General features: G+C 42.5%; 1 protein-coding gene across 1 annotated transcript; it reads left to right on the plus strand.

The window, feature by feature from the left end:
* Nucleotides 1-7,337: 7,337 nt before the first annotated feature.
* LOC145389630 (pre-rRNA-processing protein TSR1 homolog) lies at nt 7,338-54,651 on the plus strand. The gene is made up of 11 exons (XM_080264868.1): nt 7,338-7,415; nt 12,373-12,495; nt 16,628-16,776; nt 17,876-17,951; nt 24,556-24,753; nt 28,806-29,039; nt 36,503-36,665; nt 39,215-39,442; nt 52,893-53,110; nt 53,348-53,463; nt 54,576-54,651. Exons 1-11 carry the CDS (start codon nt 7,338-7,340, stop codon nt 54,649-54,651), a joined length of 1,659 nt encoding a protein of 552 aa, XP_080120994.1.
* Nucleotides 54,652-72,089: the final 17,438 nt, after the last annotated feature.

The following is a 72,089-nucleotide window of genomic DNA, read 5'->3' on the forward strand; positions in this document are numbered from 1 at the left end:
CATGCTCCTCTCAGATAACATTTTTTCACTCTTTGCCACTCTTCCACTGCTCTCACCCTTGACCTGTGTCCTTTCACCAGGGATGAGACCAGCATGTTAACCCTGTGGAGGAGTCTGTTACTACCCAAGCTTGAATAAAAGTTCCGTAGCAAGAGGGGAAGATCCTGCCACGTCAAAGGATATTTCACAAACGTGTTAACCTGGACCGCACAAGCCTTCAAGCCGAAATCAGACGCCTTCCTGCGAAAGATGGGAGACACACCACCTCTTGCCGCATACTGTGACAGGCTAGGGTATTTGCAAGAATATATTGATGCCATGGCACTGCGTAACTGAGGCTTAGTGGCTGAGATCTCCATAGGGTGTCATAAGGTAAGGCTAAGCTTCACTTCCATATGATAAGAGTAGGGATCATTGTACTGTAATAAAGTTTCTCCCTCTTTCTCTCTATCTCTATCTGTTTATTTATCTACAGTAAAAGTTCCATTATTCGGCATCTATGGGACCAGGATGATGCCGAGATGTTGGATTTACCGAATAATCAAAAACCTACCCACTCAGTACCTTAAATATATTGGTGAACACTGTCATCACCACTTATGGTATTACAACTGTTTGGAGAGAGTATACTGTACAATACTGCAATCAATACAGTACTGTACCTGAATCTGAAATATATATATATATATATAAATTAGTGAACATATACAAGTGGGGTGCTAAGAATCTCACGGTTGCCTCAATTACAATCTAATTCCTTTGTTAATGCAAAAAATACAATTAAAATTGGTAACTGGAATGTGAGAACGCTAAATCATGACGGTAAAATCGATGAGTTAGTGAAGGTTTTTCAAAATTACGGACTTGATAGTTGTGCTCTGACAGAAACTAGATTAATTGGAGTCGATAAGTTGGATTTGGAGGATGGTATACGTTTATTGATATCTGGCCGACAGGATGGAATGCATTATCAGGGAGTAGGATTGTTGCTGGGTTGTAAGGCAAATAAGGCTTTATGTGAGTGGGATCCTATAGATGAGCGATTGTTATACGCACAGTTTAAATCAAATCATGGCAACATCAGTCTGTTTGTGTGTTATGCACCTACTAATGATGCACTCGATGAAAGGAAAGACACATTTTATGAAAAGTTGCAAGAAGGAGTAGGAAGGGTACCTAGACATGATGTTTTGATCTGCGTTGGAATCTTTAATGCAGTAATGGGCTGTTCAAATGAGGGATTTGAGGCATGCATGGGTAAGATGGGAGTTGGTAGTAGGATGAGTGAAAACGGAGTGAGGTTTGGAAGCTTCTGTCTAGCAAATGACTTAGTCATCGGGGGCACACTCTTTCAGCATTGCAATGTACGCAAGATAACTTGGGTGTCGCCGTGTGGAAAATATAAAAATCAGATTGATCACATCGCTATCAGTAGGAGGCATAGAAGTTCTCTGCTAGATGTTCATGTTAAACGGGGAGCGGATATTGGTAGTGACCATCAACTCAGCATTGCAAAAATAAGGTTTAAACTTAAAAATCAGAAGAAGGAAAAATCTGGTGTTGGTAGATACGATATTGTTAAGCTTAGAAGGGAAGGAGAAGAAAAGGAGGAATTCAGATTAGAATGCAGAAATAGGTTTTTGGTGTTGGAAACGTTGGAAGAGGGGGAAAAAAGTGTAGATGAGATGTGGGAGGATGTGAACAAAGTTTTGCATGAGACTGCTGAATGTACGATTGGAAGGAGACATAGATTCAGGAGAAAGAAATGGATATCAGAGGAAACGTGGGATATGATAAAAAAGAGAGGTGAGGCTAAATTGAGGAGTGAGATGCAATGCGTTGATGAATGAGAGATTGAATTAGCAAGAGCTGTGTACTGGAGTTTGAATTCAGAAGTAAGAAGGTTAGCTAGGAGAAAGAAGATGTGTGGATGAAAAGGTTGCAGAGACTGAAATCTTAATAAACAAAAATGATGGACAGAGTCAAAGAATAGCATATGAATCGATTAGAGAACTGAGTGGTAATGCAGGTAAACGCAAGGAAATACCAGTTAGAGACAGGGAAGGAAATTTATTGACCAAAGATGGAGATATTAAAAATAGATGGAAAGAGCATTTTGAGACAGTTCTTAATAGACCAATACCACCAGAAGAGGATATACTGTCTGCTCAGGAAGATTTAAATATAGAAACAGGAGAGTTGAGGCTTGCAGAAGTGGAGAAAGCAGTAAAACAGTTAAAGAATAATAAGGCACCAGGGGAGGATGGTTTATTTCCGGAAATGTTTAAAGTGGAGGGGGATAGATTAATAATGATCTTGACCAAGCTATTCAATAAGATATGGGTGACGGGGTTACTACCATCAGTTTGGAAGAATGGTGTAATTGTTAAAGTTCCGAAGAAGGGAGACCTGAGTGAGTGTGGTAATTGGAGGGGAATCTCTTTGTCACCGATAGCTTTGAAAGTTTTCAGTAGAGTGTTGTTAAATAGGTTGGAGCCGGTGGTTGAGGGTATTCTGAGGGATGAACAGGCTGGTTTTAGAAAGGGACGTGGTTGCAATGATCAGATCTTTATAGTTAGGCATTTGATGCAGCAAGTTAATGAAATGAGAGTACCGTTAAGTCTTTGTTTTGTTGATTTTGAAAAGGCTTTTGATAGTGTTTCGAGAGAGACTATGGGGAAGATCATGAGACATTGTGGAATACCAGAGGAGTTTGTGAGGGTCATTATGAACATGCATGAGGACACATTTTGTAAAGTGATGGTTGATGGTTGTCTGAGTGATTCGTTTGAAGTCAAGTCCGGAGTAATTCAAGGTGGTGTTCTATCGCCTTTACTATTTATATTGGTCATTGATTACATTATGAAACGCGTTGGAACAGAAACCGGTGCAGGTATACTTTGGGGAGAGAACAGGAAACTTCTGGATTTAGATTATGCAGATGATATAGTTTTGATTTGTGATGGGCCAGAAGAGATGCAGAGAGTGTTGGACTGTTTGGTGAGTGAAGGTCGCAAGGTGGGTTTGGTTATTAATTGTGTAAAAACTGAAATAATGAATATGAATATGGAAAATGCGCAGGAATGTGTAATTGGAGGTATGGTTGTAAAGCAAGTTGATAGGTTTAAATATTTAGGTACTTATTTAGCCAAGGATGGTTCTTTGAACTTTGAATTCGAGGAAAGGTTAAAGAAGGCTAATCAGGCAATGGGAATGCTTAAAAATATTTGGAATAATAACAATTTTTCTGTGCATACAAAAATCAAACTTTATAAGGTAATGGTTAGGAGTATCTTAATTTATGGACACGAGTCTTGGTACAGCACAGTGACTATGGAAAATAAATTCTTGGTGTTTGAAAATAAAGCACTTAGAAGAATATTAGGAGTTAAGTGGTGGGAAAGGATACCAAATAGTAGAATTAGAGAAATAACGGGAGTGCAGCCGGTCGATGAGTATGTTAGATTCTCACGATGGAAGTGGCTAGGACATGTGTATAGGAGACAGGGAATAGTACGAGGTACACCAGGGTGGGTGGCACTTGGTAGGAGAGGTAGAGGAAGGCCAAAAGAGACGTGGGTGAGGACAATGAGACAGGAAGCTGGAGATGAGTGTTGGGGAGATCTTGAGGAGTTAGCACAAGATAGGATGTGGTGGTGGTGAGTTCATCGAGGCCCTATGCATCCCCGAGGGTGCCACAGGAAATGATTGATTGATTGATTGATATCATTTTCATTATAGGATATGTAAACTAACCATCTGAATTACAAGAATTTCACAGAATATATTATAACATAAGTTACCCTTAGTATTAGAACTAGGCTGGAAGTTTTTCTTAGAAGTTGAGTCAACTGATAAATTTTCCGTAATTTCCGTGAAATTACTATAATTCAGAATCTGCTAAATGCTAACAGCTAAAAATAATAATCACGATTTAATCTATTGTCTTGAATCTTTTCCTAAACTTATAACACTTCGTTTTGTCAACTTTTGTGTATTATTTGTAAATAGTAAAACAAAATTGAAAGTTCAAATAAGGGACGTCCTGCCTAAATTCGCCTTTGGAATCTGGCAATATTGGGGGGGCTGATGGGGGGGCTTGGCTCATTATTGCAAGCCCCCCCTTGGCGCCGCCACTGAGCACAAGGTTATGAAGGAGTGCAAGAGGGATGTGCATATGGTATAAGGAATGCAGAAGGGGAAAGGATGCTCGAGTTTGGGGAGGCAAGGGACATGATTGTGTGCGACACGTATTTTAGGAAAAGAGACAGTAGGTTAATTACGTATGAGTCTGGGGGAAATAGCAGTCAGATAGATTATTTTCTGGTTAGGAGGGCCGATAGGAGGTTAGTGAGGGATGTTAAAGTTATAGGAAGTGAGGAGTGTGTGCAGCAGCACAAACTACTGATTTGTGATATGGTGCTTAAGGAACGATTGATGAAAAAGGGGACTTATGTACCTAGGAGGAAAATATGGAAGCTGAAAAACCAAGTAGTAAGGGATGCCTTCTATAGCAAGTTGAGGAGAGTGGTGGCTGAACAGGGAGCTGTAGACAGAGGCATTAATGAACAGTACAGAGCCCTCAAGAACAATCTCTTGAGAGTTACTGATGTAACATGCGGTTGGGCAAGAGGACCACCAAGACATAAAGTAAGTTGGTGGTGGGACGAGGGTGTAGAAGCTTCAGTTAAGGAGAAAAGAAGGCTTTTCTGGGAATGGAAGAAGGTTGGTAGCAAAGAGGAATTTTTGGCTGCCAAGCATAGGGCTAGAAGAGAGGTATACCAGGTACAGGGCAAAGTCTGAGTCACAGAGACTTTTAATTGATAACCTAAATCATGGGGAAAGGAAAAATATGATATTTAGGGTGGCAGGTCAGGTGAAGAGGGATAATCGGGATATTATAGGTGAGCAGTGTGTGAAGAATGATGAAGTAAGGGTACTGCTGAACAGTGAGGATATTAAAGATGCATGGAGAGAGCATTATAACCGGTTGTTGAATGAATTAGTTTGACTGGGACAGAGAGGGTTTGGAGCCAGCAGATCCAGTGTCTGGCCCTTGCCCTTTGATTGATGGTGCTACTGTGAGTGAGGCAATAGGCAGGATGAGGGTGGGGAAGGCAGCAGGTGTGTCAGGGTTGACTGCCGAAATGTTGAAGGCCTCAGGCGATACAGGGGTGAGTTTAGTCACTGACCTGATAAATAGGATTATTTATGAGTGTGTTGTCCCAGATGATTGGCTGAAGAGTGTAATTGTAAATGTGTATAAAGGGAAGGGTGATGCCCTGGAATGAGGAAATTACAGAGGTATAAAGCCTTTAGATCAGATAATGAAGGTAATGGTGAGAGTTTTAGAAGGTATGATTAGAGAAAGAGTAGATATTGATGAGATGCAGTTTGGGTTTATGCCAGGTAGGGGGACCACTGATGCCATATTCATTGTTTGACAGCTTGAGGAAAAATGTATTGGTAGGAGAAGGGATCTTTATTTTGTTTTTGTTGATTTGGAAAAGGCCTTTGACAGAGTCCCTACAGAGGTGGTGAAGTGGGCAATGAGAAGCTTGGCTTGGAGGAGTGGCTGGTTAGGGTGGTTATGGCCATGTATGTGGGTGCTCACACCCAGGTGAGAGTGAATGGAGATTTGAGTGATGAGTTTTCTGTGAATGTTGGTGTGCATCAGGGGTCAGTCTTGAGTCCCATGTTGTTTATCATGGTACTTGAAGCCATTTCACGTGACTTTAGAAACGGACTCCCGTGGGAGTTGTTGTATGCTGATGATTTGGTTTTGATTGCAGAGAATGAAAGGGAGGCGGAGGAAAGGTTTAGGAAGTGGAGAGATGGTATGGGGCAAAAGGGTTTAAGGGTAAATGCAGATAAAACAAAAGTGATGATATCTGGGGTTGGTGGCGGTACTGTCAAAGACGAGGGAGAGTGGCCATGTGCAGTTTGCCACAAGGGCGTGGGAAGCAATTCCATCTTGTGCAGTGTGTGTGATAAATGGGTGCATAAGAGATGTAGTGGTATCAGAGGTAGACTACGAGATAATGCTGATTTTATGTGTACGGCGTGCCGGGGTGAGCAGGTGGAGATTGTCAGACGTGAAAGGATTGAACTTGCTGGTGAATCTCTTGAATGTGTGGAAGAGTTTTGTTATTTGGGAGACATGTTGTGTGCTGGAGGTAGCTCTGTGGCTAGGGTGAGAAGTGGTTGGAAGAAGTTCAGGGAGCTCTTGCCTCTCCTGACATTGAGAGGGCTCTCCCTACGTGCTAAGGGGTCTTTGTATGCAGCATGTGTTAGGAGTGTAATGCTGTATGGCAGTGAAGGAGGAAGATATTCGCAGGCTCAGACGTACAGAAATGACAATGATTAGGTGGATGTGCAATGCGTCCCTGCCTCCAAGGCCTGGAGGGGCTTGGTTTACAATGGAAGAGTTGAGAGGTAGGATGGGACTGGAGTGTATTGGTGTTGTGATGAGGAGAGGTAGACTGAGATGGTTTGGACATGTGAAGAGGATGGGGGATGATAATTGGGTGAGGAAGGTGAGAAGTGTTAATATTGGGGGTGGGGTTATGAGGGGTAGACCGAGAAAGACATGGGACGAGGTCATTAAGTGTGACCTTAGGGTTAAGGGACTGAACAGGGAGGCTGCAATGGATTGTACAGCGTGGAGAGCCGCCATTAGGTGACCAAGGCCGACACATGCAAGCATGTTGGACCCTTTAAAAACGAAAACGTGTGTATGTGTGTGAACCTGGTGGACTGAAGATTGAAATTGCTTGTGTATTTTACCATCACTTTGGTGGATAGGGAGGGGATTAGGGGTGTTTGTAGACCCAGGAGGGGAGCTGTCCAACTATACATGTTCCACACCATATGAAGGCATCCCTCTGCAGCATTATTCCTTGTAAAAAGAGCAGTTATATTCAGCTTACAGGAATTTTTTTTCCCCCCTATCAGCATGATAGACTTAATTTATGCACGATAGTGCCAGGTGATCGGACTGATTACCCAAAGGTGATTTTAATCGTGTTACCATCACATGTTTCTGTTCACTTTATCTCGCTCAGTTTATTCCTGCCAGTGTCTTTTTAATTTTATTCTTAACATCTTCTAACCATTTTATTCTCAGCTTAGAATAGGCATTTCAAACTGGAGGTGCGATTATAAGTCCCGACTCCCAACATACGAGGCCTTGCTTGGGTTGAATAAAATCACATGGTACTAACTAAAGATAGTTATCACCTGAGGGTCAGTGAATTAATCAAGGGTCTTGGATGAAAAGTGTTAATTTATAATATATTCTTCAGGTTCTGACATTGAATCTGCCTTATGGAAGCTGCATGGTCATGGAATCTCCGTTGTTGAAAATACCTGTTTTGACGGTCATCCACTTCTCAGTCAACTGCTTCCACTATCAAGTAAGTAGCCACCTGATGATTTTGTGTGTGTGTATTTACCTATCTAATTTACCTAACTGTATTATACAGGATTTGCTCTAAGCTTGTCATGTCTAAGGTTAGATACCCTCTGAATAGACCTCGTATATGCATGCACATTTACATACACATACACATGCAGGCATATGCATGTACACATGCACATACAGGTCCATATACGTGCACATTTGCATACACGTACACATACAGCCAAATTTACGTACCATACTTATACACATATAGGCACATTTACCTATACATACAGATACAGGCACATTTATGTACACATACATATAGTCATGTTTTGATATGCATAGTCACATTGAAATTCACATACACAGAGCCACATTTATACATATGTATTCATATACAACCATATTTACATGCACATATAGGTACATTTAGATAAATACATAAACAGATAGAGAGATATTGAACACATACATTACCACACAGTGTAGAGTTGTGAGATGAAAAAAAAAGAAAAAAAAAAGAGAGAGAGAGAGAGAGAGAGAGAAAAGAAACGGTGGGATGAAGTCATACATTGTGACCCCAGGGATAAGGGACTGAACAGAGGCTGTTAGAAATCAAGCAGGATGGAGAACCATAAAGTGACAAAGGCCAACACATTAAGCATGTTGGAGCCTGTATAAACATATTGAAACAACGCTGCTCTGTGGTGGAACTCTGAAGGTGCCATGAAAAAAAAAAAATAATAAGTTGTCTATCCTCCATTTCCTCTCTTTATTTTTTTCTTCTGTTTGTTTAGCCAGGGAAGAAGGAAGCAGAGGCTGAAAGCCTATAAAATTGTTCCCTTCAGGAAAAAATAAGAAGTGATTAATTCAAAATCTGTTCATTTAGATTTTAGAGATACCAAGACACAGTGTGCTGAAAAGACTGGTGGGAAATACAGGAAAAGGAAGACAGTTCCAGAGTTGACCTGTTGCATTCATGAAGGACTGGAAGTATCAGTTAATTCTTGCATTAAAGTTGGACAGAAAAGACTCATTAAATTTAATGGTGCCATGACTCATTCTTAGATCTTTAGGGAAAAGTTTCTAGAGAAGGGAAAGAAGTTGTATGCGGCTTTCATGGATTTGGAGAAAGCATATGACAGGGTGGATAGACAAGGATTGTGGAAAGTATTAAGAATATATAGAGTAGATTGGAAGTTGTTGAATGCTGTGAAGAGTATGTATGATGGTGCTAAGGCTGCAGTGCGTGTTGATGGTGAACTAAGTGAATTTTTCTCTTTGAAGGTTGGGTTGAAACAGGGATGTGTCATGGACATGTCTCCATGGTTGTTCAATCTGTACATGGATGGGGAAATAAAAGAGGTACAAGGTAAGGTAGTGGATGTTGGAGTGCCCCTGGTGAGAGAGGATAGTGTTTGGAAACTCCCTGTACTGTTGTTTGCAGATGATACTGTGTTGTTGAGTGAAGACGAAGGGGAGCTGCAAGGCTTGGTGGATGAGTTTGGGAGAGTGTGTAAGAAACGGAATCTAAAGGTGAATGTAGGGAAGAGTAAAGTGATAGTCTTTGAGAGAGGTGAAGTCAGTGAATGTACAGCGAGGTTGGATGGTGAGGAATTGGAAAATGTGAGTACGTTTAAGTACTTGGGTAGTGTGATGAGTAAGGATGGAGGTTTGGAGGATGAAGTGCTTGAAAAGGTACAGCAGGGAAGAAAGGTTGCTGGTTCCTTGAAAGCAGTGATAAGAAACAGGGAAGTGAGCATGGAAGTGAAAAAGTTACTACATGACAGTATTGTGATACCAACGCCATCGTATGTAAGTGAAGCTTGGACGTTGTTGGAAGGACACAAGTCAAGAGTGAGAGCAGTGGAAATGAGTTATTTAAGAGGACCCTGTGGAGTCACGTGGAGAGACAGGCTGACGAATGAGGATATAAAGGAGCGTTGTGGTGTGGATGTGGATGTGATAGGAAGCGTTATGAGGAACACATTGAGGTGGTTTGGCCATGTGGAGAGGATGGAGGGTGAAAGACTGACGAAGAGAGTGTATGTGAGTGAGGTGGAGGGAGGAAGAGGGAGGGGGAGGCTGAGGATGAGATGGAGGGATGGGGTGGAGAGGTATATAAGAGAGGGGGGGTGTGAGTTGGGAGCAGGGCAGTGAAATAGCGGGGGACAAGGCGATGTGGAGGCAATTTGTTTGTGGCCACCCCAAACGGGATTGAGGCGTCTGGCAATAGATAGATAGATAGATGACTCAGTTCCCCAGTTCTCTCAGATGAAACCAAGCTAGTAATACAGTATCTGCACACAGGGAAAGTGTATAGAGGATACCATAATGAAAACTGCCATTTCTCATGCTACTGTATCAACATAAAACTACAAAGATCAGATTGACACAAGTATCATACCTTCTAACACATTAGGACTATCTACATACATTACACCTTGATAGATTGTACTAACACAGTACTATCCCTCAGAATATGTTATCTGCATTAAAAATATATATATATATATCTATAGCCCGACGCCCTAATCCCGCAAAGGGTGGCCGCAGACAAAACGCCTCCAAGTCGCTCTGTCACCCACCATTTGACTACCCTCCCCCCAACTCACCCCCCCTCCCTCATATACCTCTCAACTCCATCCCTCCACCTCATCCTCGGTCTACCCCTACCTCTGCCTCCCTCCACCTCACCTACATACACGTTCATTCTCCATTCTCTCCACATGTCCAAACCACCTCAGTGTATTTCTCCTAATCTTCTCAACCACATCCACATGTACTCCACAACATTCCTTCACTTCTTCATTCGTCAACCTGTCCCTCCATGTCACTCGACGTGCCCCTCTCAAGTAACTCATTTCCACTGCTCTCACTCTTGACTTGTTCCCCTCTTGCAAGGTCCACGCCTCACTTCCATACATCAGGGTAGGGATCATAATACTATCATGCAGTGACTTCTTAACTTCTATACTCACCTCTCTATTTCTCATCACTGCTTTCAGTGAACCAACAACCTTCCTTCCCTGCTGTACCCTGTCACACACTTCATCCCCCAAAGTTCCAGCCTTACTCATCCCACTACCCAAGTACTTGAATGCACTCACATTCTCCATATCCTCACCATCCAACCTCACTGTACATTCTGTGACTTCATTCCTCTCAAACACCATAATTTTACTTTTGTTTACATTAACTTTCAGCTTCCTCCTCCTACACACTGTCCCAAATTCATTCACCAAACCTTGCAACTCCCATTCATCTTCACTCAACAATACTGTATCATCAGCAAACAGCAACACCGGAATCTTCCAACTCTCACCCTCATTCCTTAGAGCCACCCCCACATCCACTGCCCTACCTTGCACCTCCTTTACAACCCCATCCATGTATATATTAAACAACCATAGAGACATCACACAACCCTGTTTAAGTCCTACATTGAGATCAAAGAACTCACTCAGCTCACCATCCACTCTCACCATAGCCCTAGCTCCTTCGTACATACTCTTCACAGCACTCAACAATTTCCCCTCCACTCCATATATTCTTAATACCTTCCACATACCTTGCCTATCTATTCTGTCATAAGCTATCTCCAAGTCCATGAAGGCAGCATACACTTTCTTTCCCTTCTCTAGATACTTTTCCACTAAACATCTTAGAACAAATATCTGATCTACACACCCTTTTTCCTTCCTAAGTCCCCCTTTTTCTTCTCCAACTAGCTCCTCTGTCATATGCCTAACCCTATCAATGAGTATTCTACCATATATTTTACCAGTCACACTAAGAAGGGAAATTTCCCTATGGTTACCACATACTTCTCTCTCCCCTTTTCCTTTGTATAAAGGAACAAATATACCTGATTTCCAGTCCTCTGGAACCCTTCCCTCTTCCCAAGCCAATCTACACAACTTCCATATCCACTCCACAACAATCTCATCCCCACACCTCAGCATTTCACCACACACTCCATCAATTCCTGGGGCCTTTCCCAACTTAATCTTCTTCATCGCTTCCACTACTTCCGACCTACTGATCTCTTCCTCCCTCTTCTCATCTCTTCTTCTCCCAGCCATTCCCCAACCACTTATACTCACACTGCTCTCACTTTCTACATTGAACAATTCCTCAAAGTGCTCCTTCCATCTCCTCAATTTCTCTCTCTTCTCCACCAACAATCTATTATTCCTATCTTTCACTCCCCTACTATTTCCCCTTTCACACTGCCTTACTTTATTTAACTCCTTCCAAAACAATTTCTTACTCTCCCTCCATTTCACACTCAGATTCCTCCCAAACTCTTCATCCACTTTCTTCTTACTCTCCTTCACCAGTCTTAACACAAATGCCATCTCTCGTAATACATTAGCTACATAAAAGAAAACCAGTTAGATGATATTAACATGATACGATACCATCTCTTTCAGCTCACATTGCATACTGTTCATTTCCGCATCACTGTCTATCCACCTAAAGCCAGACGCCATGATCCCGTAAGGGGTGGCTCTTTGAGTTAGTTGTTTACGGGGAGGTGCACTAACTCTCCGCCAAACCACTTGTGGACACGTAGGTAACACGTGTGGGTTGGTTATATGGTTACCACCCAGCTTTGTAAGTGGTTTCCTGGCATACAGGCAGCCATTAGGCTTGTCATGCAATGTAAAGCCTTCTGTTAAGGAAAGAGGAGGAATAAAAAATGACAGGAAAAATGAGGGAAATGGGAAGGTGAGGCAGGCAGACACAGAGAAAGAATGATAAAGGTGAAGGAGTAAGTAGGCAGCACTACATCAAGTGAGTGGATGATGGTCACCACCACCTACCACAAGATAATAAAGTACATCAATTAAATCCTTCTCATAGTTTTCACAAACTCTCCCAGACCACTTGCCAGCTCAGCCAGGCAGACAGGTTGATGAACAACACCAACACCAACTCTCTCCCTGCTTGTATATCAACAGGTCATCTCGCTCCTCAATGCACCTTACAAGATGTTCGTCTCTCGTATCGAACTCTACGAAGTGTACAAGATCGAGATCATTGGAGACGCCTATATGGTTGCATCAGGACTGCACGATGAAAAGGTGAGTAGGTTAGGGTAGAGTAGGGCAGGAGAAAGGCAGGAAAAGCAAAGATGTTTGGGATAGAACAAGCAGTGAATATATGTATCAAGATATATTCTGGCAGCATTGGCAAAGAATTATTTAGCACCAGATCATTTTTCACAGTATGCTCAAGTTGTGTATAAATTGCCAAAGGGTACCAAAATATTTGTAGCTTTTAAAAAGTGGAGTTATACCAAAGTATTTTTTTTTTTTTTTAAATGGGGTAGAGTCTAGCACAGATTTTTTTGTCTATGCATGGCAGGTGTGTGGTGTATCACTGTGGTGCTCGGGTAACTCACTCTCTCCCTCACTAGACACACCCATAGGCTCCACCAACCTGGACCACTCATATACACTTCACCTGTCTACCAAATCATGAGCCACATGGGCCTAGGTAACGTCATGTTGATTGTACACATAAGGCCGCTGACACACTTGCCTGAAGTATGTAATTGACATGGTGAAACAACAGCACTCAGGGAGTGCATACTTCTGCCCAGGTAGCACCACCACCCTTTTTGACCTTGACCTTTGATCTGTTTGTTTCCAAAATTTAATCATTTGTTCCTTTGCTGGTCCTCAGTCAGTAATCATTATTTGGTGCAGTTCCATTCACATTTTTCTATAATGTTGCTAACAGTTAGACAGACAGACAGACACAGACAAAGAGAGCCAAAAATATAACCTCTTTGGCAGAGGTAATGAAGCACAGGGTTAGTGTGTGTGTCTGCACCGCACGAGTTCGGAATATTTTACCATACGAATTGGTCTCATCTTAAACGTCAGGACCAACTGCCTAGCCCCGGGCTTCTACGCTCCTCATGGGGCAACATAGGATTGGATGATGGATGGATGGATGGACAAATTGGTCACTCAGAATTGTTCACATCATTCCTGGGATATGTAGTCAGAAGAACTTGGCTTGTGTTGGTCAGTGTTAATGTTATTTTGTTGGTCGTCTCCCTCTCTCTCTCACCTCCCTCACAGCTGACAGTATCAGAATATGGAAGTATGATAATCTTCACTGGAATATTCAACATTTGAAGCTTACTTCAGTGAAAAATTAGCCTGTAGACCTCTGGAGGTTCCCAGTGGTGAGTAAAAGTTTTGACATGGGCCAAAGTAAGATACATAAGATGTCCCTCAAGATTCAAGAGTAAATTCAAGATAGTTTCATAACTCAGACCTTGAAAGGTTCCCCACTGACAACTAATATTGCCAAGCAATTGCCAGACAGTGCTGGTGCATCCCCTAAGCTCATTTGGACATGAACCCAATGGACCGGAGGCTGAAACTAACCTCTTTTGGAGGACAGGGAGTGAGTTGTGGCTAACATTACACAAACATTAAGTGCTCAAATAGCTAAGTTATATCAGAGGTGTAAACAGTGTTCATACCAGAGTTAATTATTTTGTTCATTTTCCACATATCTGGTCCTGTCTGTGCCTCCTGCGTATTCATCTGTGTACACAGATCATTAAGAATAGTAAATTTTTAATGTTATTGAACTTGAATGTATCACTGAGCTATATTGCTGTATTTTTGACATAGCATACTTCAAGTATTTAGTACTGTGCTTGATGAACATCAGCACCACCCTCATTAACACCACCACTGCCAAACATCATCACATCCTAAGCTTATATCAGGACATCACTTCAGCTGTCAGCATAGATTTGGAATGGGTGGAATCACATGTCACATATGACATGTTTCCTGCTTGTAGTCCATTTTTCAGGGGATAGGGAGGGAGGTGAGGGGTAGAACAGCTGCCTTGTTATATCAGTGCCACCACAAGAAGGCTTCTCCCTCTGGCAAGGTTATGTGGAGCCTGATAAGGTGCCACTGCTAACTGTGTGGGGCGACAGATGCAACATCCATCCAGTAAAGGGATGGCCCTGCAGGGACGATTGCTGGTCTGCAGGTGATGGGTCCATTTGACATTTCAAATTATGGTTACTTGACAATAAAAACTGTATATAGTTTTAATAACACAATTTCTGTTTGTAGTATAATGTGAATGATAATTAAGGAAAATTCACTGTGAAGTCTGTGGCACCTTGAGTACAGATGAGTGGTTGAGGGTTTGTAGGTAGCTACTGTAGGTTGTATGTGCCAGACTTGCTGTAACCCTAGGCTCATCAGGGCATGAATGCAGTGAGTGCCATAAAGCGGTCATCTGTCTGGTTGCTCCTAGAAATTTTTTGTTAAGGCGTAAACCTACCACTGGTGAAGAGAAAGTATGAAGGGAGTCATTGTCAGGTGAGTTGTTGAAATTTAAGTAGTGGAGGGAGGGCAGCATGATGGCAGGGGACAGGATGACATGGTGATTTGTTCATAACAAACCCATCATTGATAAAGGTCGATCTATCTATCTATCGCCAAACGCCTTAAACCTGTAAGGGGTGACCACAAACAAATCGCCTTCACGTTACCCTGTCCCCTGCCATCTTGCCCTGCTCCCAGCTCACAGCCGCTCTCTCATAGACCACTCCATCCCTCCATTAAGGTGCCTGATATAAATAGACAGGCACATTAGAAAGACAAAGATAGATTAATAGGCAGACAGATGGGCTGACTGATAGACTGCACAGAGGTAAATTCATATAGTCAATAGCTCAGTAGGGTTAAAATAAAAAAAAAGTATTACATAAGTCAGATAGTTAATAGTCATCTTAACCCTCTCATGATCTGTCATATTGGCCTGTGTTAATAGTTATGTTCCTATGGCCTAATGGGAACTGAATTATTTTGGCATTAGCTGCATTAAAGTATAACCAGTTTAGCTAGGCGTTAAATTGCCATCTTGAATACTATAGCAAAAACTTAATCTGCAGAATTTGGTGCTAGTCACAAAGAACTGTGGGAGGAGTGTAGAGCCTGAGTATTGTATTATTCAAGTTTTCCCAAAATTCGAAGGTTTCCCGCCTGCCCATAACTCTCTAACAAATGCAAATCCTTCGACTCATACAGACACTTGAAGATTTCGGCCGTTAATGAACGTATTTACAGCCGTAGAAAAGATCATTGCATTAGAAAATATATATATAACTTCTTGCCAAAGTTTTAATTAAACTTACAGGTACAAGCAATGCTTGTATGTAATATAATATGCAATGTTGCAACATTATTGGAACCAGGTGGTTGTTGACGATGGAGGTAGGCTTCATTACAGTAGGTGCGGTGTAATTACCATGTATCGCTAATAATCTGTGTCACAAACATAGCGATGATTGACTCCCTATTAGGTAGGTATCTTGTGGTTTTTCTGATGTATAGTGAAAATGATTTTACGGATAATGTGAGGAAATTCGTCCGTGTGTAGTCGGCCCAGGAACTGTAAGGTGTGGCCAGGTGACAAATGTGCACAGTTAAATTTGCTTACACTATCCGTAAAAACATTTCCATTATATATTAGGGGCATCAAAAGATAGCCACGTAATATGCAGCGAATTATCATAATATTTCAGAGACAGATTATTGACGAAATACGGAAATGGGATGCTCATAATTCAAGGTATTTTTTTTTCGCGTCTTTAACGGGCGATCTTAACATACCAAGTGGATTTTTGCTGTCATTTAGTGTATGTGTGTTTTCGTGTGCAAATTAATATTTCTATTTTCTATTAATATTTGTAATTTCGAGGATCTTGGGTTAGGTTAGGTTGCGATAGCATGTCGGATGAGTCAGAAAGGACCATCAGGGTAAGTTAGGTTAGATTCATTTTGTTAAATAGGTTAGGTAGGCTGAGTTTTGTGGCATAGGCACGGTAGTTGCACTACTTGAAGGACTTCGAATTATGATTCGTAGTTATTCAATATAATCGAACAAGATGTGACCTAGCTGTGAGTGGAGGGACTTTTTAAATGATGCAACTGAGTCAGCATGAACAGTATCATCTGACAGAGTTCCAGAGGTCTATACATCTGATACTGAAAAACCTGTGTCTACACTCGGCTGAAGTGCGGGGCTTGGCCACCTTGAATCTATGGCCCCTGGTGTGAGTTAATGAAGGAAGAGAAAAAAGCTCTGGCGGAGCACCTGGGGACTGGTGATGGAAGATTCTCCAGCATTTAATGAGGTCAGCTCTGATCAGTCTCCCTTTCACAGAATACAGACCCAGGTTTTCAGACGGTCAGCATAACTGAGTTCAGACAGGCCATTGATTTGCTTAGTCCATCTGCGCTGTACAGACTCCAGGAGCCTCAGGTCTCCATGGTAGCCTGTATTCCATACAGTGGAGGCAAACTCCAGGATAGGTCTGATGTGGGATTTGAACAAAGTCAACCTAAAATCTCGGTCACAACAGAGGGTGGACTTCAATAAATTATTTGCGAGTCCTGCTGCCTTTTTTACGGTAGTAGCTGATAGATATTTGTATAACATGGTATTTGAGCCACCCCATTACATCAGTGCCACCATTTGAAGGTTCCCTACTCCAGCATCAGTCCCCTGGTATGAGGTTAGTGAAGGCTGTACATAATCCTCCAGTACAGTCTTACCTAGTAAGGTATGGAATGACTAGCATCATATTCTGTTGTTCATTTATTTTTAGTTGTAGGGAGAGATGGGAATTTATTCCTAGTTATAATTTATAGTGTAGATAGGATTTTTTTTTAATTAGTTGTGTACGGTGCAAGAGTTAACCGTTACTCCCAGTCCCTCATGCAACAGGTCAACTCTGGAACTGTCTCCCTCTGTATTTCCTGCTAGCTATGATCTCTAGTCTTTCAAACGCAGTGTGTCCACGCATCTTGAAATGGTCGGATCTTGAATTTGGCTCGCTTTTTTTTTTTTACGGTTTGCAGGCTCCTGGCCTTTAGTTCCTTCTTCCAAGCATTAAAAAAAAATACACACACACACACACACACACACACACACACACACACATTAACCTCATAACCTAGGCTTAAAACATCATTACATCATTAGCAATATCAGCAGGATGATACTGTATTGTGTATGTACTGCACGTCATTCATATCATAAACAATCTGGTATGTCATGCCTTGTATCCAGTAACCCTGTTTCTATAATCATTTCACCTTAACTTGGCCCAGATATTAACCCCTAAACCACGGCTGTCGACAGCCAACCCCCCCCCCCTCTGGTGTGGTGGGGTTGTATCGCGGTCTGAGTTGTTTACCTCACCTTTTCATCAGCTGAGAATTATCAGGGTAGTAATGAAGTTTGTTTTCAGCTGCACAGTTCCCTAGTAATTGAAATGTATTTGAAAATTGTGTTTATATGGTTTTGGAGTTTTCTGTACAGGAATTTTAATTGATAGCTAAGTACCCTGTTGGTGCTAAAAGAGAAAAAGTTGGTGTGTAGTGTCATAATTGTACACTTTTCTTTCAGTGTGAGGGAGATGAGTACAGAGGACCATGTGATGACCAAGACAGACATGGTACAAGAGATGAAGAATCGTGTTTGGGTTAGAGGCAGTTGACACCAGGTGACTGGTGTGGATTTACCAGGTGTAAGAGCCATGAATGAGAGTATCAAACTGCTGCCGTCAACACTGCATCATCACAAACCACCTTGACATCACACCAGTCCAGTACTTCCTTCAAGGTACCATATAATACTCTGTTTGTATGGTGTGTGGGCATTATCTCTTAAACTTGGTTACATGACCTTTTCCTTTTTGTATGACTCTTGATGATCTGGTGGTAGAGTTCTTGGTTCAGGGTAACAGTGATGCTGTAAAGGCAGGTTTGAATCCTGTACACTCATGTCTCTCTGTACAATGGGATTATGTCAGGTGAAAACCTATCACAACGATTTATCATGTACCAAGGTCGATAGAATGGGTTCATTGGGGTTAGGGAGGGTGCCCTTGACTGTCAAATAAAAAATCTATAAAAACATTCCGTTTGCCCTTGGCACCCCTGAGTAGCACCACCCTTTCCACCGGTGGCATTGTCGTTGCCACACATGATTCCAAATCCCAAGTTTCAGTATGTCAAACAAAAATAGTATACAGTGTTTAAAATTGCACACTGCACCATTTGTTACTTGCACTGCTATATTGTGATAGCAGTGGCATTTCATTGGCCATACACACACAAAATTGAATGAAAGGCGGATGACCACAGCAAATGGGCAACCATCTTGGCTCAGTCACCTTACTGGGAGTCATCGTTCTGGTGAGTTTGTGACCATTTTGCCGTCGTTATCCCAAATATGTGTCTGACTTATTGTTCATCATTATAGCAATGTATCGCATTGCTAAGAAACATACATCGACACATGACTTCATGGGTGTCAAGGGGTAGTTCTATACAGATGTTGCCAGGGACATTGGTCTGTCTCCCTACCCTTGAATGATCAAGAATAAGGTTGCAGAATATCACACCCCTGTGATCTGAAGGTGGAAATGGGACAGGCCCCCCTTGCCCCTTCTCTCTCTCTCTCTCTCTCTCTCTCTCTCTCTCTCTCTCTCTCTCCATCATGTAAAACTGTGGCAAGGCAGCAGGTCACTATCTTAATATTAATCCTTGAAACCAGTGTTATATGTGTTTTACAGGGTATGTTAGTATTGGACAATTTCATGCAGCTTTGGGTAGTTGTGTAGCAGTGATGGGGTTGATAAAAGCTGCATTACTGTCCATCACAAAAACAATACAAAATACATCATCAGTTTGAAGGTTAAATGTTCTGGGCTGTGAAAGCTTTGCCTTGACCCTAAGTTGTATGTCCTAAATTGGTGTACATTGGAGTAACTTTTTCCCGATGCTTGGTACTCCTCCTGGCTTTTTCACACTCCTTGTTACTCCTCCAGGTGTCTTGTCCAATTGCCTTTACTGCCTCTGTGTGTTGTTCCTTCACTCACTCTTCTTTCTTTTTCCTCCATACAGAATTGAGTCTATGCCATTTCTCCCTCACTCAGATAGCTATTATGTAGTCATAATTGAGTCCTGGGAAATTCTCAGCTCCATCCCACAGGCTATACAGTATATGTGAAACACCACAGGTCATGGCACTGATGCATCAAGTGCTGGGTTGTTCACTTTAATCGTTGCATTCAGTGTGATGCATTTTTGAATCATATTATTGCTGTCAGTGTATAGTATATAATGTATATAATTCTGCCTTACTCCAGGGAATTTTATTCCGCTCCAGGGAGACCTTTCTGGCATTCATTGAAGCATATATATATATATATATATATATATATATATATATATATATATATATGGTGAACTGCATGAAAGGTAGGCAATGATTGATTATGTGTGTGTGGATGAAAGGATGCCAAGATGTGTAATGGATGCAAGAGCTTATAGAGGTTGGGGGAGTGGACTTTCTGACCACTACTTGGTGGCCAGAATTAGGATCCAAGTAAGATGGAGAAATAGAAGAAGGGAAAGACGAGAGGAAGGAGTAGTTGCAAGGAGAGTGGAAAGGTTACAAGAGGACGAGAAAAAGACAGAGTATAAGAGAGAAGTGGAAGAATGATTGGGCATATATGAATTGGGAAGAGAAAACGGAGGGGGTGTAAGGAACAGTGTGGTGGACTGAAGAGGTGAGACAGGCTGTGGCACAAAAGAAGAAAGGATACAATGAATGGATGAGAAATAGGGGCGTGGAAGAAGTTGAGAGGCGGAAGAGAGAGTTATATGTAGAAAGAAAGAGAGAAGTGAAAAGATTAGTAAGAGAGAGTAAGAAGAGAGTGGATGAGGAATTTGAGTGTAAAGTGGAGGGACTGTTAAGAAAATTTTCTGGTAAGAGGTGAAGAGAGTAAGACAGGGTGGAAGTGAGGTTAGCAGGGGAGTGAAAGATAAAAATGGTAAATTACTAGTGGAGAAGGGAGAAAAAGTGAGCAGATGGAGAGAACACTTTAAGGAATTGTTGAACATACAGGATGGAAGTAATGCGAGTATAAGTGGCTGGGGAATGGCTGGGAAAAGGAGGGAGGTGAGAAGACAGGAAGAAATCAGTAGGATAGAAGTTGTGGAAGCAATGAAGAAAGTTAAATTGGGGAAAGCCCCAGGAATTGGTGGAGTGTGTGGTGAAATGCTGAAGCATGGGGGAGAGATAGTAGTAGAATGGATGTGGAAGATGTGCAGATTGGCCTGGGAGGAAGGTAGAGTCCCGGAGGATTAGAAGTCAGGTATAATTATTCCCTTGTATGAAGGTAAAGGGGAAAAAGAAGTGTGTGGTAATCATAGGGGCATTTGTCTTCTTAGTATAATAGGAAAAGTGTATGGTAGGATACTTATTGACAGAGTTAGAGAAAGAACAGAGAAATTAGTTGGAGAAGAACAGGGAGGCTTTAGGAAGGGAAGAGGTTGTGTAGATCAGATACTCATTCGTAGATCTTTAGTGGAAAAGTTTCTAGAGAAGAGAAAGAAGTTGTATGCGGCTTTCATGGATTTGGAGAAAGCATATGACAGGGTGGATAGACAAGGATTGTGGAAAGTATTAAGAATATTTGGAGTAGATGGGAAGTTGTTGAATGCTGTGAAGAGTATGTATGATGGTGCTAAGGCTGCAGTGCATGTGGATGGTGAACTAAGTGAATTTTTCTCTTTGAATATTGGATTGAAACAGGGATGTGTCATGTCTCCATGGTTGTTCAATCTGTACATGGATGGGGTAATAAAAGAGGTACAAGGTAGGGTAGTGGATGTTGGAGTGGCCCTGGTGAGAGAGTGTAGCGTTTGGAAACTCCCTGTACTGTTGTTTGCAGATGATACTGTGTTGTTAAATGAAGACGAAGGGGAGCTGCAAGGCTTGGTGGATCAGTTTGGGAGAGTGTGTAAGAAACGGAATCTAAAGGTGAATGTAGGGAAGAGTACAGTGAAGGAGGAGGATATTCGCCGGCTCAGATGTACAGAAATGACAGTGATCAGGTGGATGTGTAGTGCGTCCCTGCGTTCAAGGTCTGGGGGGTCTGGGTTTACGATGGAAGAGTTGAGAGGTAGGATGGGACTGGAGTGTATTGGTGTTGTGATGAGGAGAGGTAGACTGAGATGATTGGGACATGTGAAGAGGATGGGGGATGATAATTGGGTGAGGAAGGTTAGAAGTGTTAATATTGGGGGTGGGGTTACGAGGAGTAGACTGAGAAAGACATGGGACGAGGTCATTAAGAGTGACCTCAGGGTTAAGGGACTGAACAGGGAGGGTGCAATGGATCATGCAGCATGGAGAACCGCCATTAGGTGACCAAGGCCAACGCATGCAAGCATGTTGGAGCCTTTAAAAACAAAACAAAACGAAACGATCATCATCATCATCCGGACCTTCTTTCCCACCCAAGGGCAGGGTGAGGAGTAGCAATGTCCAGACAGCCCAAATTTGCCCAGTCCAATGGGCCATGCTTCCATTCACTCATCATTCATGCCCCCGGAATCTTGGCTCTATTGGATTTGCCAAAAACCTTCACCACGTTCTGTAGCTTCACATAAACGTATCCGATTGAGTCAATCCGGACGCTGCCACGTGGGGGAGGCGGTGGCTCAATCGGTAGAGAGGTGGCCTGCAGTCCTGACGGACCCAGGTTCGAATCCCGGCTGGGGTAAGGAACAGTTTAAGGATTTGAATTTCATTAAATCAGGCTTTACTGATCTACCAGAAGACCCGCCGACATGTCGTAAAAATACCCCCGCTAATATCAATACACCAGTCCTGTATGAGACAGCCCTAGCATGTATTCAATATGGACGGTGGGTGTTAGTGCCGAAGTGGTGACATGTAGAGGTGTATGGTATGTAGGAGGACTGCTGGGCCTTGATAGCAGGCTGTGAAGCCTATGCCCAGAGTCGGACAAAAAAAAAAAGGGGGGGGGGGGTGCCAGATTTCCTGATCATGCACTTCTCCTCATAACATTCATCCAGCCAGCTCGATCTCTCATCAATTCCCTAGCCTCACTGACTTCCAAACCTCTCTTCCTCACACACTCATCCACCATATCTCTCCACCTTCTCCTTTGCCTACCTCGCCTCCTCCCTCCTTCAAATTCACTCAGATTTACCTTTTTCACCACTCTGTTGTTATCCATTCTCTCCACATGACCATACCTTCTCAGTACACTCTCTTCGATTCTGGTGTCCACCAACTTCATCACTCCACACCTTTCACGAATCACATTATTTCGTATCCTGTCCACCCTCTGTACTCCACATACATTCCGCAGCAGTTTATCTCCAATGCTGTCACTCATGACTTCATTTTGATGCCACACCATAGTCTCACATCCATATGTTAAAGTTGGCACTAACAGTCCCTCATGTAAGCCTCACACGGCTGCAACACTCAAGCCTCTGTTTCTTATCAAGGCCTTCATTGCACCAGCTACTTTCGTTCCTTGTGTCACTCGACTTTCCAGTTCTTGCACATTTTCTTCTCTTTTCTATCACTGTACACAGGTATTTGAACTCCCTCACCAATTCCAGTCTCTCTCCAGTCACTGTAGCATCACACTAGGAATCACTTTCTCAGTAACCATCACTTTATTGTTTTCTATGTTTACTCTCGAGGCACGACACTCACAGACATCAAGAAAACTCTACACTAGTCTACCAAGTTCTTGTTCGATATTTGCAAGCAGTACTGCATCATTAGCATACAACAAATTTGAGATATTCCATTCATTACCAATGCCATCCCCCTCTCCATTACTTGTGTTTTTACATCTCACATCACCCCATCCATATATATATTGAACAGCCATGGGGACATCACACAACCTTGTCGCATGCCCACACCAATCGTGAACCATTCACTTAGATGCCCATTAAAACTTTCTCATGTTTCATTACCATCATAAAAACTCTTGACGGCACCTAGCAGCTTACCATATACAGGATACAAGAATATTTTAAAAATTAAAATATATATATGTTTTTGAGTTGTGAAGGAAATGGTTCATACAGTAGTTCTGTTATACACTGAAGATTGTAAGGATGTCCACATTTTTTTTTATCTTTTTTATTATTTACTTACCATTAGGCAAATGGGGGTATGCAAAATCATGAAAAAAAAAATGCCTACACAACATTAATTTTTTTCCTGATATTTGAAATCCACTAAACTCTGAGTATAATGAGTATAAACATGTACATGACATCTCATAAACTTTGTGTGGTACCGATAGCTAAACTTTGATTGCAATTTACTCAAAACATCACTTTGGCAGTTTCGCCCCTTTACCTCTTGGAGCCCTGGCTTTACCTCTATGATGTAGTTATTAATCAACAGCAGGAATGTCTAACATGCTATCAAGGACATATAATAAAATTTAACAGTTGAGACTTGTCATCCTTCGTTTCAGTTGGATTTAGACCTGGCAATCTAGGAAGTAAGGTATGAGAACTTTTGCTGTAGTGTTTATGTGAATCAGCAAGTAATTGCTGTACTACTGGTGGATAAGGCAGATAGTAGGACATTCTGTACACCATTTTGAAGCTTGGGAATGTTTTTTGTATACCTGTGTATTAAAAGTACTGTGAAGTTGGAAGTATATTAATGTGTTTGCCGGTGTGATATTATTACTGTATCTGGAGACTTCATGGTACAGTCTTTTAGTTACTGAGTGTAGAAAACTGTTTGTGTTTATATGGAGTTACAGCACTACCTTTTGTATTTCATAGGTATATATTTGTGTATTTGATGTAGACATTTAATGTTTTCAATACTCTTAAGAGAGCAAAATGATCCATATGCAGTCAGTCCTCAGTATATATCAGAAATATGCCAAAATATTATGACCACTTGATTATAAAACTGTTTTTTTAAATGGGGGGTTGGTGGGACATTAAATTGTTTGTAAAGGCCGCATTGGAGCTTTAATGGGCAGTGCTTTTGTAATTTGCAGTGGACATCATTGCCAAGAATCATATATAAAGATAAAGCAGTATATAAAGAGTACAAACTGCAATTGAACATCTTCCTTTCATGCCTTATTGCAATATTGTAACCTGTTGACTCCCTTAGGTTAGGATAGTAGATAAAAGATCTGTGTATTTTCAGCCAATGTCTGCAATGAATAAATAAGTAGAAAACTGTAATTTTTACTGTTTGGCCTCTAGAGACAGCAGCAGGGAAGGCAACGACTAGCGCGGGAGATAGAGGTGCGATTTCCTGGGCCTGGTCGTGTCATGAGCATCACTCGGCCTCAGGAAGCACTGCTAGTTCTGCGACAAATTGGACAGCAGCGGCAACGGCCAATCTTCTTTCGTGATCACAGGCCTCATATGATGGCAGAGCATGTTGAATTTGTGGAGGAGGTATGTTACTGTTTTTGTTGCTGTTGTTGCCCCAGGCTCATCTGGATGCAAACCTATTGGATTATAAGAAAACAGCTCACTTCAGCATGTTGTTCCTATAAATCCTTTGTTGCAGTTGGTTTGAAGGAGTGTATGCATTGTGAAAATTAGGGGCATGAGATGAACGTGCTCTAGTGTAAGGGTGTACATTACTGGAGACATGAAAATTTTTGACATTAATTCACACCTCTCGCATTGCACATGACCATGTGAATCTGCCCATTTGGTTGGGGCCCTGGGCAGGTATTGGGCCCTCCAAGGCTCTCCAAAACGTTTGCCATGACTAATTGATTTTTAAATTGGGGAATCTGGGGGACATTTAACCAGGCCAAAAACCCTGGTTATATGGTTTCCACCCAGCTTAGTAAATGGTTCCCAGGGTACAGGAAACTGAGTGACAAGACAAATGGTTTTCTGTACCCAGGAATCCATTTACTACGCTGGGTGTTAACCACATAACTGGGGTTTATGGCTGGGTTAAGTGTCCCCCAGATTCCCCATCTAAAAATCATTTAGTCATGGCAAATTTTTCGTAGGGTCCAATACCTGCCCAGGGCCCACCCAAATGAGCAGATTTACATTGCCATATGGAATGTGAGAGGTGTGAATGAGGAAGGCAAGAGGGTGGAAGTGGTGAATAAGTTCAAGTGTGCAAGATATGTCGTGACGGCATTGTGTGAAACAAAGATTAAAAGATGTGAAGTGGAGGTGTGGAAGGGTGTGAAATGTTTTGGCATGAATGGGCGAGGAAGATGCAAGGAAGAAGTTGCTTTGTTGATGAATCAGGTTTGGCAGAGTGGAATGAAAGATTACAGTTGTGTCAGCTCGAGATGTATGAATGTCAAGTTCAAGTTTGAGAAGGTGAAAGTGGCAGTGATTGTTGCGTATGCACCGTGTGTTGACAGGAGTGAGAGAAAGAAAGACAGGCTTTCGGATGAGCTGGATAAAGCAGTGGAAGAAATGCCTGGGAGCTATAAAGTGATTGTAATGGGCGATATGAATGGAAGAGTAGACATTGGTCCTGAGGATGACATAATGGGTTGTAATAGAGTACCAGGAGAAAATGATACTGGGAAGCAGCTGAAGGATGTGTGTCAGGAAAGGAGGTTGTGCATTTGTGACTCATATTTCGAACACAAAGATGCACATAAATAAACTGTACATGGTATATAGGGAACGGGGATCGTGTTGAAAGGAGCCCAATTGATTACATGCTCAATGCTGAGAAGGGTTGCTGATATGAGGGCCGCGAGAGGGTGATGTAGAGATCTGTCAGATCATATGACTTTGGTATGCAAGATCAAGCTGAGAGGAGTGAGGTGGACCAGAAGACAGAGGAGCAGTCAGGGAGAAAGACTGCAAGTCGAGAAGCTGAGGATCAAAGAAATGGCAGATGAATACAGGACGAAGGTAGGGGAGGAGTTGGAATCAGTGAATTGGATTGAAATGGATCTGGACAGCGTGTGGAATGCATATAGGGATTGCTTAGTTAGGGATGCTAAAGTGGTGTATGGCATGGCAAGAGTAACAGCAAAGAAGAAAGTTACGACGTGGTGGGATGGAGAGGTTAAGAGAGCAGTGGAGGAAAAGAGGAAGAAGTGCTTAGAGTTGTTACAGAACAGGGGTTTTGTTGAAATAAGAATGGAATATTTTGAGAGCAAGAAGCATGTAAAGAGACTAGTGAAAAGGAAGGAGGAGGTAAATGATGATCTAGGAAGAAAATGAATGCAAATTACGTACCCTGAAAATTGGACGTTATTCTGGAAAGAGGTGCGGAAATGTAGAAGTGACAGCGGAGAGAAATGCGAAAGTGTGAAGGATGTAAGTGGTAGAATATTAACCTATAAAGATAAAGTAAGGACCAGATAAAAAGAATATTTTGAAAGCTGATGAATGGGAAAAGAGAGAGCAGAGCAGCTGTAAACATGATTGGTTTTGGAGGCGTGCAGAGAAGGAATACAATACCAGGAAACGTGACTCTTGCACAGTTGAAAAACGCTGTGAAGCAGCTGAAAAATGGGAAAGCAGCTGGGGTTGATGAGGTGTATGCAGAGATGATTTAAGTGTAATGGAGAGAGCAGATTGAAGTGCTTGTTGGAAACATGTAAGAAGGCTTGGATGAGTGAAACTCCGCCAGCAGAGTGGAAAAAGGCTGTGATTGTACCCCTGTACAGAAATAAAGGTGAGCGAAGTGAGTGCAAGAATTATCGTAGCGTAAGTTTATTGAGTGTGAAAGGGAAGATGTATGAAAATTATAATAGAAAAAGAAAGAGAGATATCAGAACTAGTGAGTGATGAAAAAGGTGGCTTTAGGAGTGGCAGAGGATACGTGGATCAAATATTTTGCCGTGAGACAGATAGTGGGGAAGGCTTGTGTGAATGACTATAAGGTGTTTATGTGATTTGTGGATTTGGAAAAGGCATACGACAAAGTAGACAGAGAAGGGTTGCGGAAGGTTTTGCGCATGTACGGTGTAGACGGTAAGCTGCTAGCTGCCGTCAATTGTTTTTATGATGATAATGAGGCATGTACAGTTTAAGGGTGAACGGGCATCTAAATGAATGGTTCATGATCAGTGTAGGAGTGCAACAAGGTTGTGTGATCTCCTCATGGTTGTTCAGTTTTTATATTGATGGGATGATGAGAGAAGTAAAAACACGAGTAATGGAAAGAGGGATGGTGTTGGTAATGAATGGTGATGGATGGAGTATCTCAAATTTGTTGTATTCTGATGATGCAGTGCTACATGCAGATACCAAACAAGAACTTGGTAGACTAGTGCAGAGTTCTGCTTATGTCTGTGAGTGTCGTGTCATGAGAGTAAATGTAGAGAAGAGTAAAGTGATGGTAATCGAGAGAGAAGGTGACTCCCTGTGTGATGTTACAGTGAATGGAGAGAGACTGCAATTTGTGAGAGAGTTCAGATACCTGGGTACAGTGATCGAAGAGAGAGGCCATGATAAGAAACAGAGGCTTGAGTGTGGCAGCTGTATGGGGCCTACATGAAGGAATGTTAGTGCCAACTTTAACATATGGGTGTGAGACTATGGTGTGGCATGAAAATGAAAAGTCAAGAGTGAGAGCAGTGGAAATGGGACTGCTGAGGAATGTATGTGGGGTACAGAGAGCGGATAGGATACAAAATAATGTGATTCATGAAAGATGCGGAGTGAGGAAGTCATTGGACACCAGAATTGAAGAGAGTGTACTGAGGTGGTTTGGTCATGTGGAGAGAATGGATAACAATAGAGTGGTGAACAAGGTACAGTATATCTGAGCGATTTGAAGGAGGGAGGTGGCAAGGGATAGGATGGATGAGTGTGTGAGGAAGAGAGATATGGAAGTCGGTTAGGCTAAAGGACTGATGAGATCGAGCTGACTGGATGAATGTTGTGAGAAGAAGCGCATGATCAGGGATTTGGCACTCCTTTTTAACATGACAGCATTGAGATTGACTCTGTCATGTATGTTTAGGTGATGCAACAGAATGTGGTGAAGGTTTTTTGGCATATCAGATAGAGCCAGGATTCTAGGGACTTGAATGATGAATGAATGGAAGCGTGGCCCATTGCACTGGGCAGACTTGGACTGTCTGGACGTTGCTACTCCTCACCCTGCCCTAGGGTAGGAAAGGAGGTCCCGATGATGATGATGATGTGATGAATACTTCCCTAAGTCTCTTCATTCCAGTGACTTGTTTCACTTTACTCAGGACACCACCTTCCATCCATCCATCCATCATCTAATCCTACGTTGCCCCCAAGTGATTTTATTCAGTCTGGGGGAGGTGTCCTGTATTGAAGGAGGTAAATAGGAACACCACTAGATGACTTTATTGGTCTTATGTCTTGTAGTGAATAAAATTGTCTGGAAAAGGCACATCATTGGATGAAAGAGGTTAATAAATGGTCCTAAGGTATCATCATCATCGTCATTGTCATTGTCAGTCATCATCATTATACTGTATATACATACATACATACCTGGTGTATAATCAAACCTGTATCCATAGGGGTCAACAGGAACTCTGAAAATGGAGGGTTATGTACGTGGACGAGAGCTGTCTGTCAATGGATTGATCCATATACCCGGGTGGGGGGACTATCAAATGTCCAGGATAGACTCTCACCAGGACCCTCACCCTCTAATGCCAAGACGGAATGAGGAAGACAGGCTTGATGATAGCACATATCTACTGGAGGAGGCTGATCCTGAGAAACAAGAATCGCTGACAGCTACTAATGAGGTTAGTAGCTGTGATTGTAGCCCCAGGTTCATCTGAGCATGAACTCGGTGAACTGTAGTCTGAAGTTAACCCTTCTCTTTCAGGGGAAAGGGAGAGAGCTGAGGAAAAATGTATAACTGGACAGACAGTAAAATTCCTTGACTGTATAGATGCCATTTGATAAAGACATCTCTCTGTAGTATCATTGAGGTTTGTAAACAGGCTAAAGGAGATAAAGGGCTAAAGGAGAGGGCTGAAAAGAATTAAGTGAAGAATAATTACTTCAGCAAAATGTTATCTCTGTTTTATTCATGCTGCATTTCAGTCACCTTAACCCCTTCGTTACCGTATTTCTGTCCCCCCTGCTCAGCACCCCCCCCCCCCCACCGCCAAACCGAATTTCCCCCAGGCATGGCTCTTTCGTGGGGTAGTATTTATTTTATCATTACATCGGTTCTACTTGCTTTATATTATTTATTTTTGTATTGGTAAGTAAATTTTGACCACAAGATGTGTTTATGATATGTTATAATAATGTACATACAGTAATAATACTACATTTCTAACCAATTGATTTAGTAAACCTACGATATACAGATAAATATAGTAGATAGCGATATAAATGAATGAACAGAGAAGAAAATATTGATTATATTATTTACCTTGTAAGTTTGAAGAAGATCCATGAAGAATGAGGTAGGTGGCAGGCAGGTCAAAAGTAGGTGGGGGTGGGGTGATGCTCTCCGAGGCAGACGCACCGAGGCAGGTTGGTGTGGCAGGTGGCGCACCCCGAGGCAGGTGCACCAGGTATGCCACAGTGCCTACCGGGAGTGCCAGGCACGGTAGTGCTCCACTGAACACAAACCAGGCTGCTGAGGGCAGGCAGGGCAGTTCTCTCTGGAAAACTTTGCCATACCCTCTGTGTGACACACTCAGCACCGTTTTTGAGGCCATCGTTTCTTCTCGGTGGCAGGTATGACCAGCAGACCATGGCAGACACCAGCCTCATCCACCTGCATCCCCTCCCCTCGCCTAGCCTTCTTCTTGTCCTTCTTCCTGGGAGATGATTTCTTTACCTCATGCACCTCCACTAGTGCAGCATAACCAAGGGAGTATTCAGAGAGAAGTTCGTGAATGACCAGTCGAATATAGTCCCCATACTCTATCCACTTTTTTTGCTGATTGAGGTTCATGAAGATAGTCCGTGAGTTGAGGAGCATTCAAGCAATAATGTGTAGTCCTATTTTCTTGAACCAGGAATAGGACTTCCTGGTGGGGTCAGTTGGTTCAAGAAGCTGATCCACCAGATCAACTGAGCCCATTAGGTCATTGTAGCGTTGGGTGGGACTTGGCTTCTTCACAAACTCTTGTCTTCCCCCCCTCAGATGGCAAGTGCGTTCCACAAAGCCAGCCTCATATTTTGTAGTGATGAGACTGACATACTTTGTTTCACGAAACTTGATGATGAGGGTCTCGTCCTTCCTGGCGAACAAGGCTTGTCCCTTCTGAAGATTTTCATCCCTCACCATCTTGGGAACACCTCAGTTGGGAGGGATTGTACCTGTCATGAATGTGTCATGAGCAAACAGGTACTCGGCAAGGCGGAGGGAAGAGTACCAATTATCTAGTACAGTGTGTCTTCCTTTATTGAGGAGGTCCATCATGAGGAAGACAGGGACTCATTCAGACTTTGAAAGGGACTGTAGCTCCGGTTGTTCCAACATACGGTCGTACAGGCGGGGTGTGTATAGGCAGAAATTCCAGGTGTACCCCCTGCTACAGGGTGAGCTAGATCGTACAGAGAAAAGTTTGAATCCAAATCGCTTCCTCTTTGTCTTTATGTACTGCCTAAAGTGTAAACGGCCCTTGTAGAGGATGAGAGACTCATCACAGGCAAAGTTTTCCCCAGCAGAGAAATAGGAGGTGGCCTCTTCTTGCAATCCTCGTCAAGGGTTTCATGGTATCCGCATCATCAGGGTGGGAGTACCTAATGAACCTCTGTATCTGTGGGAACCGGTTTCTGCTCACGATGGAGGCATGTTATACGGGAGGCCCCTTGCCAAGTAATGAGGTACTCCAGTAGTCAGAAATCTTGGGTAGTTTGGTCACTCCCATCAGCAACTGCAGGGCAGTGAAAACATACATTTCATCCCGAGTCACATCACGCCACTTTCTGCCCATAAATTTGATCCTCTTATGGCTGGGTTTTCTCTGAAAAATTTATTAGCTCTCTCATTGGTACAAAGGCAGAGGGAGTCGACGATATCATGCGATAGAAACAGCTGGAAGCCGTCCAGGGCCGACATGGTTTCTGCCTTATGCTGTGCAAGTATTCCTGGATGCACATCCTCAAAATCATCGATGATATCAGGCAAGGGAGTGGGACGATGGTCAGCAAAGGGATTTGCCAGGATGTTGAATGTGGGAAGTGCAGTCAGGTCGTGGAGTGGCAATGGTGAACTGGCCAAACTGATATCAGAATCAGTATCACTTCCTCCACAACTATTGCTCACCTCACTGTCATTGTCGGGCATGTACTCATCAGAGTCGCTCACAGTTATGTCAGATTGTGTTTCATCGTCAGACACTTCTAAGTCACTATCCAAGTCGGATTCACTCTCGTAGGAAGCCATAGCACTGAAGTAAATCCAAAGGCACTGACACGTGTGGCTGCTTGAAAAAATCTACGGCGTGCCTCAACACACTTTCCTACGGTACCACAACTCTTGCTAAGCTACCGAGAGTCCCCTTACCAAGAAGTATTATCTGGCTATATTTTATCACATGTTATAGGGCATTATATGTACCAAATTCAAAATATATAGGGTACAATGACCTATACAACATACTGTATTTCATTTTCATAAAACTATGCCCCATGGCAGGGGAGTGCAGCATCAATGGCAGAGTTGCCATATGTTATCACAAATGTGATCATAAAGCACAAAACCCGAGGAAGAGGAAGCCCAATAGGCCCCTATAATGATCGTGAGTACCCTAGTACTCACGATCATATTTGGTTCCGCTGCCGAAATTTCATTTTGAGTATGGTGGTACACATTTTGGAAATTCGGTAAAGAAGAGGTTAAGAAAGACCTCTTATAGATGTACTATGGGTCACAAAAGTATTGGTGCACTGGGGGTCCGATGCCTACCGGAAACATTCAAACAACTTCTTACATTACCAACATCTCATTGTATATGAACAATGTCTGTTTTTATAAACATGACATATTGTGGTAGGTGGGGGTGCCCATCATCCACTCACTCTGTGTAGGGATGCCTTATGGTCCCTACACTGAGTGACAAGCCAAGTGGTTTCCTATACCCAGGAAACCATTTACTATGCTGGGTGGTAACCATATAACCAGGGTTTTTGGCCAGGTTAAGTGTCCTCCAGATTCCACTATCTTGTTGTTTTTCATGCATCAAAGACTCAGTTCTTGCACCTATCAACCCGACAAAATCTTCCACAGGTGTACCTGCTAATGTTTAATAATATTCATCTTGATCCTGCATCATCCTTGAACATGCTTGGAGTTTCATTCACTCGGGACTTATCTTGGAAAGATCATATTACATCTCTTGTAAAATCTGCTTCCAAGAGATTAGGTGTGCTAAGCCAACTCCATTCCTTCTTTACCCCTGCACAATTGTTGACTCTATACAGGGGTTTTATCCGCCCCTGTTTAGAGTACAACTCTCATGTCTGGGGAGGCTCCCCACATACTGTACAGCTCTTCTCAATAGGGTGAAGTCAAAGGCTTTTCGTCTCATTAACTCTCCTCCTCTTACTGGCTCCCTTCAACCTCCGTCTCTTTGCTGCAGTGTTGCATCTTTATCTCTCTTCTATCACTTCTTCAATGGTTACTGCTCCTCTGAACTGTCTGCTTGTATTCCTCCACCTCTATGATGGGCGTGTAGCACCCATCTAGCAGCAAACTCTCATCCCTTTTTCTGTCCAGCTCTCTGATGCAAGAGCTAACTGTTACTCCCAGTCCTTCATTTATGCAACAGGTCAACTCTGGAACTGTCTCCCTCTGTCTGTATTTCCTGCTAGCTATGATCTCCAGTCTTTCGAACGCAGTGTGTCCAGGCGTCTCAAAACAATCGGATCTTGATTTTGGCTCTCTCTTGTATTTTGTTTTTCTCTTGCAAGGAACAGTTTTGCAGTCTCATGGCCTTTGGTTCCTTCTTCCTAGCATAAAAAAAAAAAAAAAATTAATGCTGGCAAATGTTTCAGAGAGCCTCAGAGGCCCCATACCTGCCCAGGGCCCCAACCAAATGGGTAGATTCGCATGGCCATGTGGAATGAGAGAGGTGTGAATGAGGAGAACAAGAGGGTGGAAGTAGTTTACGTGTTCAAGAGTGCGAGAAATGCTGTGATGGCATTGTGTGAAACAAAGATGACCACACTGACCATCTTCCACGCCTCACAGCCGGTGTGCGACCAACACGTCAATCGTGCGTGGTGGAAAGGGGAGGGGGGGATGACAGCTCACATCCATCCATCCAACATCTAATCCTACATAGCCCCATGAGGAGCGTAGGAGCCCGGGGCTAAGAAAGTTGGTCCTGGCATTTAAGATGAGAGTGACATTACTATAGACTCATGATAGACTCAGTGTTATGCTTTTCCCCTTACAATTGATTACCCCCCAAAAATGACATTCTTTAGTTACAATAATCATTCATCACAACCTCTCTCAGTACACTTGCATCGGATAAACAATGAAAATCATCATGTCTCACACCACTTGTGCATGTGTACATGATGGTAGATTGTGTGACCGTAGGAATATATTCCTTCCCACTTGAGATTTTATTATAGAGACTGAATACTAATAAATTACAGTAGAAAAAAAAAAAGACTTAGCAAATAGGTAACTTAATCTACATTCTGATCACGTTCTCATGGAAACAGCTACACCCTGGCCACACACTCTCACTTAGCCGACCTTTTGGTCGTAAAATAAACTGGATACGACTCATTATCATTTCCGGGCACTACATGGTGTGACAAGAGTAACAACAAAGATGAAAGGTACGGCATGGTGGGATGAAAAGGTTAAGAAACCAGTGAAGGAAAAGAGGAAGCAGTAGCTAGAGTGGTTACAGAACAGGGCAGGGATGCACAGAACTCCGTCGGATGGCAGCCTTAAGGCTGGCCTTAAATGAAATATTAAAGGCGGCCCTACGGCTGCCTCTAAGGCCCATGCACGACTACCCCTTGCCTTGTCTGAAGGGTGACTTAAGTTTCGTGCATTGGCTTTAGCTAAGGCTAGCCTTAACTGTAGTGAATGTTTTGGGGTAAATCTCGTGCGTCAGCTGAGACTCTTCTGACCAATCAGACGGCAGAACACAGAAACACTGGGGCAGTCACAGAGCTTTAAGAATCAGCTGGAGATGAGAGGCGAGAGTGAGTGTTTATGTTACTGGCAATGTGGGGAAACCCGTCACATATAATGCCTAGGTAAACTATGTAATGCTAAAATTTCAAGACAAGGTCTAAGAAAATCACCTGTACACATTTCCTTGGTATTCTGTAGATTACCGTGTTTGTTTTAGGCAAAGTGAGGAACGACCAAACTATAGCAAACCGGCAAATGTGAAATCAGTTATTTCAGTATGTTAGGCTAATATAGACTGCTGTTAGGTTTGGCTGGGATAGTCTAAGCTACGTTCATATTCGATATAGGTAGGTTAGGTTAGGTTAATTTTGGTAAACGCCTAACATAGCGCTTTTCTAAATTGGCCTAACCTAACCTAGCCTAACCTAACTTAAACTTAACCTAGATTATCCCAGCCTAACCCCCTGTTGTTTATTATACTTTGCCATAAAAATGCTAGACATTCTACAGAATACCTAGCATTCTAATAAAATCCCTAGGTAAAATGTATGAAGTCAGAATGAAATAAGCTTATTTCATACCTTGCCAAAAAATGCTAGACATGCTGTCGAATACCTGGGCATTCTACACAATACCTTATTTTCACACAATGCCGGTAACTTAACACAACAGTCAAGGATAAGCAAGTGAAGTACCAGTAATTAATTGAAAACAGTGTAGGGTGCAATGAAAATCACTCCAGCATTACACCCACACAACCTTTAAAACAGGGTACTAAGCGTACTGCCCTCCGCCTGTCGACTCGTAGTCACGAAGCTAATAGGTCCCTACCCGGGGGTTCCCTACTTTTTTAACATTTGAAAATTCCCAGTTCTGTCCCATATTGAGGACACTGGGCTCCAATGGGATATAAGTGTAGGTGCACACAGAAAGTGGAAGCCAATGATTGATTTAAGATCTTTTGTGTGATATGTTTCAGGCTTTAGCTACCTGTGCCTTGTGTGGCAACCATCACTGAAGTAAACTAATCCTCACTGAACTAAGTGAAGTATTTAACAGACGATGGATTTTCATAGACATTAGTGTTGAGTGTGGTGAGTTGGGACAGTTCAGGACGCGGGATGAGTTGGAACAGTGGGCACTGCAGTGCCAGATGCCAAGACATTTCCATGTTATGGTGGCCGTTCAACATCCTTGCCCCAGCTTTACAAATGTTGTTAATACTAGTTTTCTACAGAACCATGAATAATGCATGAAAAGTGTGCAAATGTGAAAGGGTAGCATTTTGACCTTTGTAGAATTTCATGTTTGAAAATACATATTTTGCCAATTTTCCTCTCCTACAGTCAGTTTTAGAGATAAAGGTCTACTTTTTGGTGGGTGAAATCTTTAGTTTTTTTTTTTTTTTTTCTCCAGAAAATGCATTTTTACAGCAGAGCAGAGCTGAAGGATTAATAGACAGTTGTCCCGACTCGCCCACCATTTTTTTTTTTTTTTTTTACCCAGGGTGAGCTGGGACAACAATTTCATTTGTGATTTTCAGAAGGAAAAACCTATTTTTCATGCATTATATACTACAGTACTATATTTTGTAGTTTGCAGTATTTTTGGTGGTTTTGGTTGTCAACAAGTAGATATTTCTCATTTTCAGGTTGCATACATGCCTAAAGAGAGAAAATACTGTGATATGAATTATGGCAAAAAAGAATATATTGGTATAATGTTAAAAGTAGGGACAAAGAGCTGTACAATGAAATTTTTGGAAAGGAGAGGAACTGAGAAATGCAACTGGCCAGTTTGTGATGATACAATGTATACTGATGATGATTTTCAGCAATATATCAATCATTGGTGGACCTGTCTTATTAGCAGGAACTGTACCTTTTACGATGCAAGAGGTGGACAAAGCCTTTCATGATTATAAAAAGTATATTTCTCAGTGAAATATTTCAGCATGAATAGCTACAGGCAACTTAGCGGAACTCTTAACTACGGAATATGTATAGTGCAGTGCGTTGTGTGTGAAGTGCATTGTGTTTTTATATTTCTCATGGTTAGTCATTGTGGCCCCCCGCCCCAAATTATATTTCTGGCTGCGCCCCTGTTTCATACTACAGTTGTTTTGTTTGTCAGGTTAATCCATTGGAGAGAGAGCAAACTTATCCAAGTGATGATGAGATTGCTGAGGCTGAAGATGTCATGGCAGCTGCTCTCGCCACAGCCAAGACCCGCACCAAACGTGTTCCTCGGGGCACTTCAGAGTACCAGGCAGCATGGATTATTGACAGTGATGATGGTAAGGTGACACAGAAATATGATTTATTGATTAATCACTCTGGTAAGTCTAAGCTCCCTCAACTGAAAAGGGTTGACTGGTATAATATTCTCACTGGAGAGGTGTGTTGACTTCTGTAGTGTATAGTATTATTGATACATTGTATGGGTACTGATTTATGTCAGTCTTTAGTATATTATGAATAGCCACATCTCTTGGTTATCAGAAATACAGTTAACAGTTTATAGATACTGCACCCTCTTAATATTTTCACCAATACTGTTTAGATATAATTTGACTTGACAAGGATGATGGAAGTGTATACAGTATATCAGTGGTGTGTTACAGAATATCAATACTTTTTTCATACAGCTGTGCATTAGGTGAAAGTGGTAAATCTGATTTATAGGTAGCAAATGTGCTTTTAATAGGCTTCCCGCCCCCGATGTAGTGCTGCTCTTGGCCCACTGCCCATTCTTCTCTTCCTTCCTTCTTTCCTTCCTTCCCCTTCTGTCTTTCTTTCCTTCATTCTTTCCTCTTCCTTCTGTCTACAGGTGACTCTGCACTGAGTGACAAGGGTTTCCTGTACACCAGGAAACCATTTACTACGCTGGGTGGTTACCACATAACCAAATTATGACGCCTGGTGGTTTAGTGAGTAATTAAGGCACTCCAGTCGGATTGAGCCTGGGCAGGTATATATCCAAGGGGTGGTTGGGATTTATAGGTCATGTAATGCCACTCAGGGATGAGTGAGGCTGGTCACTCTCATTTTAAATGTCAGGACCAACTTGCCTAGCCCCGAGCTCCTATGCTCCTCACGGGGCAACACAGGATTAGATGATGATGATTTTTTCCCTAATTGCAAAAAAAAAAAAAAAAAAGGGAGGCACATAATGAGGACTTTACCATAGACATTATAGGCGCTGGAGAAGGATGCATTCATGAGATGGCACTGATATAATCAGGTGGCTCTGTTGGCCAGGTATACAAACATCTTTCATCTCCCATCCTAACTCTAGCAGTAGGAAGGTAGACTGCATTAGAAGGGCAACCTTAGCCTGCAGTTCACTGGGTTCATGTTCAGTTGAGCATGGGATCACAACAGCAGCTGCACGTAAGGGTTTATGGGTTAGAGCAGGCATCAGAAGCCAAGAAAAAGATAGTGTAAACTAGTTTAATATGTGTGATAGTGAGGAATGATGTTGAGGAAACACAAGAACTTGAAAAACTACACTAATCCCTTATTTTTTTCAGGAATTTTGTTTGTGAATTTGATTGCTTTTTTTTTTCTTTCTTTTTTTTTCTGGATGGGATTCTTTCTGCTGATTGAATTTAAAATATTGCACCACAAAAGTTTCTGCTTCTGGCTGCTAGGTATCTCATGCACACTTTGCTGCACTCCCTCCGAAATCAACCTTTCACACGTTATCCTATCCCAGTGCATTATCTTTTCATCTCTCATCATCTCATTGTCATCACATCATCATCATCAAATGCATCATTATCATGGATCATCACATTGTCAGTCAGAGGAGAAGTAAAATTTGTTGGCAGGACATCAGTATTTTCACTTTTCACTAAGTTATCAGCTGACCATCAAAGTTTCAAAAGCTTTGTTTACCTCCAGCCGCTTCACCTTAGCATGTCGTGCTGCACAACTAGTTACATGCATTTGTACCTGCTCGCATGCATTTTTGTACAGTGAAGCCATGCATGGAATATTAATAATATCCATTATCATTTCAGAATGTCTAAGCTTCTAGCAAGTTCAGTTACATGAAGACTTCCTTGTAACACAGTTACAGTAATTTGTAGGCTTACATGAAGGAGTGTTAGTGCCAGCTTTAACATACGGGTGTGTGAGACTATGGTGTGGCATGATAATGAAAAGTGCAGTGGAGATGAGACTGAAGAGGAATGTATGTGGAGTACAGAGAGTGGATAGGATACAGAATAATATTATTCATGAAAGATGCTGAGTGAGGAAGTCTGTAGACACAAGAATCAAAGAGAGTGTACAGGTGTACTGAGATGGTATGGTCATGTGGAGAGAATGGATGACAATAGAGTGGTGAAAAAATATCTGAGCGAATATGAAGGAGGGAGGAGGTGAAGTAGGCCAAGAAGAAGGTGGAGAGATATGGTGAATGAGCATGGGAGGAAGAGAGGTATGGAATTTGGTATGACTAAGGGACTGACAAGCGATCAAGCTGGCTGGATGAATTTTGTGGAGAGAAGCGTATGGACAGGAATTTGGCACCCCATTTTAAAGTGACAGCATTTGGACTGACTCGATTGGATAGGTACTGTATATGTGAAGCTACAGTACGTGGTGGAAACCTTGTGGCCTATCAGATGGAGCCAGGATTCCGTGGGCTTGAGTGATGAGTGAATGGAAGCGTGGCCCTTTGAATTGGGCAAACTTTGGTAATGTGGATGCAACTACTCCTCACCTGCCTGAAAGGAGGTCCAGATGATGATGATGATGATGATGTATACATTGTTTTAAGCTGCATTATTTGAACATTCCATTACTAATAGCTTTCATTCTATGTTTTTCTTGACAGAAGAGAAAAGTATTGAGGGTGATGGAGATGATGATAGTGCCATCATGGAAGGTGATAATGAATTGGCTCCTGTTGACACCCTCTCTCAAGATGGTTCTCAAAATGCCTGTGAGGAAGATGAAGATGAGGAGGAATACGAGACAGTGACAATGACAGATGCCGAGGGAGTTAACTATGATGATAAAATGGACTATGGGGCTGAGATGGATGCCTTGGAAAAGTTAAGAGGTAAGTCTCGGATCAGTGAAGACAGTTCATGTAATGATATGGTTTGGCTTCGTAGGTACCACTTATGAAATACAGGTAAGCCCTTAATTCACGCGAACTTTTTTCACACGATTTCGGTTATCCACGAATTTTTCGTACAATAATTAAAACAAAATTATAGTATTCAAATAAATAATTTTAATATACAAGAGAAATAAACAAAATATAAAAATGCCAACCTGCTGGCCGTGTATTTACCTATTTGTTTTTACCTATTTGTAGTATACAGGAATTGAGCAATGTTCGTACTGTCCTGTCTCCATATCCACATTTATCAAGTCTACCTTTACACACATAAATGTTTTTCTCATGCACCACCTCTTTGTCTAAGTCGTTCCAAATATTTAAGTATTTACCTAATATAAACAATTGTGAAAAGATTAGGAGAAATACACTGAGGTGGTTTGGACATGTGGAGAGAATGGAGAATGAAAGACTGACTAAGAGGGTGTATGTAGGTGAGGTGGAGGGAGGGAGAGGGAGGGGTAGACCGAGGATGAGGTGGAGGGCTGGAGTTGAGAGGTATATGAGGGAGGGGGGGGTTGAGTTGGGGGGAGGGGAGTCAAATGGTGAGTGACAGAGTGACTTGGAGGCGTTTTGTCTGCGGCCACCCTTTGCGGGATTAGGGCGTCGGGCTATAGATAGATAGATAGATAGTGATATACACGGAATGTACTATGCTCGTGGGTTTCCGTCGCTGTTTCTCAATAAGTCGAATTTAACTTTAAACTCGTTTAAGTTTTTAGACTGGATGATCTCTTTGTCCAGGCTATTCCATAAGTCTATACTTCTGTAAGGAAAGCTATATTTCTTGATATCCTTCAAACAGCTTGACTTTTTCAATTTCATTCCATGTCCTCTTGTTGCTCTCTTATCCCATACAAACAGATCCTCTTTGTCAATTTTATCTACTCCCACCATGGTCCTGAACACCGCAATCATGTCTCCCCGCTTTCTCCTTTCCTCTAATGAAGACAAATCCAGTTTTTCCAGCCTCTCTCTGTAAGACAGGTCTGTCAGACTGGGGACCATCTTGGTTGCTGTTCTTTGTATTCTCTCAATCTTGTTTATATCATTCTTTTTGTGTGGGGACCACACTACCGCTGCATATTCTAACCTGGGGCGGATCATGGCCACTATCAATTTTTTCATCATTTCCTCATCCATATAATGAAATGCTACTCTTATGTTAGTCAAGAGCTTATAAGTCTCTCCAACTATCTTGTTAATGTGCTTTTCTGGTGACAAACTATCTTGGACCAGCACTCCCAAATCTTTCTCTTCTCTCCTTTTTGTGATTAATTCATTACCCAAAAAATAATTCAGTGATGGTCTCCTGGTATTTTACCCATTTCCAATATTTTACATTTCTTTACATTAAATTTCATTTCCCACGTCCAGCTCCAATTGTGTATCCTATCCAAATCCTCCTGCAGTATTTTACAATCCTCCTCAGCCTTTATCTTCCTCAAGATCTTTACATCATCAGCAAACAGACTTGCATAACTGTTCACTCCATCTACCATATCATTTACGTAAATCAGGAACATTACTGGCGCCAACACTGAGCCTTGAGGGACTCCACTTGTTACTTCCCTCCATCCAGACATCTTTTCCTTTATTACTGTCCTCATTTGTCTGTCTCTCAAAAAGTCTCTCATCCATTCCAGAAGTTTCCCCTTTAGTCCTCCTATATATTCTAGTTTCCACATTAGTCTCTTATGAGGTACCTTGTCAAAGGCCTTCTCTAAGTCTAAGTACACACAATCCACCCAACCATCTCTCTCCTGTACCACATCAATCGCTCTTGAGTAAAAGCTCAACAAGTTAGAAACACATGACCTTCCACTTCTGAATCCAAACTGACATTCAGCCAAAATATTCATCTCTTCCAGATATCTTATCCATCTGTCTTTCAGGATTCTCTCACACAATTTTGCGACCATGCTGGTTAGAGACACTGGTCTATAATTCAGGGGTTCTTCCCTGTTTCCTCCCTTGTGTGCATACATATGTGTGTGTGTGTGTGTGTGTGGGAGGTCGGTCTACCTACCACCCACCACAGTCAGTTTGAATCCGACGGTCGAACCATGCATGACTGGCCAATCGTTATTTGTGGCTTATTTTTCTGCCTTCCAGTGATTGCTTGCCTTGTCTGCCAACATGGGGCCTAAGCATAGTGCTAGTGATGCATGTGGTAACACACCAAAACGGACTAGTAAAGTGATGTTGCTGACAGAGAAAGTTAAAGTGTTGGGCAAACTTCAGGGAGGAATGTCGGCGACAATTCTCCATCAGGACGATTCCCCGTCATTTATTTACATACCAGTTTATTTAGCAAGTACAGTACATTAGTTTTTTACTTATATGAGTTATAAAATCCCCCTGAAAATTAGTTATTAAAGTATTAATTAATCAATAATAAGTATATTAATAGAATGATGGGGAATTGTCCATGTTTTGACGGTGAATTGACTTGATGGTGAAATGTCTCAGAACCGTATGTTTGGGGTGAGTCAACTGTTCATACAGTAAAGAAGGAGAACAGCATAAGGGAGACAGTGAGGGCTAGTGCACCAGACTGCTAAAGTGTCTCCACCTACGCCTGTGAATTGTCTTGGAACCGCATGTTTGGGGTGAATGAGTCAACTGTTCATACAATAAAGAAGGCAGAATGTAGCATATGGGAGGCAGTGAGGGCTTGTGCACCAGGCTGCTGAAGTGTCTCCACCTACGCCTGTGCTTGTCAGGTTTCAGTGTTAAATTTCTTACATTTTTGTTGTTTTTCATACTTTATGCTAGTTTATAAGGTGTATGTAGTGCATAAACAGTATTATTCAGATGTAATATACTTAATAGACATGCGTAATTATGTGCACACAAGGGCAGAACATATACGCGAATTTACCACATACGCGAAGGGTCTGGGAACCTAACCCTCGCGTGAATCAAGGGCTTACCTGTATTCATAGGAGTTATCATTGCATCTTTTCATCATGAGTTTGTTTTGCATGCCACACTTTCACTTTCTCTTTTGTTATTTACATATAGTTAGTGTGCACCATTAACACATGAGGAGATATTTAGGTATAATGTACAGCATTATTTTATTTATTTTTATTTATTTATTATTTATTTTTCCCCGGGCCTCCTTTCCCACCCTAGGGCAGGGTGAGGAGTAGCAATGTCCAGACAGCCCAAGTTTGCCCAGTCCAATGGGACATGCTTCCATTCACTCATCATTCAAGCCCCCAGTATCCTGGCCCTATCTGATATGCCAAAAACTTTCACCACATTCTGTAGCTTCACGTGGGGGTAGGGGGGTTTTTCAAGAATACTCCCCCAGTATCCCTGCTTGTCGTAAAAGGCGACTAAAAGGGTTGGCGGAGGGTTAGTGCCCCTCCCCGGAAAACAACTAACTAAAAAAACAAACAATAAGCCTCGGACAAGGACTGACCAAATGATGACAACCCAGGACCGGACAAAGGACATGGTAATGGGTACATGGAATGTAAGAGGAGCGAATGATGAGGTGAAAGAGAGAGAGATTGTCCAGGTGCTTGAGGGTGCGAAAGTGGATGTACGTGGAATAACTGAAACAAAATGGAGAGGAGAAAGTGTGAGAGAATGGGAGTATGGATGGGGTATATGTGCAGGAGTAGGTGAGAATGAGAAGGCAAAGGAAGGAGTATGTATAGTTGTGAGTAAAAGATGGAAAAAGAGCATAAGACAGTATGGATCAGTTGGGTCAAGGATTGTGTGGGTAAAGTTGAAAGTTGGAATACAAATGTGGGCGATTATGTGTGTGTATGCGCCAACGGAAGATCGTGCTAGAAGAGTAAGAGAAGAGTTCTGGACAAATGTAGAAGTGTGCATGGAAAACTTTGGAAGGAATGAAAGATTGTTTTTGATTGGTGATATGAATGGTAAAGTAGGGAATGTGAAGGTGGATGGAATAGTTGGTGAGTGGGGTGTGCCTGCTGAGATAGATGAGAATGGCAGTGCGTTAGTGGACATTTGTGCTGGGAGGGGGTTGGTGATAGCCAATACCCTCTTCAGGCATAAAATGATCCACAGGCATACATGGCGAGTGATGAGAAGGGTGGGTGGTGAACTGAATGAAAGGAAGGCAATGATTGATTATGTGTGTGTGGATGAAAAGATGCGAAGATGTGTAATGGATGCAAGAGCTTATAGAGGTTGGGGGAGTGGACTTTCTGACCACTACTTGGTGGTGGCCAGAATTAGGATTCAAGTAAGATGGAGGAATAGAAGAAGGGAAAGACGAGAGGAAGGAGTAGTTGCAAGGAGAGTGGAAAGGTTACAAGAGGATGAGAAAAAGGCAGAGTATAAGAGAGAAGTGGAGGAACGATTGGGCAAATATGAATTGAAGCAGATGGGAGACGTGGAAGGTGTGTGTAGGATATTTACAGAAGAAATATGTGCAGCATGTGATGTGGTGTGTGGAAGGAAGAGAAGACGGAGGGGTGTGCAAGGAACAGCGTGGTGGACTGAAGAGGTGAGACGGGCTGTGGCACAAAAGAAGAAAGCATACAATGAATGGATGAGAATTAGGGACGTGGAAGAAGTTGAGAGGCAGAAGAGAGAGTTATATGTAGAAAGAAAGACAGAGGTGAAAAGATTAGTAAGAGAGAGTAAGAAGAGAGTGGATGAGGAATTTGGAAGGAATTTGAGTGTAAAGTGGAGGGACTGTAAGAAAATGTTCTGGAAAGAGGTGAAAAGAGTAAGACAGGGTGGAAGTGAAGTTAGTAGGGGAGTGAAAGATAAAAATGGTAGATTACTAGTGGAGAAGGGAGAAAAAGTGAGCAGATGGAGAGAACACTTTAAGGAATTGTTGAACATAGAGGATGGAAGTAATGCGAGTATAAGTGGCTGGGGAATGGCTGGGAGGAGGAGGGAGGTGAGAAGACAGGAAGAAATCAGTAGGATAGAAGTTGTGGAAGCAATGAAGAAAGTTAAATTGGGGAAAGCCCCAGGAATTGATGGAGTGTGTGGTGAAATGCTGAAGCATGGGGGAGAGATAGTAGTAGAATGGATGTGGAAGATGTGCAGATTGGCCTGGGAGGAAGGTAGAGTCCTGGAGGATTGGAAGTCAGGTATAATTATTCCCTTGTACAAAGGAAAAGGGGAAAAAGAAGTGTGTGGTACTCATAGGGGCATTTGTCTTCTTAGTATAATAGGAAAAGTGTATGGTATGATACTTATTGACAGAGTTGGAGAAAGAACATTGAAATTAGTTGGAGAAGAACAGGGAGGCTTTAGGAAGGGAAGAGGTTGTGTAGATCAGATATTCATTCTTAGATCTTTAGTGGAAAAGTTTCTAGAGAAGGGAAAGAAGTTGTATGCGGCTTTCATGGATTTGGAGAAAGCATATGACAGGGTGGATAGACAAGGATTGTGGAAAGTGTTAAGAATATATGGAGTAGATGGGAAGTTGTTGAATGCTGTGAAGAGTATGTACGATGGTGCGAAGGCTGCAGTGCGTGTGGATGGTGAACTAAGTGAATTTTTCTCATTGAAAGTTGGGTTGAAACAGGGATGTGTCATGTCTCCATGGTTGTTCAATCTGTACATGGATGGGGTAATAAAAGAGGTACAAGGTAGGGTAGTGGATGTTGGAGTGGCCCTGGTGAGAGAGGATAGTGTTTGGAAACTCCCTGTACTGTTGTTTGCAGATGATACTGTGTTGTTGAGTGAAGATGAAGGGGAGCTGCAAGGCTTGGTGGATGAGTTTGGGAGAGTGTGTAAGAAACGGAATCTAAAGGTGAATGTAGGGAAGAGTAAAGTGATGGTCTTTGAGAGAGGTGAAGTCAGTGAATGTACAGCGAGGTTGGATGGTGAGGAATTGGAAAATGTGAGTACATTTAAGTACTTGGGCAGTGTGATGAGTAAGGATGGAGGTTTGGAGGGTGAAGTGCTTGAAAGGGTACAGCAGGTAAGAAAGGTTGCTGGTTCTTTGAAAGCAGTGATAAGAAACAGGGAAGTGAGCATGAAAGTGAAAAAGTTACTACATGACAGTATTGTGATACCAACTCTAACATACGGAAGTGAAGCTTGGACGTTGTTGGAAGGACACAAGTCAAGAGTGAGAGCAGTGGAAATGAGTTATTTAAGAGGAGCCTGTGGAGTCACATGGAGAGACAGGCTGACGAATGAGGATATAAAGGAGCGTTGTGGTGTGGATGTGGATGTGATAGGAAGCGTTATGAGGAACACACTGAGGTGGTTTGGCCATGTGGAGAGGATGGAGGGTGAAAGACTGACGAAGAGAGTGTATGTGAGTGAGGTGTAGGGGTGAAGAGGGAGGTGGAGGCCGAGGATGAGATGGAGGGATGGGGTGGAGAGGTATATGAGAGAGGGGGGTGTGAGTTGGGAGCAGGGCAGTGAAATGGCGGGGGACAGGGCGACTTGGAGGCGATTTGTTTGTGGCCACCCCAAACGGGATTGAGGCGTCTGGCAATAGATAGATAGATTTATTTATTTTTTTAGTTTTACGCTGTGTCCCTTTTTGTCAATAAGGGCTAAGGTGTTGCCCCTGGGTAGGGGACTTAGGTTTTTGGAGTGTGTAGCACTTTATGACCGGATGCCCTTCCTGACATCTACCAATGACCCTTGGGTGGATTCGAATCTCTGACTTTTCGTTCAGAACGCTCTAACCCACTGAGCCATGGCAGCTTCAGTCATCATCATGGCTAATCATTAATATGTTACAGAATCATGAAAACCATTTAGAATAAGGCCCTAATTGCAAAACCCTTGTATAGCAGTTGTTCCCAACATTTTCCATTCTATGACACTGTGGACAAAATGCAATAACTTTGTGACTGTCATCAACATCTTTTGAAGAAGAAAGCAACAAATTGTTGCCTGAATGAATGTGTTGGATGTGAGATTTTAAAAAACTCATAACTTGAAGTGGTCAGTCATAAGGTAGAAATTGTATTTTTTTTTTTACTAACTTGAATATCAATGGCTGAGCCATAGTAAGGGTACAATATGGGTTGATCTTTCATGTGGATATGATTGCTCTGCTTTGATCGGTGCTTGCCATCTTGGAAAATTCTGTTTAGCAGAGACAGGAAGGTGAAAATGAGCTTGCTGATATTTGCTGATGGTAGGGTAGTATCCCATTCCCTCCCAAACATTAGTCATAAACTTAGCGTCTCAAATGTCTTAAAAAAAAAAAAAAAAAAAAAGGTACAGTATGAAGTTCTTTCTCCAGTGACTCCAGATACTTTGAGATTAGTGTCATGAACCCTTCCACATGAAACTAAGGTGTCAGGATATCCATAGGATTATTCTTGACCCCCCCCCTTACTTTTTAGCATAACTTTGTTCAAGTAGATGTGTTTTAATTACCTTTGATTGGTAGTTGTCATTTCTACACCAAAGAAAATCATCTACAGTAATCAAGATAGAATACCTAAGTGATTGTTGGTACATATGGAGCTAAGTTAGCATTTTATTTAATCTGTTGCCTGAAAATGCTCTGCTGATAGATGTTTTTTTGGGGGACCCACATTTTGAGGAGCTTATTTGTAACTGTAAATACCATAGCTAGGTCTGGTGCTCTTTGATGAAGTAAAGAAGGTACAGAACCTAATCACACAATCTTTGCACTACTGTATACATGAATTGCACAAGAAAAATCAAAAGAGAGTTGGTACAAACAGCACAATAATGGCAAACATGGCATGAGCCTCCATTTATCATAACTGACATTTGGCAGTGGAGAGATAATGGAGAGAGATGCCTTCATGCAGCAGTAAAAAGTCATCCCCCAATTTCCCCGTTATACCCCAAAAGAAGGATGTTGGACTTAAGGAGAAGGACAGTTTCAGCCTGCATTCCACCAGGTTTATATTTAAATGAGCTTGGAGCAGCAAGAACAACAACATAGTGGCAGTTATTAGCACTGGTGGTGAGTCAGTAACTGCATGAAGACTTCTGGATTTCTTTAAATGTATACACTATATCTCATAACTTTTTTTCATGTAACAGTGCCCTTCCCCCTTTCTCTAGGCAAAATGCATGCAAAATGACATTCCAGTGCATCCCTACTAGCATCCATACTTCCTCTGTCAGATGCACTGCTCATAGTCATAAAATGTATTTATCTTCCTTCATGAAATTTCTGTCTATCTATCATCCAGTCCTACATTGCCCCATGAGGAGCGTAGGAGCCCGGGGCTAGGCAGTTGGTCCCGACATTTAAGATGAGAGTGACCAGCCTCACTCATTCCAGAGTGGCATTACATGAGCAGTCAACCCTAACCACCCCTTGGATATAAACATTCACCGGCTCAATCCAATTGGAGCGCATAATTACCCACTAAACCACCAGGCACCAAAATTTGGTTATATGGTTACCACCCAGCGTAGTAAATGGTTTCATGAAATTTACTGCTTGTAAAGTATGGTTGAGTGTTTTGTTATAGTCATAGAAATTCAGTCTTGTTGGTTTGAAGAGATTTGACAGACACCATGGCCCTATGTTATGGTAGTTTGGAAGTCCACATTTAATGCACGCCATCAGCTAGTCAGAAGTGGCCAAGATCCATGCAGTGGTCTGGTGAACTAATCACAACAATATTAGCAGGTAGGAAGCTTGAAACATTCCAGAGAGCAACAGTGAAACTAATTGGGATGACAGCCATGGAGAACATCCATAGTCTTTCAGCTGTGGCCATAATTGGTCTAAGATGTCAGAGAGGGAAGTATCCAGCAGGTAATATTATATAGATTGGAAAAAAAGTGCTGTCAATGGATCGGAGGCAGGAGTCAGAAGAGGAGACCATTGCAGAGTCCTGGACCTAAATGGGGGGGGTGGATGGCCCTATGACATATGAGGCCCCTAATAACATAGTGTACCGAACGCCACATGTTGAAAATGGAGAAAAACGCAGTTAAAGTTGCATTACTTTCAAAATGCCATAACTTTAGAACTAGTGAATATTTTTTAGTGCTTTTTTTTATTTTTTTTATTTTTTTTTTAGCATGAAGTGTTCCTGAGCTTCTTACTAATGTTTTGTGCCCACATCTGTGGCCTCCTCACTCTTTTTCTGTTATGAGAAGGACCAGCAGCTTTTTGCTCACTACTAGAGTCACTCATGTTCTTGAGACAATGAGAAAAAACACCAAAACAGCTCTGAAAATAGCCAGTTAATCCTTGCAGTGTTCTAGGCCGGCTGGTAAACAAAAAACTGCATCACATGGCAACAGATTCCCAGATCACAGTTGCCAATATCTTGCTGAGCTCTCTGCCTTTTCCATTTTCTGTACATTATGGCTAACTTACCCTTAAAATCATGCAATTTTATGCTAAAATATTCCATTATGTTAGAATGAGGTACAAAAATTAATAATGCCATAAAAAAAACTGCATGACTGTGAGCATAAAATAATGCTAGTACTGTATCTGATAACACCAGACAACACCTTGCTGGGAGGCACTTGGTACATTCTGTGACCAGCATGAAGGCTTGTCAATCCACTGAGGTGAAGCGGGCAGTGAGACTGTGTTACAGAAGGGGAATTAGGACCCTAATGCCATTTGCTTTCTGTACCTCGTGGTTGCTTTCCAGATCAAAGAGGGTTTGGGCTACATACTGGTATACTTAACTTGGTTTCGCTTGCAGTGGCGCTCAGTACACTATGTTATTAGGGGCCTCATATGTCCACAGATAGCATGATTGAAAACTTCATCATCAGAATGAAGTTGGGGAGGAGGGGGCAGAGTCCTCGAGGGTAACTGATGTGAGGAACATAACCTACCAATGCCCCTTTGGTAAAAGTGATCATCTGGTTGTTGAGATGGAAGTGGTGGGAGTAAGGGAAGGAGAAAGGGATGAAAAACACAGGAAGAATAGATGCAATTACGGGAAGGCAGACTTTCCTTCCCTGAGGAACTTTTTCCAAAATGTAGACTGGATTAATGATCACAAATGTTGACGATAAATATGAGTTTCTGATAGAAGTGTATATAACAGGAGTTAGTAAATGTCCCAATATTTTCCGCAGTTATGGAAAGGAAGAAAGAATGGTTTAACAACAGATGTAGAGTGGCACATGAAGCAAGAAAAAGAGCATAGAATAAAGTGAAAAGAAGGTACAATATAGTGAAAGGGCTTGGGAGGAGTACAAGCAGGTCTATCTATCTATCTATCTATAGCCCGACGCCCTAATCCCGCAAAGGGTGGCCGCAGACAAAACGCCTCCAAGTCACTCTGTCACCCACCATTTGACTCCCCTCCCCCCAGCTCACCCCCCCCTCCCTCATATACCTCTCAACTCCATCCCTCCACCTCATCCTCGGTCTACCCCTCCCTCTCCCTCCCTCCACCTCACCTACATACACCCTCTTAGTCAGTCTTTCATTCTCCATCCTCTCCACATGTCCAAACCACCTCAGTGTATTTCTCCTAATCTTTTCAACCACATCCACATCTACCCCACAACGTTCCTTCACTTCTTCATTCGTCAACCTGTCCCTCCACGTCACTCCACATGCTCCTCTCAAGTAACTCATTTCCACTGCTCTCACTCTTGACTTGTTCCCTTCTTGCAAGGTCCACGCCTCGCTCCCATACGTCAGGGTAGGGATCACAATACCATCATGCAGTGACTTCTTAACTTCCATACTCACCTCCCTATTTCTCATCACTGCTTTCAGTGTACCAACAACCTTCCTTCCCTGCTGTACCCTTTCATTTACTTCATCCCCCAAAGTTCCATCCTTACTCATCACACTACCCAAGTACTTGAATGCACTCACATTCTCCATAGCCTCACCATCCAACCTCACTGCACACTCAGTGACTTCATTCCTCTCAAACACCATAACTTTACTTTTGTTTACATTAACTTTCAGCTTCCTCCTCCTACACACTGTCCCAAATTCATTCACCAAACCTTGCAACTCCCATTCATCTTCACTCAACAATACTGTATCATCAGCAAACAGCAACACCGGAAGCTTCCAAATCTCACCCTCATTCATTAGGGCCACCCCCACATCCACTGCCCTAGAAATGAATATATATGGGTACGGAGAGAAGAAGAAAGGAAATATGAAAAAGATATTGTAACTAAATGTAAAAAGGAGCCAAAATTATTTTATAGGTTTGTGAATGGTAAAATGAAAGTTAAGGACAGTATAATACGATTGAGGGATGGAGATGAAACCTGTGAAAGAGAAGAAGAATTGTGTGAAATAATGAACAACAAACTGCAGTCAGTCTATGTGCTGGAAGAGGAATTTAGGGAACCTGAAATAGAACCCAGGGTGACGGGAATGGCAGAAGCTACAGTGGATGTGAATGAGGTGCTGCAGTTGATGAGGGATTTGGATGTAAGAAAAGCAATGGGACCAGATGGTGTGTCTGGATGGATCCTGAAGGAATGTGCAGACCAGTTAGTGTGGCCTGTTTGTCATCAAGACATCACTGGAAAATGGACAGTTACCTAAAGATTGGAAAAGAGCAAGTATTGTGCCAATCTTCACGGGAGGAGATAGGAAAGATCCACTCAGTTACAGACCTGTATCACTTACTAGTATTGTTTGTAAAATCTGCCAGAAAATTATTAGAAAAAGATGGATAAAGTATTTAGAAGAAAATGAAGTGATAGCACCAAGACAATTTGGTTTTAGGGAAGGACGATCATGTGTTACTAACCTATTAAGTTTCTACAGCAGGGTAATAGATGTCATACAAGAGAGAGAGGGATGGGCAGATTGCGTCTATCTTGACCTCAAAAAAGCATTTGACAGGGTTCCCTATAGGAGACTGCTGTGGAAGTTGAAGACCTTTGGAGGGGTGCATGGGAAACTATTAAAGTGGATGGAAGATTATTTGATAGGAAGGCAGATGAGAACAGTTATAAGCGACAGGGCTTCACAGTGGAGAAACGTAACTAATGGAGTACCCCAGGGCTCTATCTTAGCCCCAGTAATGTTTCTGATTTATGTAAATGATTTACCAGAGTGTTTAATTAGTTACATGAGTATGTTCGCAGATGATGCTAAAATCATGAAACATATTAAAGGCACTGATAGTTGTAAAAAACTGCAAGAGGACTTGGACAAATTCCACAGCTGGAGCCAGACTTGCCAAGAACTGTCATGTATTAGAAATGGGAATGAGTGAAAAAAGACCACACTGGACATATAAAATGGGCAGTGAGATAATTTGTAAGAGAACAGATGAGAAAAACTTGGGAGTGACTATTCAGGATGATTTGTCACTAGAAAAACATATAAACAAGATCACTGGAGGAACTTATGGATTACTGACCAATATGAGAGTGGCTTTTAATTATGTGGACGAGGAAATGCTGAGGGAGTTGATAGTGACCATGATAAGACCAAGGCTAGAGTATGCGGCTGTGGTATGGTCACCTCATTTGAAGAAGCATATTAGTAAACTAGAGAGGGTTCAACGGATGGCAACAAGGATGATGCCATGTTTAAGGGAACTCACTTACGAGGAGAGACTGGAAAAACTGAAGTTACCAACGCTGCGTGAGAGAAAAGAAAGAGGTGACTTGATCACGATATTTAGAAATGTAAGAGAATTGGAAAGGGTGGATAGAGAGGATCTTTTTGGGTTGGATGATGGAAGAACAAGAGGTCATGACTTCAAGTTGAGGAAAAGTAGATGTCTTAATAATCTTAAAAGGTTCAGTTTCCCGAATAGAAGCATAAGTATTTGGAATGACTTAGACGGGGAGGTGGTGCAGGCAAAAAACATTCATGTGTTTAAAACTAGATTGGATAAATGTAGATATGGAGACAGGACAACACGAGCTTAGCTCAATTCCTGTATACTACAAATAGGTAAATAGGTAAATACAGTACAGATATCAATAGGCCAGTGCATTTGAATCATAAATTAATATTTTTAAAATGGTACTAATTTCTAGAGAGCACTAAATCTGTGGGTAGATCATTACTTTTTAGCAACAGTAATACATATGTCACTACCAGGTTATTACTACATCAACAACGACATTGTACTTCATTTCACCGAGTCTGGCACCATCAGTGATGTTGTCAACGCCTGTAGCACTGATAAAGGTCCTCCGTACTGGATGTACCTTTTTGTATTGCCTTTATATATCCTTTATATATTGGTTCTCAAGGTAATACATAGAGGTTTACCTAGTACAGAGGATTTACATGAACACTACAGGCATTCAGGTATCAGAGATGGTGCCAAACTCGGTGAAATGGAGTATAGTAAAGCTAGAAGGTTTTTAGGTTTGCAAAATGCCAATAATTAGATGTGACAAAGCCCTTATATTTTACAAGAGATTTATAGTCTTCATACTAAACTGGGACACAACATTCATTTTCATGGGGCATTGCTAATATGAGCAATTACATTCACAGTGGCTCGAGAGGATGCCATGTTTCCTGATGAAATGGATACACCAAAAACCATTCCGGCTCAGGTTCGCCTTCAAAAGTTTCGTGGCCTCCAGAGCTTCCGCACTTCCCCATGGAACCCTGATGAGAACCTTCCAGAAGACTATGCCAGGATATTTCAGTTTGAAAACTTCAACCGTACCAGAAAACGGATGGTGAATGAAGAGAAGGAGGGGGTGCTGGTGAGTTTTTAATTGCAAAAACTTTCTTTGACTGTATTATACGCTACACTACACACACTTTCCATACTACACACCATACCCTACTACATCACAGCGGTTGACACCAGCAAGGGCATGCAACCAGAAAACTTTGTTCCCATTACCTAGTGGCAGACTTGAGGGGAGAGGCATAGCACAGGCTTTGTCAGCACACATTTGAGACTGGGATGGTATAGGGCTCTGATCTGGCCCCGCCAGAGGGTACCGAGCATTGTGGTTCCTAGGCTGCTGCTTCTGCTCAGTAGAGAGGGGCTTAAACCTGGAAGTAGCCACCCAGGAGGCTACCTTATCAATGAAAGTATAATGACGGAGCAGTTAGTGTCAAGGGGTGCCTGTAGGGTATTCCTGTAGCTGTCCTGGCTGGGTCCCTGAGGCCACTGTCACAGCCACTGGCCATGGCTGGTGGGCTATGGATCCCTGATCCTCTGCTTGGACCTGGGGTTGTGTGTGGTGGGGCTTGTGATCTGTCTCCTCCTTTAACTACTGACATGACCTTGAAACTAAGCACTGTAAAAAGCAAGCCTGAGGACACCAAATCACCCAAGGAGTTCAGAAGGGCATCTTGGAATGTTTATAGCTTGAAGGGTAGAAAGGGATAAGTGGTGCAGGCCCTAAACAGAAGGCAGGTTGATGCTGCGTATAGGAGGTTAGGTATAGGGGGAGTCAGCAAGGATGAATTTTGGGAAAGATGGTAGGTGTAAGATACTTTGGGAGGCAGGTGTGGACAGATATGGTGGTGTGGGCATGCCTCCAGAAGGGGAGTGGGTAGAGTGTGCTTATGTATGTGTTAAGAGTGATTATAGCATTGAAAATGTTGTTTGAAGAGCTCCTGATCACGGTAGAATTAGCAAACACTTCACAGGTTGGCTTGGATGAGGAAGAAGAGGGTGGATTCTGGGATGATTTGGTACATGTTCTTGATGGTACTGGGAATGATTAGGTTGTACTGTGGATGTGGATTTATATGGTCATGTGGGTAGAGCATCTCGAGGATAAGACAGGGTGCATGGGAGATGTGTATAAGATACGAGGAATGTGGAAGAGGAAAGAATATTGGAATTCTGGGAGGCAATAATCATGATTGTGTGCAACATGCATTTTAAGAAAAGAGAGTAGACTGATTGCTTATGAGTCTGAGAACAGTAGTAGCAGCCAGACTGGCTATTTTCTGGTCAGGAGAGCTAATGGAAGGTTATTGAAGGATGGTAAAGTTATAGGGAGCAAAGAGTGTGTGCAGCAACACAAATTACTGGTATGTGACATGGTATTAAAGGAGCACATAGTGAAGAAAAGGATCTTCGGCTGCATAACAGTAAGGGATGCCTCCTATAGCGAGATGAGTGATGACCAAACAGAGCTGTAGACAGAAGTGTAAATTAGCAGTATAGAGCTCTCAAGAACAGTCTCTTGAGAGTTTCTGATTCAGTGTGTGGATGGACAAGGAGCCCACCAAGATACAGGGTTACACGATGGTGGGACGAGGGTGTACAAGCCGCAGTTAAGGAGAAATGAAGACTTTTCCAGGAATGGAAAAAGGGATGATAACAGAGAGGAATACTTGGCTGCCAAGCATTGGGCCAGAAAGGGGGTGTGTACAGTGCAAACTCTGAGTCTCAGAGACTTTTACTGGATAACCAAATCAGGGTTGGAAGGAGGAATATGGTATTTAAGGTGGCAAATCAGATGAAGAGGGAAAACAGGGATATCGTAGGTTGGCAGTGTGTGAAGAATGATGAAGGACAGGTAGTGGTGGACAGTGAGGATATTAAAAAGATGCCGGGAGAGAGTATTTATAACTGGTTGCTGAAGAAGGAGTTTGACTGCAACAAGGAAGGGTTGGAGTCAGTGGATCCAGTGTTTGGTCCTTGGTCTTTGATTGCTGCTGCTACCGTGAGCATGGCAATACACAGCATGCAGTTGGGGAAGGTGGCGGGTATGTCTGGGATGACTGGTGAAACGCTGAAGACCTCGGGAGAGATAGGAGTGGGTTTAGTTGCTGATTTGATAAATATGATCATAAATGAGTGTGTTGTTGCAGATGACTGGCTGGAGAGTGTGATTGTATATGTCTGTGAGGGGAAAATGGAAATTATAAAGGCATACCATCCACTCAGTCAGTGTGGTGCTGCTTTGGGTGTCTGCCATTTTCTATCTTCTTTCCTTCCTCTTCTGTCATTCTTTCCTCTTACTTCTGCCTTTGGGTGACTCTACACTGAGTGACAAGCCAATTGGTTTCCTGTACGCCAGGAAACCATTTACTGCGTTGGGTGGTAATCATATAACCAAATTATGGCATCTGGTGGTTTAGTGGGTAATTAAGGTGCCCCAGTCAGATTGAATGTGTGTAGGTTTATAACCAAAGGGTGGTTAGGGTTTATTGTTCATGTAATGCCACGTAGGGATGAGTGAGGCTGGTCACTCTCATCTTAACCCGTTAACTGCTCATGGCAGTTTTTTGGAGGTGTCCGTGGTGCACAGACATAGGGGTAAAAATGAAATTTCCCAAAGGCGAAGTTTTGTGTTAGGAATTGAGAAAACACATGCCAAAGTATATAGTAACGAAATATAGCTCAATATTTACCTTGGTAAAGCCATGGATGAACATTGAAGTGTCTGATTCCCTGTTGGAATGTATGGTTTTCGTTTTCTTTTTCGGTTTTGAAGGCTCAGACGTGCTTGCATGGGTCGGCCTTGGTCACCATGGCACTAGATTCGAAATTCACCTGCACAGCCATGGCTGTATTGAGCAATTGCACTCGGAACAACTTAGGATGTATAGAGCAGTTAACGGGTAAGATGTCAGGACCAATTTGCCTAGCCCCAGGTTCCTATGCTCCTCATGGGGCGACATGCGATTGAATGATGGATGGATGGATAAAACTTTTGGACCAGATAATGAAGGTAATTCAGAGAGTCCTAAAAGGTATGATTAGGGAAAGAGTGAATATTGATGAGATGCAGCTTCAGTTTGTACCAGGCAGTGAGACCACTGATGCCATATTTATTGTCCAGCAGCTTCAGGGAAAATATTGAGGAGAGGAGAGGGAGCTGTACAGTACCTTGTTTTTCTTCATTTGGAGAAAGCCATTGACGTGGTTCCTAGAGAGGTGGTGTGGCGAAGTTGGCAATGAGAAAGCTTGGTATCGAGAAGTGGGTGGTTACAGTGGTTATGACTAAGTATGTGGGTGCTAGCACCCAGGTGAGAGTGAATGGAAATTTGAGTGATGAGCTTTCCGTGAATGTTTGCATCCGTCAAGGGTCAGTCTTAAGCCCTGTATTATTTGTCATGGTGCTCTCATCTTAAATGTCAGGACCAACTTGCCTAGCCCAGGGCTCCTACACTCCTTGTGGGGCAACGTAGGATTGGATGATGGCTGGATGGCTTGAGACTCTATCACATGACTTCAGAGACGTACTCATGGGAGAGATTGTATGCTGATGACTTGGTGCTGATTGCAGAGAATGAAAAGGAGACAGAGGAAAGAGTTAAGAAATGGAGAGACAGAATGGGGAACAAGAGTTTGAGAGTAAATGCGGTTAAACAAAAGATATCTAGGGCTGGTGGTGGTACTGTCAACACATAGCAAGTGTGGCCATGTGTGGCATGCCACAAGATTGTGGGAAGTAACTCCATCTTGTGCAGTGTTTTGTGATAAGTGGCTGCATAAGAGATGTAGTGACATCAGATGTTGACAAAAAAATAATGTTGATTTCATGGGTGTCATGTTTCAGGGAGAGCATGTAGAGAATGTCAGGTGTGAAAGGATTGATCTTGCTGGTGAGTCGCTAGAGCGTATGGAAGAGTTTTGTTGTTTGGGGGATATGTTATGTGCTGGAGTGTGAGACTGGAGCTAGCTTTGTAGCCATGGCATGGTTGGAAGGTATTTAGGGAGATGTTGCCCCTTCTGACATCGAGAGGGCTCTCCCTTCATGCTAAGGGATCTTTGTACATGGCGTGTGTTAGGAATGTATTGCTACTGTATCTGTTACTGTGTAAATTATTCATTTTTAAAGTGTAGGGAGGTAAATGATGATCTTGGAAGAAAAATGAATGCGAACTAATCTGAAAATAGAAGTTATTCTGGAAAGAGGTGCGGAAATGTAGAAGTGAAAACGGAGAGAAATGTGATGGTGTGAAGGACGTAGGTGGTAGACCATTAACCCATGGGGATGAAGTTAGGATCAGATGGAAAGAATATTTTGAAAGCCTGATGAATGGGAATAGAGAGAGCAGAGCGGCTGTAAAAATGATTGTTTTGGGGGTGTGCAGAGAAGGAATGCAGTGCCAGAAGACGTGACACTCGCACAGGTGAAGAGTGCTGTGAAGTGACTGAAAAATGGGAAAGCAGCTGGGGTTGATGAGGTGTATGCAGAGATGCTTAACTGTAGTGGAGAAAGTGGAATGAAGTGCTTGTTGGAGATATGTAAGAAGGCATGGATGAGCGAAACTGTGCCAGCGGAGTGGAAAAAGGCTGTGATTGTACCCCTGTACAAAAATAAAGGTGAGCGAAGTGAGTGCAAGAATTATTGTAGCATAAGTTTATTGAGTGTGGTAAGGAAGGTATATGGAAGAAATTATTATAAAGTAAAAGAGATATCAGAAGACCTAGGGAGTGATGAATAGGGTGGCTTTAGGAGTGGCAGAGGATGTGTGGATCAAATATTTGCAGTGAGACAGATAGCAAAGAAGGCTTGTGAGAAGGACCATGAGGTGTTTATGGCATTCTTGTATCTTGAAAAAGCATACGACAGAGTGGACAGAGAAGGATTGTGGAATGTTTTGCTCATGTACGGTGTAGATGGTAAACTGCTAGGTGCCATCAAGCGTTATTATGATGGTAATGAAGCATGTGTAAGGGTTATTGGACATCTAAGTGAAGGTTCTCGATCGGTGTGAGCGTTTGACGAGGTTGTTTGATGTCCCCATGGTTGTTCAATATATTTATGGATGGCGTGATGAGAGAAGTAAAAACACGAGTAATGGAGAGAGGGATGGTGTTGGTAATGAATGGTGAGGGATGAAATATCTCAAATTTGTTGTATGCTGATGATGCAGTACTGTTTGCAAGTACTGGACAAGAACTTGGTAGACTAGTGCAGAGTTTTTCTGATGTCTGTGAGTGTCATGCCTTGAGAGTATATGTAGAAAAGAGTAAAGTGATGGTTATTGAGAGAGAAGGTGACTCCCAGTGCGATGTAATGGTGATTGGAGAGAGACTGGAATTGGTGAGAGAATTCAAATACCTGGGTACAGTGATAGAAAGAGAGAAAACTGTGCAGAAGAAGTTAAAGTAGAGTGATACAAGAAAGAAATGTAGCTGTTGCAATGGAGGCCTTGATAAGAAACAGAGGCTTGAGTGTAACAGCTGCACAAGACTTATATCAAGGAGTGTTAGTGCCAGCTTTAACACGTGGATGTGAGAATATGGTGTGACATGAAAATGAAAAGTCAAGAGTAAGAGCAGTGGAGATGGGACTGCTGAGGAATGTATGTGGAGTACAAAAGGGTGGATAGGATACAAAATAATGTGATTCATGAAAGATGTGGAGTGAGGAAGTCGGTGGACACCAGAATCGAAGTGTACCAAGATGGTTTGATCATGTGGAGAGAATGGATAACAATAGAGTGGTGAAAATGGTATATCTTAGTGAATTTGTAGGAGGGAGGAGGTGAGGTAGGCCAAGGAGAAGGTGGAGAGGTATGGTGGATGAGTGTGTGAGGAAGAGAGGTTTGGAAGTCAGTGAGGCTAGGGAACTGACAAGAGATTGGAGCACCGTAATTATCCACTAAACCACCAGGCACCAAAATTTAGTTATATGGTTACCATCCAGCATAGTAAATGGTTTCCTTGTGTACAGGAGTCCATTTGGCTTGTCAGTCAGTGTTGAGTCACCCACAGGCAAAAGGAGGAAGAAAGATTGAAGGAAAGACAGAAGAGGGTGTGTAAAGTCACCCATAGGCAGAAAGATGAGGAAAGATTGAAGAAAAGAAAGACAGAAGAGGATAGAAGGAAAGAGGGATGGAGGAGAGGAAAGGGCAGACACCTGAGAGCAGCAATACATCGAGTGAGTGGATGGTGTGCCCCCCCACCTACCACCGAGTCCAGTAATATCATCATCATCATCATCAGATGTATAACAGAAATATAGGTGAGCGAAGTGAGTGCAAGAATTATCGGGCCTAAGTTTATTGAGTGTTATAGGGAAGGTATATAGAAGAATTATTATCGAGAAAGTAAGAGAGATATCATAAGTCCTAGTGAGTGATGAAGAGGGTGGCTGTAGGAGTGATGGAGGATGTGTGGATCAAATATATGCAGTAAAACAGTGCAGAAGGCTTGTGAGAAGCACTGGAAGGTGTTTATGGCATTCATGGATCTGGAAGAAGCATATGACAAAGTAAACAGAGAAGGATTGTGGAAGGTTTTGCGCATGTACAGTGTAGATGGTAAGCTGCTAGGTGCTATCAAAAGTTTTTATGATGGTGGTGAAGCATGTGTAAGGGTAAATGGGCACTTAAGTGAATGGTTCATGATTGGTGTGGGCGTGCGACAAGGTTGTGTGATGTCCCCTTGGTTGTTCATAATATAAGTGGATTGGATGATGAGAAAAGTAAAAACACAAGTAATGGAGAGAGGATTGGCATTGGCAATAAATGGCAATAGATGGAATACCTCAAATTCATTATATACTGATGATGCAGTACTACTTGAAAATACCTTACAAGAGCTTGGTAGACTAGTGTAGAGTTTTGCTGATGTCTGTGAGCATCATGCCTTGAGAGTAAATGAAGAAAAGAGTAAAGTTATGGTTATTCAGAGAGAAAGTGACTCCCAGTGTGATGTTACAGTGAATAGAGAGAGACTAGAATGTGTGAGAGAGTTCAAATACCTGGGCACAGTTATAGAAAAGAGAGGAAAATGTGCCAAAGAAAGTTGAGTGACACAAGGTAGGAAAGTACTGTACAGTAGTTGGTGCAATGAAGGCCTTGGTAAGAAACAGAGGCTTGAGTGTTGCTGCTGCTTGAGACTTACATGAAGAAGTGTTAGTGCCAACTTTAACATATGGGTGGGAGACTATGGTGTGGCATGAAAATGAAGTCAAGAGTGAGAGCAGTGGAAATGGGACTGCAGAGGAATGTATATGGAGTGCAGAGATTGGATAGGATACGAAATAATGTGATTGGTGAAAGGTGTAGAGCAGCATTTCTTAACCTTTTCTGACCTCAACGCCCCCCTTGTAATAAGGTCTCAGTCCAGCACCCCTCTACATCTGGTTACTGGGACTGCAGTTGCTACACTACTGCAGGGTTAAATTAAAGCGAAGTACTGCCTGACAGTTTATTTTATACTGTCTCCAAAAAAATAAAAAAATAAAAAAAATAAAAATAATAATAATAATAATAATCAAGGATGCCAATACTAAGCAAATCCAGTAAGAAAAAATATAATGCAGCATTTTCCAGCAACCCCTAAAATTGATTTCAGTACCCCCTGGGGGTGCTAGCACCCCAGGTTAAGAAACGCTGGTGTAGAGTGAGGAAGTCTGTGGACACCAGAATCAAAGAGGGTGTACTGAGATGGTATGGTCATGTGGAGAGAATGGATAACAATAGAGTGGTGAAAAGGTATATCTGAACGAATTTGAAGGAAGGAGGAGGTGAGGTAGGCCAAGGAGAAGGTAGAGGGATATGGTGGAAAGGTGTGTGAGGAAGAGAGGTATGGAAGTCAGTGAGGCTAGGGGACTAACAAGAGATCGAGCTGGCTGGATGAATATTGTGAGGAGATGCACATGATCAGGGATTTGGCACCCCTTTTGATGTGACAACTTTCGGATTGACTCTATCAGATACGTTTATGTGAGACTGCAGAATGTGGTGAAAGTTTTTGATGTATCAAATGGAGCCAGGATTCTGGGGGCTTGAATGATGAGTGAATGGAAACGTGGCCCATTGGAGTGGGCAAATTTGGGCTGTCTGGACATTGCTACTCCTCACCCTGCCCTAGGGTGGTAAAGGAGGCCCAGATGATGATGATGAATATTGTGTTCCAAACTAGTGAGTTCGTAGTGCAACATATCAGTTGTGATGTCTGTCTCCTTCCTAATAATTTTATCTTTTAGCTAATCAAATGGAAGGGTTTGTTTTTAAGTTCCATTCCCTTGAGTTGGCCCCACAGCCAAGAAAAGCTCTCATGGTATCTCAGGAGAAGTACAAAGCAGTCACCACTCAGGTTCAGCAAGCTCCCTGGATCATTGCATTTGATCAACTGATGGCCAGTCAGCACAATGCTGATGGGAGAAAAGCACTTCCTTTTCAGAATGTGATTTTTAATTCAAACATCAGTAGCTTCTCATATGTTGTACATAACTGACATATACCGAAGTTTTTAATTATGGAGTTTCATTAATAACGGAAATATTGATGTTATTTTTGGGCCTGAAAGTAGCTAATCACCCCTTATTATATGATACCGGTGCTTTGCCTGAATTTTGTGGGTAATGTGACTGTACTGGACAGTGGGGGGAAAAAAAAAATCCCATGGACTACTCCTTTTGCCCAAAACTTACCTCACTGTACTCTTGTAATGAATGTGATACAGCATTAATTATGTACACACCTGATGGTGTAATTACCAACATATTATAAGATTGAAGAGTTGACATAGCTACCTATATATCTAACTATCTATAGCCTGACGCCCTAATCCCGCAAAGGGTGGCCGCAGACAAAACACCTCCAAGTCGCTCTGTCACCCACCATTTGACTACCCTCCCCCCAGCTCACTCCCCCCTCCCTCATATACCTCTCAACTCCATCCCTCCACCTCATCCTCGGTCTACCCCTCCCTCTCCCTCCCTCCACCTCACCTACATACACCGTCATAGTCAGTCTTTCATTCTCCATTCTCTCCACATGTCCAAACCACCTCAGTGTGTTTCTCTTAATCTTCCCAACCACATCACATCCACCCCACAACGTTCCTTCACTTCTTCATTCGTCAACCTGGCCCTCCACATCTCTCCACATGCTTCTCTCAAGTAACTCATTTCCACTGCTCTCACTCTTGACTTGTTCCCCTCTTGCAAGGTCCGTGCCTCGCTTCCATACGTCAGGGTAGGGATCACAATACTATCATGCAGTGACTTCTTAACTTCCAGCTCACCTCTCTTTTTCTCATCACTGCTTTCAGTGAACCAACAACCTTCCTTCCCTGCTGTACCCTTTCACGCACTTCATCCCCCAAAGTTCCATCCTTACTCATCACACTACCCAAGTACTTGAATGCACTCACACTCTCCATATCCTCACCATCCAACCCCACTGTATATTCTGTGACTTCATTCCTCTCAAACACCATAACTTTACTCTTGTTTACATTAACTTTCAGATTCCTCCTCCTACACACTGTCCCAAATTCATTCACGAAACCTTGCACCTCCCATTCATCTTCACTCAACAATACTGTATCATCAACAAACAGCAACACCTGAATCTTCCAAATCTCACCCTCATTCTTTAGAGCCACCCCAACATCCACTGCCCTATCTTGCACGTCCTTTATAACCCCATCCATGTATATATTAAACAGCCATGGAGACAGCACACAACTCAGTCCCACATTGAGATCAAAGAACTCACTCAGCTCACCATCCACTTGCACTGTAGCCCTAGCTCCTTCATACATACTTTTCACGGCACTCAACAATTTCCCCTCCACTCCATATATTCTCAGTACCTTCCACATACCTTGCCTATCTATTCTGTCATAAGCTATCTCCAAGTCTATGAAGGCAGCATACATTTTCTTTCCCTTCTCTAGATACTTCTTCACTTAACGTCTTCGAACAAACATCTGATCTACACACCTTTTTCCCTTCCTAAATCCCCCTTGTTCTTCACCAACTAGCTCCTCTGTCATATGCCTAACCCTATCAATGAGTATTCTACCATATATTTTTCCAGTCACACTAAGAAGGCAATTACCCCTATGGTTACCACATACTTCTCTCTCCCCTTTTCCTTTGTATAAAGGAACAATTATACCTGATTTCCAGTCCTGTGGAACCCTTCCCTCTTCCCGAGCCAATCTTCACAACTTCCATATCCACTCCACAACAATCTCACCCCCATACCTCAGCATTTCACCACACACTCCATCAATCCCTGGGGCCTTTCCCATCTTTATCTTCTTCATCGCTTCCACTACTTCTGCCCTACTGATCTCTTCCTCTCTCCTCTCATCTCTTCTTCTCCCAGCCATTCCCCAACCACTTATACTCACACTGCTCTCACTCTATACATTCAACATATCCTCAAAGTGCTCCTTCCATCTCCTCAATTTCTCTCTTCTCCACCAACAATCTATTATTCCTTTCTTTCACTCCCCTACTATTTCCCGTTTCACACTGCCTTGCTTTCTTTACCTCCATCCAAAACAATTTCTTACTCTTCCTCCATTTCACACTCAGATTCCTCCCAAACTCTTCATCCACTTTCTTCTTACTCTCCTTCATCAGTCTCTTAACCTCCCTTCTCCTGCTCACATATCTCTCTCTCTTCTGTCTCTCATCTTCTCCCTTACCTCTACTCGCTAACCATTCACCATATGCCTTCTTCTTTTGTTCCACAGCTTGTTTCACCTCATCATTCCACCATGCTGTCCCTTGCACACCCTTGCATCTTCTCCTCACTCCACAAACTGCCTCACACGCTGCACCTATCTCTTCCGTGAATATCTTACATATGTCCTCCACCCCTTCCATCTGCTCTAGCTCATACCTTCCCAATCTTTCTTCCACTATGCTCTTATACTTTGCCATTTTCTCACTATCTTGCACCTTCTCCACTCTTTTCAGAGGAGCTGTTTCCTCTTGTCTTCCCCTTCGTCTCTTCAACCATTTTCTTTGCAACTTTACCTCGGCCATGACTAAGTGATGGTCCGAGACTCCATTCCCCCACCCTCTCCACACTCTTGCATCCAACACTTGTCTTCTCATTCACTCATCCACACACACTTAGTGTGTCGTTGCCTTTCGTTCAACAAGTTCACCATCCATCCTCCTCATTACTCTCCATGTATACCTGTGGATCATCTTATGCTGAAAGTAGGTGTTGGCTATTGTCAACGCCTTACCAACACAGATGTCCACCAAAGCACTACCATTCCCATCTACTGGCACACCCCACTGACCAACCACTCCATCCACTCATACATTCCCCACTTTGCCATTCATGTCTCCAATCAAAAGCACTCATGCTCCTCACAAATTTGTCCATACATGCATCTACACTCACCCAAAACTCATCTTTCACTCTTGCCACTTGGTCCTCTGTATATACGCTAATATATGATCTCTTAGATTGGAAAAAAGGAATACTTACATCATCCTCTTCCTTTATTTTTATCATTTCCTATTTTTCCCAACCAATGTTGAGACAAAGTAGGTTTCATAGAGCAAGGAAAAAACCTGATTGGCAAAGGTACAGAATACTGGCCTAGCACAGTGCAGTAGCTATAAACAGTAGGTGTAAAAGGTGTTAGGCTGCATACCAGTGTTCAGTAACCTATCAGTGGTTTGTGTGTGTGTGCTAATGTAGGAAGAGATTGATTGATTGATTTTGATGTATTATGTCACTTGTTATGGTTACCACCACACAGAGGAGAAGACCCCCAGTCCATCAGACCTTTTGAGTGCAATCTGTCGTTGCTGCAACGCCCTATCCTTCACCCCAGTGTTAGTGGGGACAGCACTCAAGAACAAAGGAGTTCAGCCGTTACTGGATGCAGTGCTTGACTACTTACCCAACCCATCACAAGTACCTAACTATGCACTCAGGCCTAACAAACAAGGGTAAGCAGTAGTGAGATTTTCTTGATAATGTCTTATCTAAATACAGTCATAGGATCTTGTGTCATGCAGACTTTGGATATACAGTACTGTGTAGGATTGAAAATAATCTCTTTTGTGGTTGTACTCCTTGTTCATCATCATCATGCCACTTTCTTTTTCCACCCACTAGTGGGGTGAAGTACAGTCAGAAAAGTCAGGAAAAGAAATTAACTTGAATGTGAGAGAACTGATCAAAAGCATGCCCATTGAAATTGACCACACTCTCATTCAGTCACTATTTAAACCTCCAGAATCCTGACTGCCGTGTAGGCACACTTTTCCATACGTATGCTCTTGTTAATTACTTATAAGACACACACAGTCTAACAGCCTGACAACTGTCAAGTTAAGGATGGCAAACCCTTGTCATGAACTCTTCCCTATAAAATTCACCTAAGGAGTTCCATCCCTTGTCAATTCCCTCAAGTCACCACCATCCTTACTTCTCTTCCTTGCATAAGCCTCTTGTGCATGAAATATGAATAAAAATGCATGGCCTTTCCTGACACACATCCTTCAGATGTCTCCTGAAAGTAGCAGAAATAAAGTACACAGGATGTCAATGGATTCAGGGGTAATCTTAGTGTTTGATATTTCCAGAGGGAAAGAGAAATTGTGACTGCAAGCATGGTAACTAGCTATATAAGTATAATTTTGTGATAGGAAACATATCTACAGATATAAAGTCAGTAGTTTGTGGCAACTGTTGTGAAGAAATTAGCTGGATTAGCCCTCACTTCATAGAAGATATTAGCTATACTATGACTGACCTCTATATCGGGATTCCTGATGAGAAACTATTGCATCATTTTTATATAAGTCATTGATTCAAGTAGTTAACCAAAGTATGTGATGTACCCAGAGGGGAGGACAGAGTGTTGCTTCACCATGCTCGGGATTCCAGCCATCCCTTTGTAGGCCTGGCCTTCAAGCTGGAGGCTGGCAAGTTTGGACAGCTTACGTATGTGAGGGTCTACCAGGGCTGTCTCAAGAAGGGTGAATTCATATATAACACCCGCAGCAAGAAAAAGGCAAGTATTGTACGCTGTTGTTGTTGTTGTGGCCCCAGGCTTATGTGGTTATGAACTTGGTGGACTCCAGCTGAAGTTGCCCTTTTCCTGCAGTCCACCATCCTCCTTTCAGGGGATTGGGAAGGAGTTGAAGGGCATTTGTATAGCTGTTCCAGGCAGTGGAGCCGCCCAGTTGCAGTAGTCCCTTCCCCTTCATGCCCCTGCTGGGTTTGGTTATTCATGAAGAGCAGATGTTCATTCTTCAAAAACATCTGAGAAGTGCTGGAAAGCATTGATGGGGTTCCATGTGATGCATTGTTTCTCACCCTGCAACTCTTCCTGTGCTTTCTCGTGTGGCCTTGCTAACTGCCGATGGTTGTGAGCCATTTGGCTCCTAAGGTTTCAGATTTACGAGCCAAATAAATTTGTAGTAGCCAAACTGATTAGGGGAGGGGGGGAGATGTGAGCCAGTTCTGTTCTTCAGGGGGCCTAGTGGTGTACAATGGGCACCTATTAAATGGGAGGGGGGTGACAGTGTGGGACCAAGGGTCTTACTAAGGGGGTCTGACCCCCACAGCCCTCTCATGGAGAAGCAACTGATGGTAACCCATTTTGGACCAGGGGAGCCTGATGCTTGGCTACTGCAGTTCAGGACTCAGATTAACAAATACATTTACAGTTTATTCTCTGTACTAACTACCTGTATATTTGTTATTGTTGGAGGGTCAAGAAGATCGTAGACTCCAAGTCTCTTGTTCATCATGCAAAAACAAGTATTAATTATGAAAGTTATCATGATTTTTTTCTCTGAAGAAGGACAGTGCTAAGAATGTAGAAACATCTTGTATCTCTTCTTGTTGCTGCAAATCAGAATCCAGGTTAAATGAGGGACTTGCTTGTGGAATACTGGCCCTTTTAATTAGGAAACTACATTAGCATGAAGGAAAGGCTTAGTGTAAGAATAGTGATAAAATGTTGTACGTCTGAAATATTATGTCTGTTGTTTTGATTCCAGGCTTATCTAGACATGAATGCAATGGACTGTAGGTTGAAGTTGCTGTTCTCCTGCAGTCCACCATCCTTCCTTTGGGGTGAGGGGTTGGGGGGGGGGGAGTTGAGGGATATTTGTATAATAAGGCAGGGATTGCCTGGTTATATTAGTGTCAACATATAAAGGCATCCTTGCAAATACTGTGCATTGTGGTATAGCATCATATAACACATTGGTTGCCTTTCAGGTTAAGGTGTCGAGGCTGGTGCAGATGCACAGCAACAACATGGAGGACGTGGACATTGTGTATGCTGGCGACATCTGTGCAATGTTTGGTATTGACTGTGCCTCAGGGGACACCTTCACCAACACCCAAACTGGAAATGTTCATGGTAAAGACTTTTTTTTTTTTTTTTTTTTTTTTTTTTTTTTTAGCCTATAATTGGCACAGCTTTTACTCTTATAGCTTACTTCATGCAGCTTGGTGGGAGAGGGGAAAAATGCTACAGCTCTGCATCTTTTTCACAGCATTTCTTCATGACTGACATGACATTGTAATGTTAATTTAGTGTTAGCAGCCCACTTTTCAAGCGGGAGAAATGGCAATTTTAGGCCAGGAGTAGACTGTAGCACTGGTCGAACAAGGCAGTACTCCCAAGGTGGGTGGAATGCTGATGACAAGGAGAGCTGGAGCTCCTGTTTCATCAGCCCTCGGGACTAGCTCCCGACCATCCCCCTTTGCTGAACTTTTTCAGTGTCTCAGTAACACGGAGAGTAGGCCAGCATGCTTTCCAATACAGATTTCTCTTACTATCAACACCAAACTACAAGCACAGTACACACTACACTTCCGTTTACAAAATTCAACAATCATGGTGTCTTTACACACAGCCTTGGAGTCCCCAGGGGGGGGAACATAAATGCCCCCACCTTCCTTCCGCCCCTCTCCCGGTGACGACTTGAGTTGCCTGGAACCACTGTCTGACTCACTTCTTCTTCATTTCTGCAACATTCGTTGCCTTTCCACCAACTTTTGCTCTGTTGAGCACCACCTCTCTTTCTCTAAACCTCACCTTCTTTTCCTGAGACTCAGCTGTCTGAGACAACTGACAGCAAACCCTTTTCTGTATCCTCCTACTTTCCCTATACTCATTTCAAAGCCAGAGGTGGCTGTTATGTATATATACGCAACGACTTATCTTCTTCTCGTGTTCTTGAACTCAGTTCTTCTGAATTCTCAACACTCTGGCTTCAGCTTTCCTGTCACTTTCTGACTCTGAATTCTCAACACTCTGGCTTCAGCTTTCCTGTCACTTTCTGACTAAATATATCTGCGCTGTTTACTTCTCTCCTAAGTCTACTGACTATCAAAAATTCTTTGACTATCTTACTTCTATGATGGAACACATTCTATCCATTTCTCCTTTCTCTGAAATCTCCATTTTAGGAGATTTTAATGTTCACCACCACCTTTGGCTCTCCTCTCCTTTCACTGATCCACCTGGTGAACAAGCCTACACCTTTTCTATCCTCAGTGACCTAGAGCAGCTTGTATAGCACCCTACCCGTATCCCTGACCACCTTGGAGAGAGCTCCAACATACTTGACCTCTTCCTTACAACTAATCTTTCTGCTTACACTGTTAATCATTTCTCTCCATTGGGCTCCTCCGATCACAACCTTATCACCTTAACTTGTCCTGTCACTCCGGTACGGCCTTTGGACCCTCCAAAGAAACGTCGTCTGTGGCACTTTGGAGCTGCAGATTGGGAGGCCCTCAGGCAGTACTTCTTTGATTTTCCGCAGAATGATTATTGCTTCCATGGCCGGGAGCCATCTGAGGGTGCCTTGCGCATTACGGAGGTTATTCTCTCAGGCATGGAAGCATACATTCCTTTCTCATACCCTTTGACTAATGCAAGAAAGCCTTGGTTTAATCACGCATGTTCTAATGCTGCCAGCAACAAGGAGAGGACCTATGAAAGGTACCGGAGCCAACCCACCCCTGAATCACATCTTTTTATACGTTTCCGCCCGGAATTGTGCGGTCTGTTCTTCGCTCTGCTAAAAATAATTTCATCCATACTAAATGCTCTCAACTCTCCAACTCGAATTCTTCTCGCTCCTTCTGGCACCTTGCCAAAAACCTTTCTAACAACTTTACCTCATCATCCTTCCCTCCTCTTTTCTACTGTGATTGCTTTGTAGCTATTTCTTCTACTGATAAAGCAGATCTCTTTGCTCAGACTTTCTCCTCCAATTCCACCTTAGACGATTCCAGTGCTGTTCCTCCATCATTTCCCCCCTCTGACTTCCTCATGGCTGACATTAAAATTTCTTCAGCTGATGTATTTTCTGCCATCACAGGCCTCAATACTAACAAGGCATATGGGCCTGATGGAGTCCTGCCTGTTGTTCTCAAGAACTGTGCTTCTGTGTTTACACCCTGCCTAGGCAAACTCTTTCACCTTTGTCTATTAACTTGTACCTTTCCATCTTGCTGGAAGTTTGCTCTCATTCAGCCAGTCCCAAAGAAGGATAACCATTCCCAACCTTGTAACTATCGTCTAATTGCTTTAACATCCTGTATCTCAGAAGGTTTCGAGTCAGTTCTTAATAGAAAAATTTTAAAGCATCTCTCCTATCACAACCTTTCTGATCGTTAGTATGGGTTCTGTCAGGGACGCTCCACTGGTGATCGTCTCACCTACCTTTCAGACTCCTGGTCATCCTCCTTTCGGGACTTTGGCGAAAGCTTTGCTATTGCACTTGATATCTCAAAGGCTTTTGATCGAGTTTGGCATAAATCTTTAATTTCCAAACTGCTCTCTTAATGTTTCTATCCTTCTATCTGTGCCTTCACCTCTAGCTTCCTTTCTGATCATTCTATAGCCGCCGTTGTAGACGGCCATCGTTCTTCTCATAGATGTATCAACAGTGTTGTTCCTCGGGGCTCTGTCCTATCACCAACTCTCTTCCTTTTATTCATCAATGACCTTCTAAGCTGTACATCTAACCCTATCCACTCATATGCTGATAACTCCACCCTTCACCTTTCCATTCGGTTTCTGCAACGTCCATCTCAGCAGTTACTTCAACAAACAAAGGATGAGGCTATGGCACACCTAATGTCTGACTTGGCTCGTATCTCTGACGGGGGTAAAAATAATCTGGTTGTTTTTAATGCTAGTTCTTAAAACTATCAATTCGACAAAATCTTCCACAGGTGTACTCATTAATGTTAAATAATATTCAGCTTAATCCTGCATCATCCTTGAACATGCTTGGGGTTTCATTTACTCAGGACTTGTGTTGGAAAGATCATATTGCATCTCTTGGAAAATCTGCTTCTAAGAGATTAGGTGTGCTAAGTCGACTCCGTTCCTTCTTTACCCCTGCACAGGTGTTGTCTCTATACAGGGGTTTTATCTGCCCCTGTGTGGAGTACAACTATCGTGTGGGGAGGTTCCCCACATACAGCTCTTCTCAATAGGGTGGAGTCAAAGGCTTTTTGTCTCATTAACTCTCCTCCTCTTACTGACTCCCTTCAACCTGTCTCTTCGCCGCACTGTTGCATCTTTATCTCTTTTCTATTGCTACTTCAGTGGTCACTGCTCCTCTGAACTGTCTGCATGTATTCCTCCACCTCTACGATGGGCGCTTAGCACCCGTCTAGCAGCAAACTCCCATTCCTTTTCTGTCCAACTCTCTAACGCATGAGTTAACCATTACTCCCAGTCCTTCATTTACGCAACAGGTCAACTCTGGAACTGTCTCCCTCTATCTGTATTTCCTGCTTCCTATGATCTCCAGTCTTTCAAACGCAGTGTGTCCATGCATCTTGAAATAATTGGATCTTGAATTTGGCTCTCTCTTGTATTTTGTTTCTCTGTAGGATGGAACAGTTATTGCAGGCTCGTGGCTTTTGGTTCCTTCTTCCTCACATAAAAAAAAAGTTAAAGTGAAAACTTGTAATAGTGTGTCTGGTGTCACACTTGATAGTGTAGTAGTAATGGTGTATTTGGTGTCACACTTGGTAGTGAATATACTACGAAGTTAGTATTTTATAGTATATAGTAAGTTGCTGCCACAGGGCCCACGTAGGTAACAATGCCACTATGAAGGTGCTAACCTGTTAACATCAGGGTGCTAATCCTGGTGTGGGCAGTTAGTGCCATTTGACTCAGGTATCTATCTATCCTGTGGTGGTTGGAAGGTAAAGCAGATACCTTGGGTAACATGTAGGGGGGGTAAATGTGGTAACCTACCGGGATGATGAAATGGTCTTGTAGCCCAGGATTAGTGGCTGAATAACCTGTCACAGGCCCAGAGAGCTACTGATAGTTATCTCAGATAACACCTAGGGATGGTAACTGGTAATGTGGATGACATGGTGGCCTTGTATACCAGGTTAGTGGCTGAATAACATTTCAGAGACTCAGAGGCCTAAGTTACAAAGATAAGTACCATGGCTAAGTGCCTGTTTGGATGTTCTTTCTTGCAGTTAAGGCCTAGTAAATTACTAATTGCATGCAAAAGTTCCATTATTGTCTGTAAAGCTGATTTGTGTTTTCCCTCAAATTTTCAGTACCAGCTGTTTGAAAAAAACTGATATTTTAGAGCACATCTTAAACTTATAGTGATTACAGTATTACCTGTTTCTCTGTCATATCTATTGTGGTTTTATAATAATTCTTTGTTTCCTCATAACTGGTAACCATTTCTCTCCAGTGATGTCTTATTAAAATTTTATTCCATGAGAGGAAACCTGGTTTGATTTGATTCCACCAGAATTTAATTGATGCCAAGGATAACTTGATGTTGACAGACTATATTGGGATACAACAGGCATCCAGTTAATAATAAGCAGGAGAGCAAGTATGTATGAGGTTAGCTTGGCCCTGATTTTTGTCCTTTTGCAGCTTATTTCATGCAGCTCCATTTCAGAGTAAGACCATCCTGTTGCTCTACATCCATTCCATAACACTTCTTCTTGGGTAGCCTCATGTTCTATTGCTATCTCTTGTTATAACTCGGTATTCAAGAT

The sequence above is a fragment of the Coenobita brevimanus genome, unplaced genomic scaffold (assembly GCF_032717465.1).
Source record: "Coenobita brevimanus isolate Jiangsu-jjx unplaced genomic scaffold, ASM3271746v2 jjx.HiC_scaffold_166, whole genome shotgun sequence".
In the NCBI taxonomy this organism is placed as follows: Eukaryota; Metazoa; Arthropoda; class Malacostraca; order Decapoda; family Coenobitidae; genus Coenobita; species Coenobita brevimanus.

Excerpts from the sequence above, each read along its gene's own strand:
- LOC145389630 (XM_080264868.1), top strand. The coding sequence starts at position 7,338 with ATGGTCATGGAATCTCCGTTGTTGAAAATACCTGTTTTGACGGTCATC. Across the intron at positions 7,416-12,372 it reads TCAACTGCTTCCACTATCAA|GTCATCTCGCTCCTCAATGC; the intron begins GTAAGTAGCCAC and ends GTATATCAACAG. Across the intron at positions 39,443-52,892 it reads TGCCTTGGAAAAGTTAAGAG|TGGCTCGAGAGGATGCCATG; the intron begins GTAAGTCTCGGA and ends TTACATTCACAG.